We start from the raw sequence: 72,089 nt of genomic DNA on the forward strand, positions 1-72,089 counted from the left end.
CTATGATCATGTGAGACAAAAAATTTTAAAAGTTTTTTTTTGGCCAGCCCTCAGGGAGCTCAAACAAGACAATGATCACAAATCAACCAAGAAATGGTTAAGAAAAATGGCCAGAAAAATATTTTCTTTGCAAAGGTAATACAAGTCCCTAGACTCCAGAACAATGAAAAAAATAGTGTTTGAAGTGAAGATGACAGTCCTTAAGCACAAGCCAAAGAATCTGAAGAATCTTAAAAGATTATGCATGAAATGGTCAAACATCCCCCATGCATATTCACCAATCTCAATAGACAGTACACTAACAGGGTTGTGAATAACTATGACAGATCTTTTTGGAAAGAAAAAACATTTTTTCCTCTCTGATAAATTAGATGTATTGTTATTAAATAATTTTCCCATTTTTGAGCATTCAATATACCTCATTACGCATGTTTCATACAAGAACAGGTAGATGGGTTGAGGGCTGGTTGTGGGGGCATGTTTGGCAGGAGCTTCAGTGATGAAGACAGTTCAACTTGCTTATGTTGCGGAAATGGTTGAGGTGATGTTGTCATAGACCTCTGAGGGAAGGACATCAGAAAAGGGCAGCTGCGGTCAGAAGCACATACTTCTGGATTATGATCCTGTCTGTGCATTAGCTCAGGTATGAGATCAGGGATAAACAGGCAAACAGCTCTAAATCAGCTATAATCTAAGTCGAGTACTTGTGCACACAGTTTCATCAAGAATGGTTCATAAAGAATTCTGCAGTGGACGATACCATAGTTTGATATGGTAGCAGCGTGCAAGCCAATCATTACTCAGCACATCTGCATGCACAGTGGGGTGAAGAGCGCAGACATTTGACTGATCAAGCAGTGGAGAAATGTTATATGGTTAGATGAATCATCTTTCACCATGTTCTTGAAAAATGGATCAGAGCATGTGCGGTGCACAACGAAAGAAGCCTCCTGGCCTGAGTGCTTGATTCCAACAGTGAAGGGTTCAAGTAGTTTCTCTTAAATTGTTTAAGCACACTCATCTTCATACATGGCAAGGTAAATGTGCATCACTTCTTAATGATATTGAGTCCATAACCTTCACCACATGTTGCAGCATTTCTTTCCCGCCGAGAGGGGTATCAATTCATGGCGGAAAAAATGAGCAATTCCACTAACTTCCATGTGCATTCACACTACCGTTGCCACCAAAATAGGACCTGTGGTGCAAAAAAAGTTTTACTTCTGTATAACCTGTATTTCTATAACCAAAGCCAGTCTGCCCTTGCATGGCACTAGTATCCATCCCCCCGGTGATGCATATCTGAATTATGATGCTGAGATTCATTTCATTCCACTTCCTGAAGGCAAGCAGAACATGAAATGTCATTACTACCGTGAATGCTGGAAGCACACCAATCATTCTATCGGCACCAGCAGTTGTACAGTATTGCCTATTGTGACAAAAGCCAGACAACTGGTTTGCATCAAAGGCTGAAAGAAATCTGATAATCTAAAGTGACTCATAGCCTACATGAAATTGCCCCTTGGTTTTTTGGACTGGTGAAGAAGCACTGTAAATTACTATTGAATATTTGATACAGAAATTTTGGTGATTTTTCCATGCGTCCTTAGCTCTAGGCTTCCATATATGTTCAGTTGCTAAAAAAAAAAAAACAATTAGCATTCCACGTCCTTAAGAAACCCATAGTACTATCATGGTAACTAATGCGCAGTTCCATAGTAACACATCCAGATTCAACTCAGTTTTCAAATGTGTGCAAAACTGTATACTGACAAGGCAAATAATTCAGACAGTTATTTGCATATGACTACAGTACTTGACAATTTATAGAGCTCTTTATTTTTTCCGAAAACACTCTTGAAATTTAGCTTCAAACAGCAATGCAAGGGGAGCAGGGGTCCAAGTAAAATATTTGAATGTTACCGGTTAATAAAATATCCTATGTCAAGCTGATGATTGTAGATTTTATGGAGTAATTTTTCATGTAGTGCAGTATTCTTGAAAGTGGTGAAAGGTATCTGACTTAATTTCCAGGAAATATGGACTTTTAGCTTGCATCTTCCAATAATTTTATATGCCACCATCATTTGACAATTTTGGTCATCACTTTTTGTGAGGAATTGCTCTTATTGATTTTACATGTCCTGCTGTTGATAAGAGACACCATAGAGTCTAGCTCAGTGAATAGCCCTAACATCATGAACATTGTCTGTCTACTTCTGAAAGCTAAGGATGGAAATCTGTTTGCAGTCCTGAGTGTTTACTGTCTAGAAGACCATCTAATGAATAACCAAATACAATGTGGTTCAGTAGGACCCTTCACACCTATTGAGAACCTTCTGGTCTTATCCATGATTTGAATACTTCTCCAGTCATGTCCTGGAGACATTCATTTGTCCAGTATACTGTATTTGTTAGGGCTATATTGAATCTTTCTCACAAAAATATTCTTAATACAATCTAAATTACTTGCAATATCACATTGAAAACAGTTTGTGAATCAGTTTAAAGTTTAAGAAAGTTGCATACGTTTTTATGGAAGAACCAAGTAACTCACTCTCCAATTGTACCGCAAGCTTGAGAGCTGCTACTGGTGAATTAAAGACTATTGTGCTCTTGTTGCATAGAGCTCTGAAAATGTCATTATTTCCCTCACTCACAATGCTTGGTGGGACTTAAATAGAGGCAAACACAACAAAACCATGATGCTGGGGTTACATCTGCATTACCCTCATGCTGTAGTACCTTAACAAAACAAGATTTGTAAAAGGTGAGGTGAAACAGTATTTTTGTACAGTAGATGACCCTCTGTGTCCCAGGGAAACAATCAAATTATTGGGATCTAACTCGACTGTCACATCAACATTAAAATAAAACAGAATAAAATAATGTAATGCATATACCATACATCTATCCATAGATTTTCTAACCACTTCATGCAGATCTGGTTCGCAGTGGAAACAGGGCAAGTAGAACAGCCCAACTCTTCCTGGGGGATCCCAAGGTGATCTCAGGGCAGCCCGTGGAAATAATCCCTTCAGTGTGTCCTAGGTCTGCCCCTGGGTCTCCTCCCTGGTGCCGTATCCTGATCACCTCCAAAGGGAGGTGCCCAAGAGGCATCCTTATCAGATGCCTGAACAACTTAAATTGATTCCTTTCAATGTGGAGGAGCAGAGGCTCATCTTTGAGGTCCTTCCGGACAGCTGAGTTAATCGCCCTATCAAGGAGAGCAAGCCCTGCCACCCTACAAAAAACCCCCATTTTGGGCCGCTGTATTTGCAATCTCACTCTTTTGGTCACTACTCATAGCTCATGGCCATAGGTGAGAGTAGGGACAAAGATCGACTGGTATATCGAGAGCTTTTCGGTTCAGCTCCTCCTTCACCACCACCGTCTGATACAATGCCCGCATTACTGCGCCCGCTGCACCTAGATGATGGTTGATCTCCAAATCCCTTTTCCGCTCAGTTGCTCCCCCCTTACTTGAAGAGAACAAGCCATGTTTTTTCCAGGAGGGGACCATGGCCATAGACTTGGAGGTGCTGATCCTTATCCTGACTGTGTCACACTCAACTGCAAACAGTTCTAGTGCGTATCAAAGGTCACAGTACGGGACCATATACCATACATTCATGTTCATTTTGCAAATAGACATGTATTTTCTGAAAAGCCTAATAAACACCTATAAATAACACATTGTTAATAAAATGCATAGCTTTATTGTTTCTTCAACAGGCAAAACACATCCCCCATGAACCTTTAACATGTTATAACAGTTAAAACAGTTTTAAACTAATAATGTATGGTTACCTTCTCTTGATATCTTACGTTATATCTGTTATATAACTAGGTTTTTTGTGAACTAACACTTTGATCATGTAGTTACCCACAGTGGCCACACATCATTGTAGTATTTATATGAATCTCCATAATAATCATAAACAGTGTGATACTCATAAATGATAACACACTCCATGTGCACGTCTGCACTGTTGAAAGAGAAATTCTCTGAAGTTCAACTATTGACAGACATGACATATTGTTTCCTTAAATTTAATCTCCAGAGGTATTTAAATGATCACCAGCCCTGCAGCTCAGAATTGATAAAAAGCAGGGGCCACTCAGAGAGAAAAAAGAAATGTAACAGACACTCAAATGCAATTTTTAAGCTCAGCGTCTCTGGACAAAGCAAATAAGATATTGTAGAGCATTGGATTCTTAGTCTTTACCTCATGACTTGGATGACAAATCCATACAAAATAGCCTTTTTTCATTGACATGCTAAATACATGCTAAATAGCCTGTTTCCAATGATTTGCTATGCTTGTCATACCCCTAGGTCTCATATAGACTCTATGGGTCAGCATCCTTTCCCCGGCTGGAAACTTAGACACACTGAATCATATTAATAACCTCTCCCCAAATGCAAAACAGATGTGCATGGCATTGGCTAGCGGTTCATTCAATGCCTAATTAAAACAAGCTGTGCAACCACATACTCAACACGGTTAAAATGTCTCTGGGTATTGACCTATTCTCCATCACAACACTGGAGACTGCGGGAGAAACCATGTGAGCTATCACATGTGCCTTCTGCATTGTCCCTTGCTACAGACTTATACAGTGTCCTCAAAAATTATTCACACCCCTTAATCAAGATGAGTAAAAAAAGCTTTATAAAATAAACTGGAAATAAGATATTGTGTGTTCAATAGTGGGATAAATTATTTAGTATGATTATAATTGCTCAGAGGACAGATTACAATAAAACTTATATTTTTTGGGGAAGAAATATTATTAGAATTATTATTAATAGCTGTCCTCTTGACACCCCCTTCACAAGGATACTGCTACTGGCCGTCTATAGTGTTTTTTGTGATTGGTGAAAATAATTTGGTGGATCCTTGACCATTCCAACATACTGAATTGTTCAACATCTTTCAGGCTGTGCTTCCATTCAAACCAAAAATGCTTTTCTCTGAGCAATGTATCAGAGCAAAAGAACATAATTTCCTTTTTTTGAAGGTAGCACAGCTCATTACATTTATGTCATACAGCCTTTTTTTACTCGTTTTCATAAGGGGGTAAGAATGATAGTAATGATATTTTCCATTATTCCCTGTTGTAAAATATTCCCACTTGGCTTGAATCAAGTGGACAAAGAGCCTCTTTTTGGAGACGGTTTATGTACTTCACAGTGATTTTGAGAACATATGTTAGACTGATGAATAGCAGCCAAATGTGATTCGTCATATTTGTTGAGTTGCTACCACAACATTATATTGGTAACAATACAGGCCTTCTCTACTCTTCAGCAGGGTGCATAGTCCCATTTCCTTCTTTTCTCAATGGCTACTGCCACTTAGGTTAGCACGCCTGATTTTTGGCTAGCCTGGGGCAGATAGTAATCAGATCATGTGCCCATTACCCCTGAAAAAAAAAAAAAAAACCTGGTTTGCAGTAGAGGCAGAGAAGAGTGTTTTCTCATATTTATATAGAAATCCTCCTCGCTTCTCATGAATATGTTCACAGAGAACAAGTGCTCTTCTGCAAGCTGCACAAGGCACTCCAATGGATTTACTAAACAACATATCAAGATTCCGGTTTTCAATGGCATTAAGATGTGACAGGTGATTTACCTCATTCACAAAATACTGCATATGCCCATGACATGATAAGAACCATTAAATGTGGCTAAGTTGGAAAACATTATGGAAATATAAAGAATAACTGGAGACAGCCATGTCCTTGTCATCAATGGGTTTCAATTAATTCCAAATGGTGCATGACACCCCGGAAATAATGTTACGGTTGGCTGTAATCTTGCCTAAATTGGACATAACATTTGCAGTGTGGTCAAATTAAAGGATTACAGCGAACACTTAGAGATTATGATACCTAGCAAACCATGGGGGCATGCAATCTTGAATTGCAAGCTGGAACTGAAAAGCAGTAGTCTAGTATCAGCTCTATTGCCTCATGGCCATACATTTGTTCACATAAATTGAATACAATGCACTCTATTCTGTTTCTGACAAAGAAATTCTTCATTACACCTGGGTTTATACAACAAGTGTTGAATTCAATTTTGGAGGTGGGGGAATCCTGAGATCTGGTATGTCATAAGAAATGTTCAGAAATTGTAGAGGGGGATGTTGGGTGGACAGGAAAATGGTACAAACCATCATTCTTAGCTCAAAATACTTGCCAAACTGTTTGGATTGATGATCTCTTCAACCTGGAGACAAGAACTTGATAAATGTTTTACACCCTGTGAAAAAATGTCTCTTTCTAACAGACAAAAGTGTCTAACATTAACACATGTTTCAATGAAAAACAGTTTTAAAGTATATATTCCATTGATGCTTTTGGTATTTCCACTTTACTGAATGCCAGTCATTCAGAGAAATCTTTTGTACCCTTGGATTCATCCACCTTTCTTATACTATTACATTATAACAGAGTAAAATGTACTTTCACTCAGGGAAACCCTCAACAGTGACACATTTGAGGGAATTCCTTTTGCTGTTTGCATCAGGTGTTCATTTTTGGAGGTTAACTCATTACTCTTTAGCAGAATGGCAACAGTTTGGGAAGTTTGGGTGAGTTAGAGAAAGGATGTCACTCACCAAGTTTGGGTAACTTAGGAACAGAAAATGTATAATGTAATGCATGCCAGCTGTTATAAATAAAGAAAAGGCGTTCAAAGCAAAATCGAGTATGAAATTTCAGGATATGGACCTGGGTTGAATCCATATTGTTTGATGACTTTTTTATACCATCAAAGGAATGGTTTGGCTGTGAGTGATGTCTTTTGTTAACATACTGTCAGATAGGATATAGCATCACAAGAGCCTGCAAAATGTGGAGGACAACATTGCATTGCCGCAGGGTGTAGTAACAGCAACAAAGTCTTCAACTTTCATGAAATTCCCACAATTTTTTTTTCTTCCCAATGTATATTCTTTAGGATTGTGGTAGGATGGTTTTATATTGATCAGGAACATTCTGTGGCCCGTGGGGGCCCGTTTTTATCATGAGGCCCTCTCCTCTACTTTCACCACTTCCACCACTTTTAGAAAAGGCTAAGTAGGTGCGATACTTTCTCCGAGGAACATGTAAAATAAATAAAAAAGTAAAACAAGTAACATGTAAAACAAACTTTAAGAAATTTAACATTCTTCTAAAAGTGTCATTCAATTACTTTAACCCAACCCCCAGCTATTATTTTCAAGGCAGGTTGATCACACGCCTGACGGACTACTGAGCTTCAAATTGGAGTTGGCCAAAACATTAACTTGCCTACTCACCTATGGCAAGCGGTGAGCTTAATTTCAGTCCAATGTTCATATTAACATTTTTCAAAAATTCTCATAAGCATTTGGGGCCCCTCTGCTGGTCGGGGCCCATTGAAACTGCCATGGCACACCTCTGAAATTGATGTTAGGAAGCCTATCAGTATTATGGTTCTAGGTTGTTATAAGTTAATTTTCATTAGCGCTTTATTGATGCAGCACTTTCAGGTAGCTAACTGGCATGTTGAGCCAGAATTAAGAAAACAGTAAGGTGAACTTTCTTGGCTATAGCCATTTGATATTGTGTTGCTATTTCAAGCATTTGATTATCACCAAAGTTGTGAAATGCCGTGAAAATGCCATTCTCAAAATGTAGCCTAATTATTGTAGTCTAAACCTCTTTTATTTATTTATTTTTAATTGGTCATTTTACCAGCCAAAGTCACAAGAAAAGCTGAACTGACTCTGATAAATAATAAAGTAATTACAAATATTAAAGTACTGTAAAACCTCTGTTACTAGCCAAAGTGTTTAATTTCTTTCAACACACATAAGTACTAGTGTTCGTTGGAAACCAACACTAACGATCCAACACTGGAAACCAACACTAACTAACAACTAACGATCACCACTCTGCAGGGCACTCCCATTCTAGGATCACTTATATCCTTCCACTTTGTTCCTGTAGCACATTCATGTAACACATGTACCTCTTCTACCACTTTCATATTACATGTACCTATATCCAGCACTTGTATCGTTATCTTGATGTTGTAGCTTGTTGTCATGCCTCCTAGTTTGACTTAACATTACTCTCCCTAGCCTATGCTTACTGTGTGAACTGGACTTAACGTGTTCATGAATAACTGTTACATAAAAGTTTTAAAGTACGCTGATTAAAGTAGTGTCATCACACCGGTGTAGCATATGTAAAATGGGCTTCAAGGGGGAAGCTTTTCTTTTTTGGCATCATTTATTACTTATTAGAGGTTATTAGAGGTATTGTAGTGACCACTAGTGAATTTCAAACTTTCCGCAATCCCACACATCCTCAAAAGTAATCTTGAGTGATCTGCATAACATGTTGGAGAGAATAGCCATGAAATTCCACCACTCCAGGCTTCCCTCTCATGCTTTAACAAGGAATCAATCTCTTATCCTCAGCTGGGGGGAAATCACATTGTTTGGCAACTCTCAATGCACTGTGTAATGAGCACTAAATTATCCTAAAGCAGTGAATAATCATACCATAATCCCCAAGTAAGGGTCTCCATATTGCGCGGTGACTGTAAGCAATATCCTGCTGCAGTTGTCAGTGTTTCTATAATAAATTATTATTTTTCTGCACTCATATATGTTCTTTATTAACCCATTGAATCAACTCCATGCTTGGATCAGTGCTTCAGAGAGAATGAGGTTAGTGATAAAGCTGCAGAGAATGAAGTCACACTGCCTGGACCAGAGGACAGATTCATGGGAAAGACTGAGAAGAAGACACTCAATTATGAAAGAAGGTCCCAGCACTATACAGTAAATTCACTGTCTCACTTGGACAGTCACATTCAGTCACACAATTTGTAAATTATGAATAGTTTTACCAATTTTATGCTTGGTATCTAGAGTTCATAGGAATGTATTTCCTGTCTGAATAAAGTAAGCATTGGTGTACTTCTCTTAAAGTGTGACACCCAAGCCTCATTTGCCTCTGAAATCACATCCCATTTCTGCAGTCATTCTCCCCTTACATGCACATATGCGCAATAGAATTATATACCCGACTTTCCAGCATTGAAAAAGTACTGAAACAACACATGAAAAGGACTTCAGCTTTGACATAACTGAATCACAGTTACAAAGGCAGCTACACGATTGAATCATATTAAGCTGAAGGTCAATTATCAGTATTTATCAGCTGTAAAAGAGATCTGAAAAACAGCACTTTGATATGTGAGTATCCAAAGCAACACGAGGCAACTAAGAGAGTTACTAAAAGGCCACATTTCGCCAGTCACACTACAATATTATTTAATGTAGAAAGGGGAACAGCTTAGAAAACTATGACAACATATGCCGAGCACTACCAGGCAGTATCGGCAAAGAAGAACAGTGGCCACAAGTTGAAGTAATCAACAGGGACAGTCAGACACTTAACAGGATAGTTGCTAAACTTCCAAAAACTATGGCTTCAAAAATTACCACAAAATTAAATCATCACCTCTGTGACCCAGCTGTCACAAAAACAGTTCATTGTGAGCTTCATAAAGCTAGTATTTATGGCAGGGCTGTTATTCAGAAACCACTTTTATCATAGGCTAATGCACAAAGATGCATAACCTGGTGTAAGGAGCACAAAACCTGGACCAATGAACCATGGAAAAAAAATGGTCTAATGAGCTGTCATGAGCTGTCTTTTCTACATCTGGATGGGTTTACATTTGGAGAAAGCCAATGGAAGCCTTCAATTGACGATGCCTATTGCTAACTGTGGTGCATAAGTGGTATGTATGTAGACTGCAATTTTGGGCAGAGCCTTATGGCAGCATTATAGGCAAAAACATCACATGTCCTTGAAGAAAAGAAACATGACTTAATCAAAATGAGTGACACATGAAGATCTCTGAAGGTTTTATAGCCAAGTTTTGATATTTGTTGCAAACATGCTGAAAAGTTGAGAGTCATTTTGTATTTGTTTCCTATCAAGTGATGGGTAATTTATGTACACATATGAACTAATGAAATGATAAGTATGATAGGTACAGTTCTACATTTGTGATTCTCATAGCCTCAGTCAAGACGATCTGCTGAAGTTCAAACCCAGCATCAGAATGAGGAAGAAAGGTGATTTAAATGACTTTGAACGTGGCATGGTTTTTGGTGCCAGAAGGGCTGGTCTGAGTATTTCAGAAACTGCTGGGATTTTCACACATAACCATCTCTAGGGTTTACAGAGAATGGTTCGAAAATGAGAAAATATCCAGTGAGCGGCAGTTCCCTGGGCAAAAATGCCTTGTTGATGGCAGAGGTTAGAGGAGAATCTGGCCAGACTGGTTCGAGCTGATAGAAAGGCAACAGTAACTCAAATAACCACTCGTTACATCCAAGGTATGCAGAAGAGCATCTCTGAACGCACAAAACATCAAACCTTGAAGCAGATGGGCTACAGCAGCAGAAGACCACACTCGGTACTAGCAAGTACCTAATGAAGTGGCCGGTGAGTGTATACAAAAACAGTATGAGCGATGCCAACAAGCTTTGAGAAGACTAGGATAGAAAGGTACTTAATTAATTCCCAAGGGGAACATATTTTTCAACAGTTTTCATTTTGACTCATCAAATAAGTCACACATAACCCACACATTAATAGGAGTACACTTAGAATTCCTATGCACAAGTCTGTTGAGTGACATGTACAGTAACAAGATATGTGTATGTGCAATTGCCTCTAGCAGTTTTGAAAATCTAATGATAGGGTAAAGCCTTTTAAATTAGTTAATTTTTTCTGATGCTGGGGAATCTGTGCTCTTTGCCTTGAGCACTTCAAATACCCTGTCCAATCATTCCATCAACCTTTGTAGCCAGCAACATTCTCTTGGGAATTACTAGGCTATTAATAATGCAGTCAGTTGTCCTGGACAATTCTCTTTTGCTAGTCTGCAAATGTATTATACAGTAAAAGACACACAGGACCACATAAACTAATAGTCAATAGTCAAAGCATTCACTGTATGGCAGCTCTTTTGCAGTCACACATACCAACACATTAATAGAGCAATTTATACTAAGACTGGTTCTAATTATGAAATGGAAGAAATTAAATGAAATGCCCTCATTCATAATTTTGCAGTGAGTCATTCAAGAGACAGCCATAAAAGGGGCCTGAAACAATATGGCAATCAGGAACAAGTAGCGAGGTAACCACAACAAAAAGGAAAACTTAAATTATAGATACATTATCAGAAAACTGAATTACAGAAATGGTTCTTATTCTCTCCTATGAAGAGAAATTTGGAGTGATATCACCAACCAAATTAATTGATTAGGCATAGCAACATGAACTGTAGTAGTCAATGTAAAGAAAACACAACATGATGTTAGGTGGCGTACAAAAGAAAATAACTTTTCCTTCAGCATAATGTTGACAAATGATACAGGCAGTGGTGCATGGAAACAATATTTACACCAATATAACAATACTTGGAATAATACTTGCAAAGTGAACATTATGGGGGCGGAAAAAATAGACAGGGCTTAACTGGACAGGAGAAGGCCGCAGAGCATCTGAAGATGCCATAGTCAGCAAACCCTCAAATAATGCGTTCTCCTCAAATGTTTTCTCCTTCCGAATTTGCCAAATATTATTCGTATTTGGATCGTTTTTCCTATCTCTTTGATGCGATTCACTCAGAAGTCAGCACCAAGTTTTTCAAGTAGACACACACACACACCTGCAGAGACACCGTGAGAGAGAGTTTCCATTAACACTAGGTAGGCCAGAGTGACGCCATCATGCTTTGTGGACTTTATAATAAAAATTACTCCAATGTCGTAAATGCTATATCCTTATCCTTCTACGACTTTCCTAAATATCTGGGCTTAAGCTGACTGCGTTTTTAAAATGTTAAAAAATTGACTCAAAATTCAGGCATTTCAAAACATTTTCTTTGCAACTCCCTGACAATAGACAACAGGTGCTTTTACCGAGGCGTGAATGTGTCACCGTCTAGTTCAGTACGCTGTTCAACAACTGAACAACCAGCACTTCGATACGAGTTTCCCAATCAATCAAGCGTGATCGAAACTTACTTCTAATCACACAAAATTCATTCCCTGCAATCGTCTGATGTAGTTGATAAAGCCCTTAGGGTGGGGATGAATAATTGTGGATGCTGTAGTTATAGAAATGATTCGAACTCCACGAAGATAACGCCACCAACATATTTTCAGGTTCTCTGAAGCCAAGACTTTGAATAAACTCAATAGAGCAGCTGCATGACAACTGAGTGAAATTAATCCGATTTGTGTGTGTGTGGTCCCAGGAAACCACCAAAGCTGTGTGCTGTTTGTGGGACTGATAAGAGGACATCGACAGTTATGTAAAAGTGCACTCCAAGGAGAAGGGAGGGAGAAATGTGCTGAATTTGTTATGACTAAAGCATAACAAAACATGTTAGCTTTACATTCCCTAGTTTTTATTTCATCAGGAGGTAATAGTATACAGTAGTTCATAATGAAGATGAGGAACTATTTTTTGAATTATAAAATAATTTTTAAGTTATATAATTGACTTCAGTGTCCCTCAGGTAGGGGTAGTGGTGGAGTTTATGCAGTCCATACTCTGCAGTTCACAGTAAGGATGAGTAACTGTTTTGATTTATAAAAACATTTCCCTATGTTTGAAACTTGATTTGACTGTTTGTTCAGTGTTATTAAAGCCACTTATGTGGGTTACTGTTTATTAAACACATCTTTAAAAAGAAAATTACCTCTTGTTGAACTGCATTATTATTGTTGTCATTGTAAAACCATGACTTAATGCATTACTATCTCAATAATAGCAGTGCCAGTGATTATAGTGGTAAAAATAATGGGTTTTGGGCATTTTAACTCCACCCACTTCCAGTTTTAGCCACACCTACTTTTTTTTTTTTTAAACAAATACAAATAATTTTTTTCTTGAACAAATATAGATACAAATACAAATTTTTCATTGATCTTCACAGGGGTCAAGGTTCCCCTAAAATCCTCCTGTAGTGTTATTGTGTGCTTTGATCAACTTGCATTGCTTCATTATTTGTTGTTATGTTAACTGAAAGAAGGTAGTTCTTGGGTAAAAGATCAACTCCTGTCTTAATCTATTTTGCTATTTTCCTCTGTGTCTTCTATTAGCTCTGATGACTGGTGCCTCGTTGTGATGAGAGAACTCTTTTTAGCATACCTGCCCTTAACAGTATCTGATAGCTATATTGGCTTCTGCAAGTTGTCTTATGCTTTATCGTGTAAATAATGAAAAAAAAAGAAAATTCTGCTGTGTTATTCATCATATGAAGTTTACCTGTTGCTATGACTTAGTGAAAATTAAAACAGGGCAATAATGACCACTGCCCTAATCGCAGCCCAAAAAGTGTGGGAAGTAACAAAAGGTTATTTGAGAGGCAGATGTATTGCATTCTGTTCTATGTCAAATCTATGAGATACAAACATACATGGAGATAGGACAAAGGACTTACAGATGCAAAATTATATATATTTCTCTGATGATAAGCAGCACATGCTCTCCATCTTAAGTACAAAGTATAATTCTTTGTCTATGGCCAAGGCTGAGTTTGCCAACTATCAGACAAACCTTTTTTTCATGGCGAGTAGACATTACATTGCATTACAGGCATTTAGCAGACACTCTTATCCAGAGCGACTTATAAAACTTTTACATAGCATCCATTTATACAGCTGGATATGTACTGAAGCAATTCAGGTGAAGTACCTTGCTCAAGGGTACAACGGCAGTGTCCTACCCAGGAATTGAACCTATGACCTTTCGGTTACAAGCCCAGTTCCTTAATGTGCTACACTTCCGCCACTAGACCAAACAGACTACAAGCTCTCCGACTGAAACAGAGTGAATCCAAAGCCTTAATTGATGTTATCAGAACTAGTGATGGAGATATAGTTAATGATCCTCTGGCCATCAATGATGTGTTCAAGACATTTTATATCACCTTAATCACTTCTGAGGTCAGACTTGATGAAAATGCATGCAAAGCCTTTCTTATCACTCAACACTATGTGTATCAGATAGGGACTGTCTAGAAGATCATTTGACATTGCAGATCTACTCTACAACTGAGTCATTACAACAGGGCAAATCGGCAGGTCTCGATGGAATCCCTCTAAAGCTGTACCTAGCTGGGATGTTGTGGGCCCACTTATTCTTATTTCCATAAATTATGCGGTTGAGCAAGGCATGTTCCATGGAGATCAAACTGTAGAACTGATCTGCTTATTACCAATAAGTAATAAAGACCCTTTGGATTGCTCTAGTTCTCAGCCCATTTCCCTCATTTCAAGATGTCAAGGTCTTTGCTAAGGCTTTAGTCTCCAGGATTGAGCCCCTTATTGATGACTTGGTTCATATGGTCCAGACGGGTTTTGTGGAAGGCCTGCTTGCATCAGATAATATGCGGTAGTTGCGACAAGTAATTAGCTCTGCTCACACCTACCAAAACACATGCACAGTTTTGGGCTTTGGTTCTAAATGTATTTATATGACCTTATATGCATCATCTACTGCTTCAATAATGACTTGTGCTTGTCAGTCATCCCCTAATTGATTACAAAGAGGAAGTTGTCAGCGCTGCCCCCTCTCCCCAGTACTTTTCACTCTTTCCCTTAAGCCCCTAGCTCAGGCACTGAGGCAGAGTCAGACTATATCTCCTATTACTAAAAATGGTTCCCAACATCATATCACTTTATGCTAATGATATTCGTGTTTATCCATCAGACATAGACAAATCTATTCCGTATGTTTTAGTGATGGGATAAGTCTTTGTTAATGCTACTTAACAGCACAACCAGGGATACTTCCTTCTCATTTAACATCCCCTTTTGTAATTCATTTACATATTTATGCATCCATATTTTTTATTCTTTATCTACGGTCATCCAGATCAATTTCAATTACATTATTCCAAAGGTTAAATCAGATCTGGAAAGGCGGATAAAGCTACAGGTTTCAAAGCAAGTTAAAATTAGAAAAATGAATGTGCTCCCTAGATAAAATGTTCTGTTTTATATGTCCCTCAAAATATTTTCACACCACCAACACAATGTTATCTAAATTCATTTTGGCAGATAAGCAGCCTAGAACCAGTCTCCCTGTTGTGCAGTGAACCAAACTTGAATGTATCTTGCCCTTTCCAATCTGAAATAGTAATTTTGGGCCTTTAAAATCAGGGCAATGTGGGTCTGGTTGAACCCAAATTCTAAGGTACCATGTAGATTGAATTTGAAGCTATTGAAGCTGCTCGAGTACTTCCTCATAGGCTCCTCATGGGAGTAGGGCACATGAACATGCATTGTACATTTGGAGACATTATTTCAACTACATGGAAGGTTTGGTGCAATATTGAGAAAGTAATGGGTGCCCATCCCTAAATTTACAAAACTTTCCCCCTTGTTGAATAATTTTAACCTTTATCACAGACTGATACTGTGTGTGTTTACTGAATATCCTTACTTTTGGACTCTTTGGTGCTTTGTTATTCTTTTGTCCGCAGAAAAACTAAGTCACGTTGTTTCTTTTTCTCCTGGCAGCATAAATTCAGTCATCGCTGAACAGAGGTAAGGTATAAAAGCTGAAAAATATTAATGTGAGATGTGTACGTAATAACTTTTGTTCCATTTCAATACGTTACAACACAACAAAATACCAAATTCTCACTCTTGGGATTAATTTAACAAGGAGGTCCCTTCTTACACAATTTTCTCAGTGGCACAAATGGCATTTGTGAGTTCTGTAAACATCTGTCATTGAACCAAAATGGCCATGCCTGCCACATCCAGTTTAAAACAGAATAATTCTAAGGAACAAGAAAATCTTTCTTTATGCACGCACACACACACACACACACACACATGCACACACGCGCGCACAGAAATAAATCTGAATTTAGGGATTTTAACGTGAAATGAAATGGCTGATATATTTTCAAATGCACTGGCTGAAACTAAAGCTTTTTATCAGAAGTCCAAAAGTCTTTTGTATACCTTTAAATACATCCTACAGACCAAAATATATTTTCAAAAATTATACCAAATATATTGTATTTTTCAGAAAAGTTTAACACACACATCCTGTGTGTGTGGAGGCAGTGGAGCAGTACTGTATGAATGTGAGCACAAAAGTGAAGCCTTACAGAAGCCCTGAGGTTTTAGTTGGACTTGGATCAACTGAGGCATGGGAGCACTGCACCCTTATCCCAGGTCACCAAGCTGACAAACACAAACACAGAGTTAAAACCAGTATGTACAATATACCGATCGCAGGTCAGCAGGCAGGGAAATGGAAAGTTAAGCCAAATGTATATCTCAGGTCCCCAGTGGACAGTTAAGTCAATAAAGAAAAAACGTGTGTGAGAAGTAGACTTTACATAGTAGAGAATGGGGAGTTCACACAGAGGTAAACCCTGTTCCTGTTCATTTATAATTTCAGTATTTGTATTGAAAAGTTGCCAAGAACATGTCATCTATGGCTACACTCTCTCACTGTCTTGGGCAAATATTAGCCCCTCACCCAAGAATCCAGCTCTGTGAGCGGTTTGTGCAGCCGAGCAGAGATAACAAATCTCTTCGGAATCGTAAAAGATCAAATGTCAATTTTATATTTACAGAGAAATTAATGCTATGCTATGACTAGAGTAATTCATAGACCTTAAATTGACCTTAAACAATGTGATGGCCGCATGACAAAAAAGGGGTCCATTTCCCATTAAATCCATGACTTTTTCATTATATCATATCCAAGTCAATGGCCAAGTAAAAATACAGTAACTGGAGACAACTTTGATGTGTGCAGTAAGTTAAGACATGCAGCAGTCAAACAAACATTTTTACGATCGAAATCAATTTATAAAACTTTAGAAAAAATAAACCCAGTCATGATTTTTTTTGAACCACCAGCATTACGTTCTGCAATGAGACTGCACACTATACATTATTTGACATAATCCACCAACAAAGTCAGTCCCATACATTGTTGATGAAACCCATTTGGATCTCACTTTTTCGGCAGGTCAAGTCACTGTTAGCAGTGTTACACTGTTACATACAGAAGCAGTAAGAAGGCTCTGAGTTTTTCTGAAGCAGGGGCCTAAAGGTTAGGGATCAAACAGTGTTTAGTTGCGCATGCTTTTTTTTAGATTAGAGGCAAATTTGTTTAGTTCATAAAGCAATATTCCCACCGCATCCCCACTGAATCATCAATGCTCTCAGCTTTCTTCAGATGCACCACTGCCTCCTTGTTCATACATGTCACACAGGTTCATTTACAGACCATGGAAAAAAGATCAACATTTCTGTAATGTGAGAGACAGCTGGGCAAAGACCCTTCAGGGTGTGTGTGCGCGCGCGCGCACGTGTGTGTGTGTGTGTGTGTGTGTGGGTGTGCTGGAGTGGAAAACTGATTGTACATCAGCAATTTAACCAATATTTTAACCAATTATGTCCATATACTATGACACACAAGCACAAACTCATGCATATGCAGAATGCTTTTATCTAATAAACATGTCAAAGGTCACGTCTATTTTGTCCTTAAATGATAATGAGGAAGTCGGTATCATTGTCATTGATGCTTTCAGTCCTCTCAGTTGAACTACTACTATTCTTTGTATAGATGTCACCATGCCACCATGCCCTTCCTCGACTCCAACTAGGTAGAATTTAGCTGCTAGTCTCTTAATTAAAGGAGTACCATGGTGATTGAACGTGACACTTCTCAGTTGTCTTCAGGCAACAACAAAACAAATGTGCATAATTTTTTTATTCTTCAGTCATTTCAATGTACTTTAAAACGTATTTTTCTAACCCTAAATTTCCCACGATAAAAATTCACCCGAACCGTCTGGGCGTGGTAATGAGAACTGTCAGTTAGCTATGATTGACAGACCGTGCCCCGTTAGCATAGCTACCCCCATGATACGCGCTCTCTTTGGGAGACTGAATTTTCACACGCTAGCTAGCTTAGTAGGGCTAGTATATCAAGTATCGGTAGATAGCTAAGGTAAGGACGTTGACTTATATCCAATGATAATTTTTGATATCTAGCTAGCCAAGTTAAGATAAAAGCACAACTACAACATCCTCATAAAAGCAAACTAGCAAGCTAACGTTATCGATAACATTGCCTTATGAAAGCAAACCTCCTAGCTAGCTAACGTTAGCTAGCTAGCTAAATGAATATAACCAGAAATAATCTAAAGGCACTCTAATTTAAGTGAACCTAACGTTAGTCAAATATTTGCATTGTCTGAACAGCAGGACGGTGTGTCCTGTCAGATTTCTTTACGGGGCGTGGAAATGGGAGTGGTTACTGTATTAATGACGTAGCAAAATGACAACTTTCTAAACCGGTTGAAAATAGGACGATGAATTTAAAACGCATATTTCTCCAAGAATACAGAACGGACATATTCAATACTTTGCTCATTGTGTTTCTTCAATGCCTCTTGTGCAAATAGCACATAAAACCGAGAAAGTGTGAAAATCACCATGGTACTCCTTTAAGATAAGCATACTCACCATACTCAAGCATACTCGTATTCACCACTGGGGCCTCTCTATACTAGATGCCCGTTGATTTAAGGATTAAAAAATGTTTTGGTTTAGCACTTATATATATAATGATAATCTTTGATACCCCTACTTACAAAACCACACCGTAAGGATTTTAGTAATAAAGCCCTTCTTTCTAATTCTATTCCAGAGAGTAGATTCAAAACTAAAGGAAATCTTGCTGTGAAGGCTCCCCAAGGCTCTGGAATTCCGAATACAATCAGAGCTGTAGAACCTGTTTCATTTGTATTTTGCCATTTACCTCAGATTTTTTTTTTTAACTGACCTAGTTTCAGTGTTTCTAAAATATTTTCATTATGCTCATGTTTGTGTCTCTGGTTTGCCTTTTACCACTTTGACCAGTCTTGTATTGATTCTGTTTCATTCGCTCTGTTTTGTATTGCAATTTTAAATAACAAGCGGCATATAAGAAAATCCATGTATAATAATAATAATAATAATAATAATAATAATAACAATAATAATAATAATAACAATAATAATAATAATACATTATTATTATTATTATTTGTAAAATGGCTTGTTTAGTTTGTGTGAAACATATTTGGTAAAGATTAGATGTAACTGCATTTTGCATGTAGAGATTTTTTAGAGAAGTGTGATTTTTTATTTTTATACACAAATGTATATACATTTTATTTTTTCTTTCTGTGAGGAACATGCCTTTTTTACATTGAAAACATTTCTTGTCAAGATTGTAGTATCAGTAAGCTGAGCAAGGAAACTTGACTTTCCATTTATTTTAGCTTGAATTATTATTATCTGAAAACATGTATTTACAGCACAGTTGCATTACACTGAGTATGAAGGAATATATACTTAAAAAATGTTACATTTTGAACAGGACAAAATGTAGATTGATTTTTTATGAAGGCAGCAATCATCTTCAGGGTATATTTACCCATTTACAGGTGTGTGGTACAGATATGATTCCACTGGCGGGTGTAAGATGATTAGAATGTGGTAATGACTGTCATTACACAAAAGAAAAGTATAGTTGATAAGTTTGAGCTCCATTCTTGGAAACAGATGATTTGGCCACTGTTAGAAGGGGCTCTTTTAATGAACGCAGCAGATTCTTTTTTTTTTTTTTTACTATTGAGGTTTGATGGGAATTATATATATAATTATATATTTAACCAGTGTAATATTAATTTAAATTTACGGGAAGAGAGGCCTGTTGAAAATTGTGAGTACATGCCATTAAATCATTCAAACCAATAAAACACACTTTAGTGGCCAAGTCAAGTCTTATTGGCACTTCTTGAATAACCATATTTAATTTTTTCTCCTTCTTTCCTCATGGTGTCTACATGTGCGTTGCCACTACTTTCTGGCATACAATTAAAGGGCTTTTTGAACCACACACACATATGTTTTCTCTAAAAATACGTTCAAATATGAATGTTGTCACCCAATAAAAATAGGGTGTTGAGGATGTGGGTGAAACTATATGCCTCAGGGTTTAGGGGGAGTGGTCCAGGGAGTCTTTTATTCGGTGGGAGTGTCATTTTTCAACCAGAACAATGTAAATATTATTCACATCTACTGCTGCTCCAGTCCAGCTCAGTGGCTCTGATTTACTATGTTTAATATGGTAACTGTAATTTTTACTCTCTTGCTAAGTTTATTTCTGTTTTGGAGCAACCTGTAATGTGGTTTGAGGATGTCCTCAAAAGCTACACTTTAGTTTTTGAAAACAGGTCTGTTAAAGTATAAATCTAGCAGCTCATGGTATAACCCTGACTTTGTATACGAAGATTAGCTAGTAACCAATTATCTGACATTTCTTTTGAAAAACAGGCAGGTCTTTCAGTGAAGTCCCATATGATGATGATGATTATTATTATTATTATTATTATTACTATTATTATTATTATTATTATTAATAATAATAATAATAATAATAATAATAATAATAATAATAATAATTGCAAATTTATTTTCCATTTGGCTAAAACAACACATTGCCTCACAGAGCCCTCTGCCACAAATGAATAATGTATTATAATAATAGCCTGGTTAAACAGTCAATCACACGCAGCGGTATTCTGCTTAAACAAGGCCAAGATAATTTTAGTGAAGATCATCACAGTTGAAGTGTAATGGAAAAAAAATTACACCAGACATATTTGCAGCAGATCAAAAGAAAATCCTTCATGGGAATAATATGGCAATATACTGTAAGAAATGTCTTATCTGTATGTAAGCTATGCGCAGAGCTGAGGAGCCAATTATTGCTCTTATGGCCGCAGAAACAGTGCTCATTCTTTCATAATCACTCAGTCATGGAACGCAATTTTAGCAGTGATTACCTCTTTTAGTTCCTTTACCAAAGCATTGAATACTAGTACTAGAAAGTAACAAGACAAATATTGGTACTTTTTAAATTGTTTTCTGGAGTTTTTTTCTAGAAACGAATCAACTCTCATGTCTTGCATTCCTCTGAAAATAATGATTTGATTGCTGACTGAAATTATGTTTTGTTGAGGCCTGTGATTCGCAAGCCGAGTTAGGGCAGTGGTCAAGATAATGGGCAAGGTTCGCATGTGCATTTCCTTTTTGCCCACCATTATCTCTCTGTTGGCTTTGGGGTGAATTTCTGTCTTTCTGTCTCTTTGGGCTTTTGCCTGCCAATTTCTCTTTTAAAACATAGTTTTACATAAAGTCTTTGTGGAAGTCCATTTCTAATGCCTTATCAAGTAATTGGTCACACTCACGCACCTCACCCAATTAACTATTTCCTGCTCTGTCAAAACAAAAATAAAAATATGTGTTGAATACCAGGCACTGCTGTTACATCTATCGTCTATCTTCACCAGGGGGGGCTGTGGCACAGTATAGTGAATAGGAGGAGGTGGAGGCAGAAGAGTGAAATGCATGGGATTGCCTTACCACTGCCCTGTCCTCTTTCATTTCTGCTACGTTGATAACACACAACTTCTCTCCTTCTTTTCCTCCTTTACACTGGTCTCAGTATGCATCTCAGGTTTCCTACAAGATATCTCAAGATAACTGGATGGCAAATCATCAGCTGAAACTGAACTTGACTAACAGGCTATTCTTCCCAGACATACGGCCACCCCCACCTTCCCCACCACCAAACCACCTGTCCACCCCCCCGTCCCCCCTGCCCCCCCGCACCAACCGCACTTGAACTCTCATCCAACAACACCACAGTATCAACCTCTTCATCTCCCAGGAATTGCCAAGTGGCGCTTGACAACAAACAGTCCCTTGTGAACCCTTGTGATATCAGACACGCAGATTCTTCCTTTATAAAATCCGGAGAATCCGCCCCTTCCTCAACCCCTACTCAACCCAGCTCTTAGTTCACAGCCTGGTCATTTCTGAGCCAGCTAGAGAGAACACACCCTCTCCCGCACCCTGTAATGATCCCCCCACCCCCCACGCCTCGCCCACGCACATACACACACGCACACACTCACACCATCTCCCACATCCTTCCTCACGTACATCCTCTTCTACACCCTGTAATGACCTCCCCCCCAATTCACACGCACCCTCTTTGTAATGACAATAACACTAATATGTGACATTTGTACTGTGCCTTTCATCTATGCCTAAAGCACTTTAGAGAGAGTCTCAGCAACTCCACACACTGCTGTAAATAGGCACAATAAGCACATCAAGGTTCAAGGTTTTCAGGATTCATATAGCTCGTCTAAATACAGAGAGAAAAACAAATTATTTCTGTATATTGCATGAGTCTAATGAAGGCTTCGCTGTGAAGGTGTTCACTTACAATTGTCCTATTTAAAAATATACACTGAGGCTGAGCTGCACACACGCCTGTACACACGCAAATGCAGCTGTATGCATACATACATTCACTTTTAAACAGCAGCAAAACAACTGAAATCTTTCATTTTGATGAGCTTCTTATGCATAAGGTACATTCGGCACATTGAAGATATTTGTGAATTTGGCCGCTGTTGCATTAAATGGTTATGGTTGTTGTTGCCATTGCGCGCACAGAAACCAATGAGGAAGTGACCCAAATCACAGAATCGAGGACACTTCTCTAAAACACTCCTTACCCGCCATGTGCGAGTTACACTTCAGTATTAATAAGTCCAGTGCTCCAAACAAACTAGACTATTGGGCACACAGTGATTAAGCCGTTAATATGCTTTAGAGAGAGACAGTTAACATCCTTATCATTACAACTAAATATAGAGCGCTCTCTCTCTAATGAGGATAGCATTGCCCTCGTCCTCTTTAGACATTGTTTAATGCCCTGGTGTGCTCACACCCTTACATGTAAAGATGAGAAAAATCAATATATGAAATTTCGCAATGTAACAGACTCTTCAGTACAAGTTCAATTTTATTTATTTATTTATTTGAGTGCCAATTTCTTTTCTTTATGTGAAGTTGGTTTGTCAGGGAATAAACACCTGTTGAGGTGATGAGGAAATCCACTGGATTTAGGAAACCTAGCAGATTAAACGTATTGACCGCCTGTGATGGGCCCTCTGTGTGGTGCCATACCTGCTAGGAGCCCCTCTGTGGATGTCCTGCAGGTGAGGGGGTCTCTGTGCTGGACCTGCCATTGGCTCTCTGTGTGATGTGTGCGTTCACGGGACTGTCTATGCGTAGCAGATACAACGTGGATGGTCACTCAGTTTTATCCCTGCTGTATTTAAATTTTGGTTGGGTTTGTCTGCTGCATGACACCGTACAGTAGTTGGGGGTAGTCTAACGCAGCCTAACACAATACATTTTAGGGTGGTATAGGCCAACTTAACAAAAACATCTTAGAGTTTACCAGGAAAGCCATCGGCTTGACTGGGTTTTCTAAGGATCAAAATTGTAATTGCAACTTCAAATCACACTTGACGATCAGACATGTTAGTGCACTTTGAATAATGAAGTGCCTTATTTTCTCATGGATAAGCTGTTTTATTTAAACTGAAACTGATCTGCCTATGCAGTCTTATTTTTAAGTTTTTTTTTTTTTTTTTTTTAAATAAGGTTTTATAGTAGATTCTTAGTCACTCCGAATGCAAAGAACATGATTTAGCTTATTTGCTGGATGAATATCTAGACATACTGGTTGCATAAACAAGTGTGAAGGCAGAGGGAGGGATGCAGGGTTGCTAGGGGCACTAGAGGATGGGTAGGAATGATAGGAGAGGGGTGGAGGGCAATGAATGATGCAGAGACTGGGTATTAACAAGTTAAATATTTTCTTTCTACTAAAAGTAAAATATAAACTACACTGAGATCAACTGGTTCTCAAGTTTTTTTAATGAAAAAGTAAATGTTCCTTGATCCACAGGTGACATACCCCTTCCCCCCTCCAAAAAAAAAACAATAATAATAATCTGATCAAAAATATACAATGTGTGATCTCATCAGACAGCAAAGCTTTGTTACATCAGGAATATACAACTACAAAAATAATAATTATCCCCTGGCTTACTGACCCACCCCCAACCACACACAGACACAGACACACACACACTTCTTTTTGGTGCCAGAATAAAGCTGGAATACACATACGAACATAAAAATGCAAGAATATCATTGCAACTCTGCCCTTGCTATGTGTAGGACTACACAAATGATGCTTTACAGCCTTGTCCTGCTGGATTATGATCACAGCATGTTTCTTACAGATATAAAAATGTATAGAAATATAACATCATGTAAAAGGAGAGTGAGTGAATGACAGGTTAACCCGGTGATAAAAAGGGGAGTGAAGACTGAGTGAGCTCCCCAGACTAAGCACTGGAGCCTGACAACCCCCCCCCCCCCCCCTCTACTTTTCGGCTGTGGATCCAGGCCACCATCTCAGGTTCTGATACTGCAAGGCTCTACATGTACCAATACACACCAGCTCAGATCCTTACATACATATAATTTCCTCAGGAATGATGGACAGACACCAAATTACAGTAGTGATCTGGTTCTGCCAAAGAATAGTGCTTCGTTCCCCAGGTGCTTTGAATATTTTAAAGAGTTGGGTACAATTGCTGTGCTCTTCACTGTGCTGACCAGCCATAACCTCAGTGTTATGGTTGTGTTAGCATATGGAAATCTCTGTGCTACATAACATTGCTGGCATTGTACAAAAACCCTTTGCTCTCAGGGAGAAGAACCGAGTGAGGAAGTGAGCAAGACTGAGAAAGAGGCGATTCAGGGCCGGTATTTGCAGAGAGAAGGGTTCAGAATCGTCATCGGCTGCACCCATTCACTCACCCAGGCTCTTCGCTTCAGCAACTGCACAGGTCTGCCCTAGAGGCCCAATACATCCAGTTGCTTGTTTTCAGCAGTGCTGTCATACCCTACCACTCAGCTCCCTCTCTTCCTATCAGTCAAGGCATGGACACCGCTCAGCCAGAGCACAGGCTTGTGGAAACAGATCAATCATCCCCTCGTTTCTCCTGTCATTTCACTCCGAGGTCTTTGAGATAGACACAAAACGAGATTTCTCAGCTGCAGGATGGGTTGAAAGGAAAAACGAAGAATAACAAGCTTCTTGTTACTCGTAAAAATGAACCCAACACGAAAACTTCACAATATTTGAAGATTTCTATACATTTACTACATTTTCACACATCCTGCATTACAGATACAGAAAGCCCACTCTATCCCAAAGACCAACAGCTTTATATCACTTTACTTTATTTCATGAACTGTGCAGCTCTGAACTTCGCTAATACATTAACAAGCTTTATGGTTGCATTGTCTTTAATTAAGAAAATTATACCTCTAAGTAGGCATTAGGCACTTAATACATGTGGTTAATCTATGGATACAAATACAGTGTTATTTCTCTTTTTCCATATTTGGAAATTTTTAATAAAAACAACTTCGGTTTCAAAAACTGTCAGTGTCTTTCCATCCACATGTCACACATAGAATGTGAGTGATGGAATTTATATTTCTGGAGGGGAAACAATATCAGAGCCCTTGCTCTTCTCCATACTCGTTCCTCCCTCTCCCCTGCTCCCTCCATCCTGGTTGCTCCCTCCCTCTTCTTGCTGCTGTCCTCTCTCATTACTCCCTCCTCCCACTCTCCTGCCACTGAGCACCGGAGGGTGGGGGAGGCGCTTAGACCTGCCCCAGTTCTGAAAGCACATTCACTGATACTGTTAGTCCTATTACGCTGACAGCATTAACATTTCTGCTTAGGTTTAGAAGCCCAAAGTCAAAATCAACCTCTGTGGTGGAAACTAGGCAGGCTTTTCCTGCCTCTCTGTCCAGACCACTGCGGATTTGAGGCAGAGCAGAAACCTGCGTGCTCCCCTGCGAAACCCTGACAAGACAAAGAGCGGGTGGGGCCAGGCTCTCTGTTTGTCCCGTCCCCCCTGGGGAAAAGCTCAACGCCAGACTGCTCAGTCTTGGGTGGAGCCGGGAACCAGGTGCCTTAACCTCCCCGTTGAGGCCTCGACAGAAAACAAATATCTCCAGGGTTCAATTCGAGCCAAAATGGTGGAGCGTACATTGCTTCCAACCGCTGGCTGGGTTTCAGCCCCTGTCGTGTTAGGAATCCTCCGTCCCTAGCCACGGCTCTCGGGTTCAGTTGCAGGGCAGCCAGGCGGCGTACGCGTGCTGTGCGCAGGCGAACACGGGCTGAACCTGAGCGACGTAGTAGTTGCTGAAGTTGCAGTCGGCCACGTACGGGGCAGGCTGGTAGAAGCAGGTGACATTGGCGGTGCTGGGAATGACGTTCTGCTCGGCCAGGACGCGCATGGCCAGCGCGGTGATCAGGTCCAGGGTCTGCCGCCTCTCGTGGCCCATCAGGCACACTGTGCTCTCGTTCACCACTCTGTGCAACGTCATCAGGTAGTCGTACTTTCGGTCCTCCAGCCCCACGAAGTGGTTCTGCAGATAGGACTCCAGCTTGCGCCGCTGCTCGCCCACGTCGGAGAAGTCGATGAAGAAGCGCGAGCACATGTAGCGCTGCAGCATCTTCATCTCGCTCTCCGAGGCCGCGCGGAAATCCCGCACCAGCAGGTGGCAGTACTTGAGCAGCCCGCCGCCCCGGATCTCCTCCGGGTTGCGGGTGCAGATCAGCTTGTGGTGAAGGTGGGCCAAGGCCGCGTCAAAGTCGCCGTAGACGCTCTCGCCGATGATGGTGGGGTGGAAGGTGGCCGACATGGGGTTCTCCGAGCACTCGTGGAAGAGCAGCAGTGAGTCCAGCTTGATCTGGAAGGAGTCCACGCTGAACTCAAACTGTCGCCGTAACGAGTCCACAAACTTCAGCTCCACGTTCTTGCCGCTGTTGTTGGACAGGGAGATGAGGCTCCAGCGGTCCGAGTCATTACACACCTTCACCATCTTCTGGACATAGGCCTCCTGTACAGCAGGGCCACACGAAGAACAGCTCAGTTCCAAATTTATCACACACAAAGGTGACACGGTGGGTTGCATGTAACAGTTAAAGAAAAATAAATAAATCAACAACTACGTAACCATGTACTCATTGTTTATTGAACAGTAATAAATTCTCACAGCTACCATTTTAAAGAAAGAGCAACACGAAATGGATTCATTTCATTCTGATTCAAAGGAGAATGGAAAACCAAATCTATAACTAACAAATTCAAAAGAACACAGCTACCATTTTAAAGAAAGAGCAACACGAAATTGATTCATTTCATTCTGATTCAAAGGAGAATGGAAAACAAAATCTATAACTAACAAATTCAAAAGAACACATCTGTCATTTAAGAAATAACACATTGTTTTCATCCAAAACCCAATATTGTGTATAACTGCTAAAATGAAAGTCTAATACCTTGTCCTGCCTACGTATGTGATCAAGGTAACAGGGTCCACCGATTAATGTGGATCTGCTTTAAATTGGATTATTGTAATCCTCTTTGTAGCAGAAACCAATATTTTTATAATCGGCACAGATATATTACAGCAGTTTAAACTTATACTGTATGCACAATGGCCAAATTACAATGCCATAATAACGATAGGTACTGATAGCACCATCATCCTGATTTACATGAACTGCATTTATTTTTAAAAGTCTGAAACATTACGATAATAGAAGTAATTTACCTTTAATGTTAATGGCGTTATCTTCTCCTTGTTCACCCCCTCTGGTAAAAAATCAAGGAGACAGTCTAAAACAATTTCCTTGACAGTCTGAAATTCTGCTTCGCCTTTCAGCTCTGCGCAGAAGATGAGATCAAGGTCCTTGTACCCCAAACCACTGTCTTCGTGCAGAACGTGGCTTGCAGCAGAACCGTTTAATCTGACCTCACGGACTTTTATTTGTTTCGCTTCCATCCGTCTCCGCACAATTTTAACTATTTCCCGCGGCTCCATCTCCAGCGTGGGGAAGCTCCAGCGGCCGTGGATGGGGATTGTCTCGGTGAGGATGTTGTCCAGACGCTGCACTTGCTCCCAGCTGAGGACGCTCAAGTTTCTGTTGTCGCCGTCACCACTAAAATTGACAGTATCTTGTTCGGCCATTGTGGTGATAAAAGAGCAAATATGAAAACTGCTCGAATTGAGACGGGCTTCCGTTTTGCTTGAACTAATGCAGGAAAATTCCCAACAAATTACTCCATATTAGTTATTTTTGTCCATCCAAGCTGTAGTTATAGATTTGTGCGTCTGTTACTTTAAATAAAAATGTATGTCGTATCATTTAAAAGTAAGAGCGACAGAGTTAAGACTTGCTTTCTGTTCGCCTCGCTGCCCCGTATAGCCTATGACCAGGGAAGTAACGAGTAGCGTCAGTAGCTAATACTCCACGCTCACAATTATTTCACTCGTTAACCCCCAGATTTTCCCTCTGTGATCTGCAGGACTCTATTTCTTCCCCACATCTGCGGACCGCTGTGTCTGGCTCCGTATACCCAGGCTTTTCTGAAGTTCTGGCTGTGACTCCATAGCTCGAGGGCACGCCTTGCACTTTGCATCAATGCAGAATAACACCTGAATCGTCATTTTACAATTCTCTGCAAATGTAAGTGTGTATTCAGCCTTACACACGCAATACGGCTACATTTTCCGATATTTAAAAAATGTCAGCCTGCTTACTGCATTCATTTCAATAAAAGTTCGAACCACGTAGCATCTACAGCTGTTCACCAAGTTTTTTTTTGTTTTTTTTTTCCAATAACCCCATGCGATATTTGTATTATTATATATTCTTACGTCTTGCAATTTATCAACAATAACTAAGAAATTAACCATATAAATTTACGGACCTTCAACATGAACTAAATTAACCACTCGAATGGCATTGCATAGTTAGTTCCTGTCTTCCCCGAGTATATTCGTATATTAGTAGCACCTTACTTGACGAAGGTCTGATTTGCAGGTTGCCAGAGGAATTCTGACAAACTTGGCTTCAGTCCTGTAGACGCCTGGGAGGGTAGGGTTGATTGACAACTGTCCTCGCCAGTCGTAATCCAGAGAACTTTAAGAGATTGCGTAGGCAAAGACCAAGGCTAATTGGCAAAATAGGGGAAGGCTGTTCCACTTAATAGCACATGCAGAAAGGCATGGGTTCACACACACATATATATATATATATATACACACATATGGTTTTTATCTTTGTGTGTGAGCTGAATTCAACACTTAGAATGAATGAATGTCAATAGCTAGGGGATTTGCTGACTAGCAGTCAGCTTTAATTAACAAACACCTTTCGAAAGGAAAATGTAAATTAAATAAGAATACAGCATTATTTAACGCATGCATATTTTTGGCACGTGCCTTTTAATATAATGTATTCAAAAAATGATATAATGTGCTGTCCTCAACAATTTCATCTGTGTCCATCATGACATGAGGAGTTTTAGGAGACTTCTGCATGTTTTGATACTGCCATCTGGAGGAAAAAAGTGAATGAATGTGCATGTTTGTGGGCACACGCATGCGTGTGTAATTCAGTGGTTTATAGTTTTTGAAAATTAAGTGTGTCTAATGTCTGACAAGATGTCTGACTGGGGCCACCTATTGCAGTAAGGATAAATAGAAGAAAAAGCACAGGCTTTTAGGCCTGGAGAGATTTTAGTCTCATGAGGTTAGTACTGATTTCCACCAGAGTTAATCAGTACTGCCAGAAGTAAGTAAGTTAGTAAGCCATTAAGTAAAGTCAGTTGGAGAGGGGAATAAGAGATACAGTCTCTACTGGGGAAGTTGGGGCTAGGGGAGCTGCATTACAAGTGAGAGGAGTGAGAACTAGGTACATTATGGGTTGGTGGACATAGTGGCTGGCCCATAGTATCAAGGCAGGGTAGATGTCATCCAGAATCCATCACTGAGCACTACACATAAAGCCCTGCGTCACTGCAGCCGCTAGCCCATAAACCCAGATTACTCCAGATTACCCACTTTGCACTGAGTCTGCCTAATCCCACAGGAGCGTCCCACACGTTCTCACCAGATACTTGCCACAGTAGATCCTGTGTCTATCTCACACTATATACTTCACAGTGACTCCAAAACGGCTATTCCACACTGTCAAATCTCCATCCATCAACCGCTCTACTCTGCACAGTCATTTCCAAACCCCGATCATACACTGTTAAATCTCTCTGATTCAGCTACTCTACACTGAACACTACTCTACTCACTATTCACTCTACGCTGTACAATCATATCCCAGTCTCCTAATTGCACACAATTAAACAAACCTAGCCCTGTTAAATCCCAGGTCCCAGTTGGATTTGGCTAAATAAGCAATATGCATTCAGTTATTTTATGTGACAAAAAAAAAAAACTAACTATTTTCATGTTGGGAACTTTGGTTCACTGTTTCACTGAGTATCATGTTGCATATCTCTAGAGCAGAAAACAAATACCATTTAAAAACTAAACTCATATGTGTCCCTGAGGCTGTGCCAGACAAGCCACTGTTTTAAATTGATTATGCATGCCTTTTTTTATGAAGATGTATGTTGATCCTTACAAATACAGGGGACAGGCACAGCAACAGCTGAACAAACTGTGACTGCTGGTTTATTTTATTACATATCTATGTGTATATTTTATCAACAGGAAGTGCAAGGAGCAGGTAACAATCAAGAATCACATGGATGAAAGTTGAGGGCTGATACCCTGCAAGCATGCCAGACAGATGGAGCGGCAAGGCATCAGTAGCTTCAGGCAGAGCAGGTGCTGTGATAACTGAGCCTTTGAGGACTGATAATATGTTTCAGTGGATAAGTCGAATGCTTTTTTCCAGAACACCAGGTTGCATCCTGTCTTTAACTGACATAGATCTCATAGACTACGGCAAGTCCGCAGATGTTCTAAAACCCGGCGGTTCACGCTGAGCAAAATTTCTTCCGAAAGCTTTCTAAAACTGTCTCGCCGGCTCACGGCTTTAAAAAAAAATCTGATCTGCCCATTAGTCTCACACTTCCTGAAGCCAGACTTTGTATTATCTGCAATGTCAGGGAGGGGGGTCGGAGAGAGAGTTAAGGAAGAGGTCAAGGAGGAAGGTTAGTGGAAAGGCCATGGAGGTAGACCTAAGGAAAAAGCTATGCAGATTATTTTCGGGCATTTTAGTGCATTTGGGGATTACATGTGTTATTTTTTTATTTCTTTCAAAGAGGAAAGTTGTGTTGAGTTGTGTTGATGGACTGCTAGTGAATGGTAGATGTATAGCTAAAAAAAACTGCTGCTGCCAATCAAACTACTAAACCAGTTTGCCAGGACAGCATTAGATTTTGATAAACATATTAAAGATGATTAATTCACATTTTTTGAAGTGTGAAAACCAGTTTGCATTAATTTTCTGTCTTGCTCAATTCACACAGTTGAAGATAAATTTGTAGAGGGATGCTGTGGAGATAGAGGCCAAATTCATCCTGTATTTCATCCTCCTCCAATATATTCAGTCATCTTGCCTCATTCCTGTTCCTCATTTCTTCCTACGATGTCTCTCTTTTCCTCTCTTTCCCCATGTTCTGTTTATTTTACTCTCACCTTCTCGTGCTCAGTTTCCTGTTCTAGTGTTCTACTATATTTATGCAATTTAAGTGTATTATAGACAAAAGATATTTTTCATATGTGTATTGCAAACAGAAAACACCCCTCCCATGGCTCACTGGCAGTTCTAACATCACAGGTTTGGCTCATTTTCTGTGTCATTGAACATTTTTCAGAAATTATTTGGTTTGAGTGTCCAGATGGCCTCACTTTCAACTGTTAGGTCCCCAGAAACTTCACCTGTCGAGTCTAGAATCAAATATTTTTTTTTGAAAAATGCAACCTGTTTCTAAAGGATTCATTGGTCATAAAGTTCATTACAGAAAAATGAAACCATTTCCGATTAAAAGGCCTGTGATGTGGAATATTTGTTCTTCATAGTTTATAATTTTGTTGAAATGTAAGTTGTGTAAAGATGATCGTGAGATATGGCTGGTTACTGGGGATTTGAACGTGAAGGCCACACTCAGGTGGATGTCTCTAGGCAGAAAATAGGTGAAAGGTCTCCAGAGAGACAGAAGAGCCCTCTGAGTCTCGGTGACCCCCCTGGATTATCTTGAGCCTCTACCTGAGTCCCGTCCTCCGTTGCCAGGCAGCTGGCCCCGGGGCATCATGGGAACACAGCATGGCGGAAGAACTAAGTGAAGCTCCACCCCTTCCAGCTTTGCTCCTGGTCTTAATTATTCCCCCAGCTGGCCGTGAGCATGGAGATCCCCAAGAGACGTCTCCGCAGTGGCCGGATGGGATTTACTGACGAGCAGCGTAAGCCGCTAGTGAGGCTTGGGCCGGTTTTAGAGGACCTCTTAAAGTGAAAGTGACAGATGTCAGGAGTTAGATGGGTCAAAGATAAAGGAACCCGCTTCAGCTGCGGCCTCTGCATTCTATCATCCATATTCAGGATTTTAAGTATTTCCTAGAGGGGCATGTTCTCCCAAAGCACAGAGTGGATGCAGTTGAACAAGGCTGTGAGGATTAGTTCCACAAGCAGATGATGCTAATGTTAACATGTTTGACTCTGACATCAGGGCTAATCAGCTAAGTAACCCTTATACTCTTTTCCATTAGCCAGGAACAGGGTGACCAAGAGCCAACCATGACGACAGCAAATTGTGAAAGCAATTACCGTGGTTGGCTCCACAATGTTAACATTTATTACAGGAATATACCATTATGATTGCACTATTGTATAGGAATATGTAAAAAAATATATTTTTAAAAAATTTCTTGATGCTTTAAAAAAACTTTGAGATAAGAGGTAAAGACACCACTGAGCTTGGGCAGGTAGCAATCATTATTGTATGTCCAAAAAAATGCACTCAATAAAATACTCAGTACTTCTTTTGCATGACTTTCTTTTGCATCTTTGCTGAATGTGACACTTAAGTGTGGGAAAGAAGAGCAAAACAGTGTGGTTAGGATCTGAAACTATCAGCAATGAGTGACTGATGAGTCACCCACAAATGTGTCAAAGCAATTTTAAGTTGACCACTCTTTTAGTACGAATTGTTAACTGAAGTGTTTGAGTGCATCTCACAATATGTCCAATAAAGGCTAAGTCAGGCTTATCAGTCTTTATTTGGGCATGCATAGTGGGTAGTTGCGACAGATTGTGTTTGGCTGTAACATCTTGCCTGGAGTTAGAACTTCCTGGCTGTGCACATCCAAGATGGTGAGCGATAATACAGAATTTTTCTTTAGTGGTTTAGTGAACCCTACCACCAAGCCTTTACTACATCCTGCAATCCAAATAAGTCAATGTGATCACTGTTATCTCTGGTAGCTGCAGTCACCTCTTCTCTATCCAAGCTCCGCGGTGGTGGAATGAGTTCGTCTGAAGACAGATCATGTCTCTAGACTTTAGAGACATGGTTGTCTTCAGACAAGGCCTGGCAACCCACCACTGCAGGCAAATCCTTGGTATCTGTTATACAGACCACATAAATTCACAGAGTTCACAGAGCTCAAGTTTACAATTTCACATAGAATTACAGCATTTTCCTTCATTCTGTGTGTATTGTAATAATAATAATAGCAGCACTTAACAGTAATAAATCTTAACAGCTCACAACATTCATTAACTTGTTGAATGAAAAGAGAGAGGCAGAGTCTGATTACTTTAAAGCATTATTTATATCCGATTCTGGTGTCTGTTAATATCTTGCACTAGTACATGTTTTTCATAACAGCCTTGAAAGTTACCTTTTGTCTGTCAAATGCATACAAGTAGATTTGGGGAGGGGGGGGGGGGCATGAAGACATGTCACCCCACTATTTTCCTATGAACTAATTTCTAGAATATCTAGTATGCTTGGGAGACTTGACATTTGACTATGCCTAAAGAAACCTATGCCTATGGTCAAATGCATTGCATGTAAGTGTAGCATACACGTTTCATGATGGGAACAGGCCTTTTTTATTTTGGGAAAAATCAAAAGTGTCACTGGTGATTGTTTGACAATTTTAATGATACAAAACAGCAGGATATCTTTCACCCTGAGGAAAAACATGGTGACATGTCTTAATTTATTTGTATAGTGTCACTCACAAGAGCACCCTGACCAGGAATATGCAGGCATGTGGATGGTTGGATGGATGGACACACAACAGGGAGCTGGAGCAAGCAGTTTCTCTAATGAGTACAACACTGCCATCTAGTGACATAAATTGCCAGTGTTTAAGATACTGCTGTCCAGAGCAGTAACTCTCGGATAAGGATTGATTGAGAGTTTTAAGCTCACAAACCCTGGTGGTTTAAGGACGTATTATATCTAATAAAAATGGCAAAAAAGCAATATCCCCATTGAAATCTAGCACAACCACTCCACTCTGCTGCAGCAGGGCAACTTGCACTTCGTGCCATCTGGGTGAATGGTTCTTACTGCCCAATTTTTTTTGCCATGGTCTGAAGACGCATTTCTTCAGACTGTACATTGACTAACACTAACACTACTCTTCTGTAGGGTTACTCCCAATCCCAGATCACTGCCTTATATAACTGATATCCTTGTATCTTGATCTTCTAGCGCTTTCATGTTACACTTCTTCATCCAGCACTTTTGTGTTGCACTTGTGCTGTCATCCTGATGTTGTAGCTCCATATAATATCTCTCTTCTAATCATGTCACACTTCTAGTTTGACTTACCCTAACTGTACTGACTTAGTGATGCTTACTACATGAACTAGACTTGATGTTCTTGGCTATGGATAACTGATACTTAATGAAAATTCTACCTTATCGGACCTGTGTTCTGTAGTTGTTCCAGTGTGCCTTCAGTATGCACTTACTTTACGTCGCTTTGGGTAAAAGCGTCTGCCAAATAAAATGTAATGCAATGTGAAATTCATAATAAAGTATGAAATTACACCAGCATATTTAGGCTCTTAAATTTCTTTTTACAACAGCAAGTCTTTCGCCCGGGGTCTTTTTTTTCAAAGCTCTGGGAGAGGTTTAAAATATTTTACTGCTACTTTCACAGAGTGCAGATCTGCAAGACCTGCACTCTGTGGAGCAAGACGATTACATGATTCCTCCTCCAATTATTTTGATTACTAATCATTTCAATTACACTATTAAAATATTTATATTATAGTTTACATTTTTATTATTACTATTTTTATTATTACTGCTATTACATTATTAGAGGTAGTGTTTCTATTTTTGGATAATGAAGAGGATGATGATTTAAAAAAGTGAAAAAATGTGAAATTAATGAAATTTGGGTAATGACCTTGATTTATTTTTGCTTTTAACTTAAACATGAAATTCCTTGTGAAAACGAAGATGTGGCTGTTGGAGTTTCATTTTAATAAACAGCCCCTGAGTATGTGGAAAATTGTGTTTTGGTGCTATCAATCTAGCCCCTAGTACCTAGTGCCAAGGCTTACTTTTGGTATTGTAAACTGTCTTGTTCTGGTATTATATTGTTTTATGTAATGTATTGTAGCATGGTGCAAAAATAAACCACACAAAAAATTGTTTAAAAAGTTCAAACAAAAGTTGACATTCTGTTTTGTTACACATACCCTCTGCAATTTAAACACATTGGCTGAAAAACAAAGTGTATTTGAAGCCCTAATTAATATGAGTCTTTAAAGAGAAGCTGTGCTTGACCACCATTTTTTAACACTGAATTGGAGGTATGTATTAAAAGAAATGAGGAAAAATGAGTAGCACAGAATCACCAATAAAGTGTAATTGTATAAAGCCAATTGTCAATGGAAAATGTCTTTGTCTCCCAAAATATTGACTCTTTCTAAAATTACATTCATATGCTGCGATTTTGCAAGGAGCCCTCTTGTCAAAACAGAATTCCTTTGTTTAGTTTTGATTTACTTGAATGAATGTGCCTGGCTGTGGGTTCATAGAGCTGATAACATGATTTTGTATTCCATATCGGCTCCTTCAGCTGACAACTCATGATCCACACCCCAACAGTGCACCAAAGCATTCATTCTGCACCTACCGGGATCCTTTTCCATGGCCACACAGCACGCATGTTTAGGTGAGATGGAAATCTCGTAAAGCCGCATAACTTACAGGGCTTCATGTGTCAATCTACACCTCTCATTGGCATCCACTGATGATGCTGGACATGGCTGTCTACTGTTTTAGCCCCATGCACACAGCTATGCAATAATAACCAATACAAGTATGACTAAAACTTCCAATAGAAAGTGATGCAGAAACATATAAACCAGGAGCAGTATCATAGACAGACATACCTATGTCTATAATGCACATGCATCTATGCAGACATTGTGTGCATACATAATGACCTGGGTCAAATACTTATTTGTTTTGGATTCAAATACTTTTCTTTGTTTTACTGATCGTGTCTGGTGTACTAGAACCAATGGAAAAGTGCAAACCTCGCCTTCTGGTCATATTGGCAGGCTCCATTACACCGGGCAAGATCAATAAAGCACAGAAAAGTATTTGAATACCAAACAAATACATATTTGACCCAGGTCTGATGTATACGTACATACTTATGTAAATATATATAAACGAACATGACTCATTGTTAATCAGCTCTGAACTGGCACTGTTAATATAGGCACTCCTGAGAAAAAATGCATTTCCTTGTAAGTGAGATTGATAACGCCTAGATTATGTCGTGAGTACCTTCCCCCTTGCCCCAGAGCACTATGGCAGACAACATCTCCTCTCTCTCACGTCAGAGGATCATGAGAAACTCCCCCCCCCAGTCAGAGCATCATGGGAATCAGCTGCTCTATTGGTCTGGACATCAATACTGTAGTTAAGAAAATCAATAAGACAGTTAGAGTTTGGACAGAGAGATTTTATAGCCTAAGTTACAGTTTCCCAAGAAAAGTATAATAATTGACAGGGACTGGTATGAGAAGGTCATTGAGGTGATGCAGCATTATTTATGTTAATGAACCGTTGGTTTTATGTATGTCAAAGACCAGAGGCTCTTCTCCAAGGGATGATATGCTTTTTATCTGGCTGCAATAAACCATCTTAAGCTGCCCGAACCAAGGGACTGAGAGCACAATAGGCCAGATCCTCACATTTACTGAACCAATAGTAATGTATGATAAATAACAATAAGTTATCAGTACTTTAAATCTTTTTAAATGTTAAGCTGAAGCAATCCGAGGGAAACTCAGGGACATGGATTTGCAGGCTGTTTGGCAGTTACAGTGCAGGTTCCATCTACGGTATTCACTTTATGCTGAGTAGGATGAAGACGGGAGAATTGGAACTTCAGCTCTCTCCCTGATGGGGGCACTGTTTCACTGCTAAGCTTTGCAAACCACTCCTGTATTTGAACTATAGCATAACTGACGGATGCTGAGTTTGCATGGATGTTTAACGAAGGCTTAACAGCTGTGCCTCCCAATTCAAGGTGTGTGCATGTGTTCACTCTGTGTTACTCTATGTCAGCTACATCTTTATTGTAAGGTACAAAGACACCCGATTGTTTTAATAAAAATGAATGAGGCCTTCGTATGGGGCCCAAGGGTCTGGCATGGCTTTGTGTGTGGCAAGGCTTCTGGAGAGTATATTCTGTGAGTCGTCTTGCTGAGTCAGCTGTCTCACAGACATTTTAAACAATGGTCTCTCGTGGGAGGGAACACTTGTGCGTATGTGTGTGTCTATGTGCGTGTGTGTGCACGAGCATGTACGTGTCTCTGTGTTCCTTCAGAGAGCTCATCTGCACTGATCTTCTGTTGGGTATGCTCCCGAGAGGTTCTGCTTTCAGACTGAAACACCATACTTATATCCTAAACAGGGATTAGTGTCTCTGCATCCTCCAATCTTGGGATAGGTAAACAACAAAACCAATAGATAAATAACATTACAACATAATTTTATGACACAAACACACATACATTTGTCACACTTCTCAAATTATATACAATCCATGTACACTTGGATGAAGTATTATGATGCACTCTATGTTTCTCAGCAAAAGATAGGTTTGTAACACCAACCAACACCCATAACAGAATAGACACTGATCTGTATATCAGTAGTGGCTTTCATTTGTTTTGTTTTCAATGACAAAGCAACAAATGACCTAAATAATCTGCAGCAAATTATTTCTGGTAGTGGTGGTAGTATCTGATTTCTCAAAACTGGAGTTTTCACATCTTTGCACAGATTCACAGATTATTCGTATTTGCAGGGATATTCCTTGTTCTACGACCCACAAATCAAGCATTACATTAGCCTAGGCAGGCCATAAGAATCGAGCCGGGCTCCGGCTGAATCAGCTGATGATGACAACATTCATGATGACAAAAAAGAAGACATTTACATAACTGCTACATAAGCACACCATATACAGTAGGTGGAACGTGCTCGCCTATCACAGTCCTGCTCACATAAAAGAGCGGTTTGTTTAAACAACCTACCCCTACTATTTTGGCTGCATCCTGCTGCATGCATGCATGCTCGCTGTACGCTGCCAGTCTGAAACCCCCTCCTCCACCCAAACTCCATTTCCTCATGAGATTATAAGTCTGTCCCTGTTGTTACTGAGTTGGGGGAGGGGGGTTGGTTACTGCTGCATGCATGGATGGGCGGGAGGGCTTCTGAAACACAGCTTTTTAAGATTGATAATACAGATTGATGTGAACTTCAATGACGGTGATCAAAACTCTTGAAAATACACCAGCTTCAGCAAGTACAATGTGAATTACCTTTTTTGTTTTGTAATCATTAGATTAGTACAAATACATTTAAATTGCCCTTTAAATTCTCTAACAGCACATGAGGAAAAGGAACATTACCACATGGAAGTAAATGAAGAGAGCGGGAATTCCCTGCCAGTATGTATAGATTAGTCAGTTTGTTATTCAAGTTAACCAGATTAAATTGAGAGGAGTTTTAACAGCAATGATCATAAATGCTTATTATTTCCAGCAAATGGCAAGTTACCATGTACAGTCACGAACAAAGAGGTACAAACAAACTGTCTGTCTGTCCTGGTATCATTACAACATGCTTTCACATTTCATGTCTTCTTTGGCATGGTCTTGGACACGGATACTCAAAGCTGGCCCTCAAGTCCAGTAGTACTGTTGGTTTTCTTTTTCGTTTGAACGCTATTTGATTGATTAATGCCACTGATTGGCCAGAGATCGCAGAATTGCATTTACAAATTTAACTTTGTATCAAAAGGAGACTTTCAGGGTGACAGAACTTGGAGGGAAGAGCATGCTTGTCTGCCCTCTTTCAAATTGGTGATTGACAATTCAGTGATTAAAGCATGGATGTCAAACTCCAGTCTTGGAGGGCCATAGTGCCAGCTGGTTTTGTGGTTTCCTTTCAATCAGTGGCTAATTTAGGCCCTGGGAACCATTTTTGTGGACTATTATTATTATTGTTATTGTTATTATTATTATTATTATTATTATTATTATAAATAATAAATAAATAATACAAATAATAATAATTAAAATAACAACAGTACCAGAAATTTCATGTTATTTTACTGTGCTGGCTACAACTGTTTTGGATGGTGCATGAAACCTGGATGATCTATGGACATCTGGAAAGAGGCCTTTGGTCTTGCTCAGCTCTCTGTCTATCCGAGCCTGGTTTTCCCATCAGCCACTGCTGGATGAGGCTGGCTTTCCCATCAGCAACTGCTGGGCATGGGTTTAATCCAGCATAGTTTGTGACTGTGCTCTGACGCTGCTGTCTGTCAGTGATGAAATGCCCAAGGTCTGCTTCTCCAATAAGTGTGTCTGTTCCCTTTTCTCACCCGCCCCCCCTCCCCCACCCACCCCCATCAGGAAAGGCCAGGAAATCAGAGCAGGGTGGAGTCTCTCACCTTGGATGACTCAAGGCAAAGTCTGGTTTCAGTTTAGCCAAGATGATGGGTATTTTTAAGGACCGCAAGCCAAGCGACAAGAACAAAGGAGAATGAAATAAACGGAACAATCCCCACCTCCCTTTCTGCCACTCCCCGTTCTCCCTTGCGCTCTTTCTTCCAACAGTGTGGGGCCTGTTGGCACACTATTCTTCTCACAACAGCCAATAAATTTTCAGCACTCCCCTGGCACAAAGTTCTCAAATGCACAGGAAGTCCCATATGATCTAAAATAATGTAAACGCCCACTCCCACAGCCTATAAACGCCAAACTCTCCAGCCCTCTGCAGAACTGTCCACTCTAGTAGTTCAGTGCATTACTGCATTCATCTTCAATGGCTAAGAGCAGTTAGGCTGAGGTGCTCTTAATACACATTTTAGCAAATAACTTTATACAGCTGTAGCCATCCAAGTACCTCACTCATGGCTATAAATGAAGCCAGAATAACAGTTCCATTTCCTTAAGCACTACACCTACCTACAACACCTGCAGTAATGAAAAACAAGCTATGACTAAAGCTGTAATGAGAAAGAAGAAACTGCGAAAAACTGAAACAGAGCACAATGCCCAGCACTGTCAATCACACGGGTGGAGGAGGAGTCTCTCAAGAGTGAATGTCCCATTTGTCCAGTCGATACATAGAAAACAGAGATTTTTTTATGAGGAAGATGTGTCCAGGCTTGAGATCACCTAAGCAGTTCAGTTCTGTATGTTTTTATGGTCTCAGATGGGAAATTCATGTGGGGCATGAAATATAGCATTGAAAAAACACTGACCTGACATACAATAGAAATTATGAGAAGAGTAAACAGCAGTTGGCAGCCACATGCCAGAGTGAATTATTTGTAGTATGCATTAGTATACTCCAGTTTGCACATGCACATTAAGTGTTAATATTAAGTTATACATCCTGCAGACGGGGGTGACATGGTGCAGTGAATAGCACTGTCGCCTCATAGCAAGAAGGTACCAAGTTTGAATCCGGACCAAGGGCCTTTTTGTTTGGAGTTTGCATGTTCTCCTCATGTCCATGTGGTTTTTCACCAGGTATCCCAGTTTCCTCCCACAGTCCAAAGAAATGCACTAGGCAAATTGGAGACTCTAAACTGCCCATATGTATGAATGTATGAGTGCATGGTGTGTGGGGCCAATAATGGATTGGCGGCCTTTCACTCACTGCATGATGGGATAGGCTCAAGCGCCTCTGCAATCCTGACTAGAAATAAGCAGTTTAGAGATGGATGGAATCTTGTAATCTTTCTCTTCCCCCAAATCTCACGTCTCTGATTAGACATTCTCGCAAAGGCCCACTTTAGTGAATGAGAAGGGCATTACAACAAGGTCCTATTAGAATAGTAGCCATTAAACCATATAATTTATCTTTCACAGTCGAGAGCACAGTAATGGAGCAAGGTCATGTAAGCCCTCCTGCTGCTCCTACTTACAGTCGTACTGTGTGTTTAAAGAACTCATGTCGCACAGCCGGGGGAAGGTATTACTGGAATAAAGCAAACTAATGTCAGGGTGAGGCGGGGTAGGACCCAAGTGCAGAAACCAGACGCAAAAAGGTCATTTCAAATAAAAACTCTACTTTCAAAAACAAAACAAACAAAAGGCCACGATGGGCAATTCCAAAAACAAAAAAAAAAAAAGACAAACAAGCAAACAAATACACAACACTAAAAATACAGGGAACTCAAAAACTCGAAACACTTAGTGAGGGCAGAACACAAGAGGACCCAGCGCTCGAGTCAGGCAAACAAAGAACTTAAATAGGCATGAGCTAACAAAACACAGGAGAACATAATACACAATTAACACAAAGAGGTGAGGGATAACAAGAGGCAGACAAAAACAATGATTGAATAAGTGAACACAATAATACAATTAAACACAGGGGAAAGCAATGAGGGAAACAAACTGAAATACAAAACTGAGACATGCCGCCATCTGGTGGCCCAAAAAAGGAATAACTGGAACAAAAAGACAGAACCACGACAGTACCCCCCCTCAAGGGATGGCTCCTGACGTCCCCAGAAGACCGACCTGGGGAAGGGGTGAAACAGAAGGAGGGAACTACGGACTAAACAGAAACAGAAACAGGACTCGGGACTGAACCGGACAGAAACAGAAACCGGACCGGACAGAAAAAGAAACAGGACTCGGGAGGGGATCCGGACTCAGGAACAGAACGGGATTCGGACTCAAGACAGACACGGAACAGGGCAGGGAGACATTACATTACAGGCATTTGGTAGACGCTCTTGTCCAGAGCGATGTACAACAAACTGTATAACCATAACCAGGAACAAGAAGGAAGTACAGTTCCAAGTGCAGGGAGCGACCGCATAGTTTAACTTGGACCCTGTAGGTTAATCTGATCAACACAAACAAAAGCAGCAACAAAGCAGTTTATGCAAATAATACAAGCAATAATTAAGTAGGCACAAGTGCAATAACTAAAATAAACTAAGATAAACAGCTTACTTAGCTACAAACCTAAGCTTACATAGTCAATTAGAGACTACAGGGAGGTAGGGAGGGATGGGGAGAGGTGCAGTTCAGTTGTCACTTGAAGGTGATCAGGGTCTCAGCTGTTCTGACCTCCACGGGAAGGTCATTCCACCATTGTGGAGCCAGAACAGACAGGAGACGTGACCGGGAAGCGTGAAGAGGGGGAGGTGCCAGGCATCCTGAGGTAGTGGAACGGAGGGGTCTGGCTGGAATGTAGGGTTTGAAGATCTTATGGAGGTATGCTGGGGCTGATCCCTTGACTGCCTGGTATGCTAGGACCAATGTTTTGAATTTGATGCAAGCCATGACAGGCAGCCAGTGGAGAGTAGTGAGCAGGGGAGTAACGTGGGAGTGTCTGGGGAGGTTGAAGACCAGACGAGCTGCAGCATTCTGAATGAGTTGCAGGGGTCTGAAGGCAGAATCTGGTAGGCCAGCCAGAAGAGAGTTAACAAATAGGCCAGTCAGAAGAGAGACCTAACAAATAGGTAGACACACCGACAGGCAGGCAGGGACACACACCACAAGACAGACAGACACGCTAAGCGACAGACAGGGAAAGAGAGGGGCGAACGCAAAGACTGACAAAGGGACTGACAGACGGGCAGACAGGACAACAGGCAGAAGGACTGACATATAGACAGACAGGCAGGCATACAGGCCGACGGGCCGGCCTGGGGGGCAGATAGACTAACAAACTGGCCGACAGACAAGCAGGTAGACAGACAGACAGACAGGAATGCTGGCAGACAGAGACTATGGGGCAGGTGGAAAGACAGGCGAACAGTTCGGGGGACGGACCGACCCTATCCCCAAAGGGGAATGCCCTCCAAGGCGTGGTCGCGGAAATGCTCCAGGGTTGCTGGACGGTCGGGGTCTCTGGGCCCTGGGCCAGGGAAGCTCCTGGACGCGGGGCAGCAACGGCTTGGAAACGCTAGGGAGCCCGGGGACTCTGGGCTGGGCAGGCAGCTCCTGCTGGACTCTGGGCTCTTACAAACAAGCAAACAAACACGCAACACTAGAAATACAGGGAACTTGAAAATTTGAAACACTTAGTGAGGGCAGAACACAAGAGGAACCAGTGCCCGAGTTAGGCAAACAAAGAACTTAAATAGACAGGGGCTAACAAGACACAGGAGAACATAATGCACAATTAACAGAGAGGCAGACAAAAACAATGATTGAATGAGTGAGCACAATAATACAATTAAACACAGGAGAAAGCAATGAGGGAAACAAACTGAAATACAAAACTGAGACATGCCGCCATCTGGGGGCCCAAAAAAGGAATAACTGTAACAAAAAGACAGAAACATGACAACTAATGCACAACATGAACAAGCATCACTACACATCTGACTTCTAGTGAGAGATCATTTCACTGGGATGTGACTTTAATGTGTAAGTCCAATGTGCCAGTAAAATGATATCTCACTGGAAGTCAGCTGTGTAGTGATGCCAAATCATATTGTTATTTGTTTTTGTTCACTGCTTCATAAACAAATGATGGTCTCACTTTGTAACTACATCATCAATACAGATGTAGCTACAGCATAATTACTGTGCATGTACACATTATTACATTATGTTTACTGCTATACAAAAACTTGTAGTAAATACATTGAAGTCCCCATAATCATAATGTGCGCTGTACTGTACTGCAAGTACTAACTAGCTAATCAATTCTCCTTTTCTCCAATAATCATGGTATGAAATTCAATACAGAAATACAGTAAAACTGTAAGGACATCATAACCATGTATATGTACCTGTACCTACTTCTAGCTACAAATTAAAATGGTATTACGGCCACTTATAGCTCCTCTCAGCTTTTGCTACAGCATCTTTATGGATCTTATACAGTGTACCATACTACACTTTAATTCCTGTTGGCAGCCAGCCATGGGCAGCAGAGTGGTCTTGCCCAGTACAGATAGACAGACAGAGGAAATGTGGCTCCTTCTCTTCAGCTAGAGATGGCACCAGAGAAGGACAAAGGCCCATTGTACCACTCAGAAACAAATTGTCCAGGTTAAATTGCTACCATTAGTTCAACTGCATATGGACATAATCAGACAAAAACATAGTAATTCTGTGTTTTATCATGAAATGAGATGTTGCCAGACTTGCACAACCAGAGCAGAACAGAATTTCAGAAGTTACAGTACGGGCCGTATTACAGCAATATTGGGGATTTTCATTGACTTTGTGATGTAGATGTTTCATTTAAATAGCTTTAAGCATGTTTATCAGCATAATGTATCAATCCAATGAGCATTGTAAAAATATAGGCAACAGAGAATCCACAAAAAGCTCTGGAAACTTTATATAATTCCAAATTGTCAGTTGCAGATTCTCAATATATCAGCCTTTCCCATCAGCCTCACATCCAGACAGGGAAATAATCTCCCACCCATGCCTTCTGTAAAATTGTCTACTCCTACCATAAAATTCAATATTCTTCTAATAGTCTTCTTCATTATCCCCAAAATTGGCTACAAGTGCAATTTACACCTCATTGTTTAAAAACACAAAGGGAGCACAATGGCAAATAAAGACTGTTGTAGAGGAATGCTGTGATTTGAGCTTTTGTTTAATAATGTACGGTAACTCATCTTAACTTTGATTAGGCATGCAGGAAAGTTGGAGCTACTGTAGTATTTGGAAGCCAATAATTACACCCAGTATTGTGGCACATTTTCATATTCTATTTCTTATTCTATTTTTCTTTTTTTGCTAGGGAGAGGGGGGCATGCATAATCTATTATGACCTTGAAGCATCATGTTTGATTCCAGTGAAAACTGGTCTGCAGAGGCACACCATATGTTTTTTGGGCCATCTACTCTTTGCTACACACATTATTACCCTTTGCTAATTTGCACAGTTATTTGAAAAGCACATCCTATATGAAAAATGATAGTGTATATACAGTTCTTGAATGTCTCTACGTGCTGTTCTTATTAATATATATAATATTAATATATACTTTGTCATTTCATATGGTAACCATATGCGCAAGTGGCCTGTATGACAATAAGCAGGACCTTGGCTTAATCTCAAAGTAAAGGGGTAACAGCTTTAGAAATGTATGGGAATTCCATGGTTTCTCACGGTAATGATGTAACAGTACTTGAAAGGTATTAGAATTAATATAAAGGTTACATATGTGTATGTGTCTTTAATATCAATACTGTCAGTTTTGTGCAGAAACACAACTCCATTGTTTTATCTTTTATTATTATTATTATTATTAGCATTAGCATTATTAGCATTATTATTATTTCTCCATCTCTTCAGACTGTCATTTCAACAGGTACAGCTGACTCTATGATGTCACTTTCTTATCACTTGTTTCTGTCTGTAGGAACCCACTTCTGCTTTGGCCATAGTTTCTCTCCTCAGCTTTTTTTGTCCTTTCTTGTTCTTTTGAAATTCTTTCAGCAAACTTGATCACAAATCCTTCCCTATCCAAAAACAGAGAAACTCTGCTATTCACGCTTCAATCCATTTTTTAATCAATGCTTCAAACCCTGTCAATCACATAGTCTCTATGACAATGGACAGACTTTCACCTTGTCACTGTTCTGCATTATTTGAAAATAGAATCCCCACTTAGTCATCCATGCAGGCTAATTGGGCTACAAATCTCCCCTGGCTTAGCATACTAGCACTGTCACTGCATCCCATCTACTGAAATCTCTTTATTCATACTGTGAGTCTGCCTTAACCAGCCACAGCAAGTATTTTATCACTGTTAAAACATTTAACAACGGCAGCTAGTAAAATGTAAATTTCTCCTTTCTGATTCCAGATGGAAAAACATTGGAGCGTAAAAGCATTAAATAAGAAACGGTTCAGTCAAGGTCGGGACCAAGAGCTGAACTCCTTCAAGGATTTAGACATGGAAACTTTTTAGCTTCAGCTTTAAATCAACATTTCAAGTTATCCCCCCAAGAATTATTATCCAGAGGATGAAAGATCCTAAGTGCACAATCCTACCCTCGCATCTCAGAGAAGGTTCCTAATTAAAAACAGTCAAATGTTATTATCAGGCCTGATACTATGTGACACCCAATAAGATTAATTCTCTGTGCAAGCCTGTGTGAACATACGAAGGACTCAAAAACTGAGTCATTTTTTATTTAAAACCCCAGTGCCGTAATGCATTCATTCTACAACCCCATAATCTCATATTCTCTACCAATCAAGGTTTTCTGGGGAAAACCGCTGACTGTCTCCATAGTTTAGAAAGCCACCCCGTTATTATGAAGTCAGAACTGAATTCTGCCAACAAGCTACTTATGTGCTTTTAAATATGTCCGCATGTGCTTAGAGTTGGTCTGGTTCAGCAAAGTCACTCTTCAGGCCCAAGTGCATGGCTACTGAATGGACTACATTGGCAGTGTTATTACTGCTGTGGATATTGCTGTCTCTATAAACCAAGTGTAATTGATGTTTGTGTATCTATAAACCAAGTGTCATTATCAAATTATATTCTTTATATAGTTCAGGTTTACGCTGAAAGCATTATAAGTCACACGGGACAAAGGCTTATGCTACTGTACATAACGATGACATGATGTACAGCTGTACGGTATCCTAGGGAGAGACTTGAGAGAAACTGGGTCCCTCCGCTGAAATCTGACCCCCCATTCCTCAATAGTGAACTCTAGAGGAACTCACATGAATAAGTAAGCATCATTCTAATTATGACATAAAGGAATGTTCTGAATTTCTCTGATTGTCTTCGTTCCCACCCCCCAGCCACCACGGAGGCACAAACAGGGCTGACACATGCAACATGACCTCATGGTCTTTGGGGCTGGAGAGGAAATGCAGGAACTGAGGCCTGTGGTAATAGATCTGCTGTGGAGCAACCACACAAGCTAGCACTCACAAAGTGAAGGCATCCCACTAAGTGAAGTTCCATTCACCCTGCTACGCTAAAGCAGAAATATGCAGCCATTACTTTTTAAATGCAGCCCGTCAAAATGGCAAGAGAGCACAGTTACAACTGTAGGGATCAGTATCCCAGGTGAGGTGAGCAGTGGTAAAATACATATACCTGAGGCAGCTGGAGATCATGTTATACTTACATATAGCTGAGGCAGCTGGAGATCATGTGATGACTCACAGCAAGAAGGTCCTGGGTTCGAGTCCAACCTGGGCCTTTGTGTGTGGAGTTTGCATGTTCTCCCCATGTCCGCGTGGGTGGGTTTACTCCGGGTACTCCAGTTTCCTCCCACAGTCCAAAGACATGCAGGTAGACTAATTGGACACCCCGGGTTCCTCCCACAGTCCAAAGACATGCAGGTAGGCTAATTGGACACCCCGGGTTCCTCCCACAGTCCAAAGACATGCAGGTAGGCTAATTGGACACCCCGGGTTCCTCCCACAGTCCAAAGACATGCAGGTAGACTAATTGGACACCCCGGGTTCCCCCGACAGTCCTAAGACATGCAGGTAGGTTAATTGGATGCTCTAAATGGCCCATAAGTATGAGTGTGTGAGTGAATGGTATGTGTGCGATAGATTGGTGGCCTGTCCAAGGTGTAATCCTGCCTCTCGGCCAATGCACAATGGGATCGGCTTCAGCACTCTGTGACCCTGCCCAGGACAAGCAGGTATAGATGATGGATGGATGGATGAATCAGGCAACTGGAGTTCATGTTATGCTTAAATTGACCTGACGCAGCTGGAGATCATGTCACACTTTATACCTGAAGTTTAAGGGGATCTGCTGTGGCAGGACCTAAAACAAGTAGTTCATTCTCAGAATACTATCAATTTGTCTGAATTAAAGCAGTTCTGCAAAGAAGAGAGGGCTAAAATCCCACCACAACAATTTCTCCATATGACTGATATCAAATTATAGGAAGCTTTTGGTTGCAGTTACTGCTGCTAAAGGTGGTGAAACCATCGGTGATACAGGAGTTCAATAACTTTTTCATTAAATAAATGAAATAAAGATGTGTTTCGTGTTTACTTTTGTGTTTAAGATCTGAAACCGTTCCGTGTGACAAATATGCAATAATAGAGGAAATCAGGAAGGGGGCAATTGTACCTGAAGTGGCCTTTGTATCAGTGAGTTCCAATCAAAACTCCATCAACAGATGATCAGAGAATGATAAATCATCATGAAAAAAGTCAACTGTTAATGAGCAAAGTCTACACAGCCAACATTAAAATGATTACTTTCTTTGTTAATAGGTTTTTAGTTGGTTGAGCGGATCTGTCTTATCTTTGGACTTTTGAGATTTCAACATGTTTAATCTAGGAGACTAAAGCAACTATCAGCAGAAACAAATGTCCTAAAACTAGATAATTCATACAAAATAAAATTTCTCCTGGAAACCGTCTTGTTGGCTGATGGCTTTTGGATCCGAACCAGCCTTGAGTATATGAGTCCTTCATTGGGCTGAGCCTGCCTCCGCTGTTGATACAGCTGGTTTGGTTTGGGAACAGATACCACTAACCTTCATCCAGACTGCTCAGCCATCCCTCCCCTTAATGCAATTACCCCATCCCTTCATTCTCAACAACTCTCTGTAACAATATCTTCCTTTCACCTTCAACTACCCTTCCTAGCCTTGCTCAACTACTTATCCCTTTCTCCCACAACTACCCCTACTATTCTTACCGTCCTCTTGACCTTGTTACTTACTATATTGTGAATCAAAAGTGTATGAAATAAAAGCTGAGAATGTACACTTTAACCACATATGAATGTTTTGAGTACAAATGTAAAACAAACATTATGGAGCTCATAGTAGAGATTTTCTTTCTTAAAATTGTCTTCTTGTGCAGAATTGACAATTGTGACTGTCCTGTTTGATGGGCAACAGTGACAATGAATGAATGCTGAAATACAAAGAAATTTAACTCCGGTGCATATGGAGGACGGGAGGTAATCACTGTAAATCTTACAGCAGAAAAAAACCCAAGTGCTTGGTTTAATGTGTCATTATTCTTACTGCTAACAGATCGCTTTAGCCAACTATAGACATTGGGGTTAATCTGACAAGTTTAGACATCAGAATATGGTAATGGCAGGGATCTGGCGTGGGTCAAATTTGGGGCTCCAGGGGGAGGGGCAGCTGTGCTAACCACTGCACTATAGATGAATTCACCGGTAGTAGAGCAGTTAGCCAGCCTCAGGAGCATATCGCCACACTACTCCCCCCTTCCACAATGATCACATGCCACTCACAGACTGCCGCACCCTGTCCATTGAGGCCACTCCTACACTTCTGACACCAATACAATGCCTCAAACTTCGGTCTCCAGGGGAGAGGCAGCTGTGCTAACCATTGCACTAGAGATGAATTCACCTTTCACAGAGCAGTTAGGCAGCCTCAATGTTCTCCTCATACAGTGAAAAGTCCACCAAAATTCCCATAACTCCTTGCCCTCACATATTTTTTTTGTTAATATTTTTTTTAAAATTGAAAATAATGTATTTTACACGGGATACAGCAGAGGACCAATAATGCACAGTATTGGGGTTTGCCTTGTGTATTACAGTTGTGGACCTTTCCATAGACAAAATATCTAATAACATATTAGCCAAAAAAATATATAGAAAAAAATGGCTCAAGCCATCGTTTTGATTGTCTTCTTGGCTGTTGTTAATGGCTCTAAAAGACGGTTCTTATTCAGATTAAACTGCACATCTGATGTGTCGCCGAGAGGTAAAAATGCTGGACACATCAGTCCGGGGAGCTAATAGCCTATGAGGCCAGACAAAATCCCTACCACAGATCCCCAGAACCTCCTAACACACTGGCACTCACAGAACAAGGGAAAATAAGTACCCACTATTCCTTGTCTCCCCATCACTGTGAGGGGGCGATGTGGTTGTGGTGCCGGCTGCAGGCAGAGAGATGGGGGAGTGGTTTAGTTAGCTGGCAGTCGCAGCTGTGGGCAGTTACGTGATTAGTTCTGTCATTTATCTGTGCTGCCTGCGGTGAGACCGGGGATTTCACGACAGATGCACGCAGCTTACAGCTCCTTGCCTGTGTGGTTCTGTGGGACTTGCTATAATCACATATCATTGATGAGTTTTGTTACAAAAGGACAACAAGGAGTTATGTAAAATCTATGAACGAATTTTTATTAATGTACTATTCCATGTAGTTACTACCCTTAAAGGGAAAGGTTTAATAGATATGAAGTCACCATACAGCCTAGAGATTAAGAGTATCGCACGGCGCATGGGCGTAGTCGATGGCGTAGCACAGGCGCAGTCAACAGCTCAGCGTGCAGGTAATTGGCATGGCTAGTGAATGCCAGCATTTGTGTGTCCAGATGCAGGCAGCGTACAGCTCAAAGCATGTGGCACACCAGGAAAATTGGCTGGTTGGTGAAGCTGGATTCATTAATAGCCAAACAAATGACCTCTTTTCAGGTCATTTGAATGAATTTGAATGAATCTCATGAATAATATATTTTTTTTAATTCTTCAAATTAAACAATTAAAATTGAATGTTGCCTCAGTGTCTATCATGTACCAGTTTTAATTTCTCATTGAACCTGTAGCTAAATAGCTTAATGCTATAACTAAGAAATAATGACAACAGTATCTTGACATTTTATTATACAAAACAGAACCAGGGAAGATCATGCTACTGTGATGCCTTTCACAGCAGTAAAATGACTTGGTGTTATCAAACAAAAGCAAGAAAACAATTGCGTGGCTTAACTAAAATGAGCAGGATTGGATGAATTGTGGTTCCATCATGTTTTAAATATATTTCAATCATTTATCTCCTGGTTCCAAATCAGCATATGTGTGACTTGTATTGCTTGGTTACAGACATTGCTAAGCAAGGAAACAGCAAGTCTATCCCCATTTGGCATGGTTGCAACATATATATATATAGAATGTAAATAGAACATACACATGGAAGGGCATAGAAGAAGTAAAACCTGATCTCCACCTCACACATGCTTAGTACCTGGCTGATAAATGACCTAAAACCTACAGGAAATCAGGAGTGGCCGGTAGAGGTTTCCTTATTCTTCCCCATTGACATGACTAATTAGACAAAATAAGCATATTTAAAGAGAAAACAGCATGCTTTTTTTCTCATGATGGACTGAATTATGCAACTAAGTGCTCAAGCCTATCGATGTATTTTACTTGTACACTATTCGTTCCTAGCAGCCAGTCACTGCCCATAACTTAAAATGAAACTTAATGCACTTGTTACTGTTGCTACGGTTGCTACAGATGCACATGTTATTCTAATCATGTCTCACTGCTGTGCATGAACTAATTTAATAAAATAAAAAAAAATTTAACTCCATGATTTCTTCCATTTTTTTCAGTTTTCCGTGATTTTCAACAACTTTGCCGTGACTTTTCCACAACATCAGCCAATATTTTCCATGACAAATATCATAGTCAGCTGGACACATCTGCAGTTTCACAATTTCATCCTTGGCTTCTTTGATGTCATGTCCATTTTGTCATTTTGTGACTTGAAGTATGTCAGTTTGCTTGGTTAATGTAAAAACTGTAGCGTTCATAGCTGAAAGCTTGGACCCATTTTAAACCAATTTTGCTTGAAAATCTTCCAAGTTCTGAAAAATCACTTTGGACATTAACGCAAAAGTCAGACGTTCCTTTTAAACCAGCAATGGATGTAGTTAGCTTCATGAGTAACTGTCTCAGCGAATCAGCAGGCCCGTCATCGTCAAGTACGCTAGTGTCAGTCCCTTCTGCCAACTTGTCAGAATTCAACTTGAGCTGTCTTTTTGCTTTTTTAGAGCAATTCAACAAAACTTACTGAAGCAAACAGCAGGCTACCGATGCCAAATCCTTGAGTCTGCAACAAATTATGACGTAGTCGATGACGCATTTCTGTAATTAAGACACATTTTGTGTTTCTATGCTGGATTTGCACCTCAGAGGCATTTGCACTTCAGAGGTATTCATTTTACCTATGTTTGTGATTTTCACTTCAGAGCTGTAAGTTTTTGTGTTTTCTTTTTGTTTTTGTATTTTGCACTTCAGCACCTCTATCTGAACTTCAGAGCTGCACGTTTTTGTTTTTGTGTTTTGCACTTTTGAGCCACCGTAAAAACCGGTGTGCATCACAGTGAAAAGAGGGAAGAGAATTTGGTATAATGAGAGCAAAACATGAAGCATTTCAAGAAACATGTTTATTTGTCATTTTAAACTAAAAATTGGCCCCTAAGGGCCAAAAAAGACTTTCATTGGCACTGAGCTCAGGTGCTCAATTTCCCATAATTTCAAAGTGGAAGTGAGCAAAACTGCTGATAACTAAAAATGCAGCCTGAACTATCCATGGAGGTTAAGTACGTAGCCATGTGAATCACAAACCACAGTACATGTGGCTTTAGGAATGATGGCTTCCTGTTAAATAAGAACAGTTACAGTAACTTCAATGTTAAATTCAAATAAACTGCGTGTTTATTTCAACTACCATTACACAGACTATACAGAAATGTGGTAACGTGGACAGGATCAGCAGCTGCAACCTTTGTAAATAAAGATCTGGGCCAATGTATGACTTGACCCATAGTAATTTTAGGCCAGCAGCGCACAACACATGATCTTTATCTTTGCACAGTGAATACACATTGTGATTAGATTAACAATTCCATATAGGTTGCAATTTTATGCATAGTCAATAATCAGCACTGATGCTGTCTTAGCTTGCTGTAATGTCTGCCAACTGCTCACTACTCTGTGACAATTCACAAATCACATAACTTGATTGATTGAATGCAAGTATGAAATAACATTATGCCTTAATTACTGAAACAAACATACCACTTAAAACAGGTAGCACTTCTGTGGAATATGCCTTTTTTGTTTCTATGACATATTGAAGAATTTGTGGAGTAGGGAGAGCAATATATGTGGATTACTCTTGTATCAGAGCTGTTAAAACAGGGTTGGTGATCTGCCAACCTCTACTGTCAGTCATAATTTATTCATTGGGCTATTTTCATGCATGCATAGGCTACGGATGCAGACTGCGCTGTGGTCCAATATGTCAGCAGTGAATAGGCAATGGTGTTTAAAAAATTTAAGCTGGAACAATTGATTGGCACAAACCAGACTGTAGACCAGCCCTCTAAGTGGAGTTGTGTATCCCTGAATTGGAACAAAGCAGAAAGCCTGGCAGGGGAGCAACATCCTCCTAACTGAATGTGTTTTTTTTTGTCTCTAAGTGCACATCTATGCCGCCAGGCCTGGAAAATGGCCCGCAGTCCCACACGGTCATCTTCACTGAACTGAGCCCCAGAGGGAACACATTAAGCTGGTGTCACACCTCATTACTCCTTTGTAAGCAGTAACCCGCAGAGCCCCGGCGATACTGAGCGGCCATGCTGCAGCGTGACCCGGAGCACCTGGCAGGGTTTCCTCCAAGCAGACAAACATCCCACAGGTTTCACTCCCAGCACAGCGGCAGACTGCAGGTTTCCTTCCCGATCGTCCACCGTTCAGCAGGTCTTTGAGGAACCTACCGCTGAAATATGGACGAGGCAAACCAGGCAGAGGATGTGGCAAACGTGCACGCTCTGTAAAAATGTTTACCGAGAGGAGAAAGAAGTGAAAACATGTGAGGCAGTGTTTACTTGGCTGTGGTGTGTTAGTGTATGTTAGTGTCAGAGTGATGGGGCTGCGCCTGGCTTTCCCTGCAGCCCGGGGGTCTGGGAGACTGGGTGACCTTCGTGATGGAAGCCATACGACTACTGCCACCACACACACAGTGTGCACATCTGTCACAGGGCCTTTGAGCTGCTTATATACGTTTTGCTAGTGTTAAGGTCCCAGAGAAGGTACAAAATAATCAACAAATTAATCCTCAGATGTGCCCATTGAGCACAAGCTTATCAGCCTCACTTCTGCTCTTCAAGTTTGTTTGCTTTTGTTTACTAATCAAGAAGTGTTTATGTCAATTTAAATATTGATACAGAGGACCAACTGGATAATCAGAGAATATAAACTGGAATATGCTCTAGACTAGGAATAGGCAGTATTTTCAATGTTTCAGAGTGCTGGACAGAGGATGTATGTGATATCAGGATGCTTAATGGCATCAAAGTGCTGGAGAGGCTTATGAGCGATATTAGGACTGGAGAGAGTATATCAGTGATATCAGTGCAAAAGTGTGTGAAAGTAAAATCAGCACTGCAGAGCATGTGAGTGATATCAGCACTTGAGTTAAAATGTGAGTGCTGCATGAAGGTGGTGCAATTCTAGTGTATCATTATGTACCACAACCATTTTATTAAAATATAAGCACAGTTTAATGTGGTTGAAACTGATGCAAAAATGGATCCATTAAAAGTAGGATGAATGCACATGCGAAGGAAAGCCATTCAGATTAATTCATGAGAATCAAAAAGCAAATTGGGTGTATGTGCGTTTCACCGGTGGCTACGGTCCTGAAAATTGAAGAGGCAGAAAACATCCCCTAAAACTGACCATTGGTCTTAACCTGTTTCATTTCTTTGACTATCATTTTCCTTGACTAACAAGTGTCAATGATCTCAATTATCCATTGGCAGCTTCTTATTCACATCAAGTTGGGGAGGTAAAATGATATATTTAATTTTGACAAATACATTTTTAAACACCAAGTACACTTAACAAAAAAAAAATACTTAACCACCATACTAGTTGTCAGCACAATAAAGGCTGCAATAAGGTCTATCTAACCAAACCTGTGCTTCCAGATGAGTTAAATTACAAAGTCTGTGCATCGCAGATTTTTGCTTGAGTGTGAGAATGAAGCACATGCAAAGAAAAAAATGTTATTATTCACCCAACAGCCTAATTGAGGAGAACTGGCTACATCTGATGGTGTTGAGAATTAATCACTGTATTGTTAATCAAGGAAAATGACTGAAAACAGGCTGAGACCAATAAGCAGTGTAAGGGGAGATTTTCTGTGCGTGTGTTTATGTGTATGTGCACTTCTGTAAGCAATTTTGTCTATATGTACATGTATGTACATGTGTGACTGTCCATGAGTGGCATTATGGATGAAGGGAGTTTCCATCGCTCACCGAGGCAATACGTTGGAGGCCTTCTGTTGGCTGCATGTCCCGCACCTCTTCTGACCTAACATCTGTAAACTGTTAATATGTTTCTCGTGTTCAGGAAACTGTCAACAGCAGGAGAGGAATAATCGTTTCACTTTCCTCCTACTCTTTTGTCTTGGAATCGCGCACACAGGCATTGAGCATCAGATCAGAGACGCTACAGCTGCTTGTAAAATGTTGACTGTATGATTCAACACCCGTAAATTGTTTAGAACTGTTCACATACAGAGAGTAACAGGTTTCTGACCCCAAAATCCAACCTTTGCAAAACAATGAATTCCGCAGTTTTCAGAAACACTAAAACAACCTTGGACACACTGCAGGGGTGTCCCATCGAAAGACATCAAGAGAGGCTTCCCTGAGATTTTTGCTACAGACTACAATGGTCACTGCCCTTGTCCCTTGACTTGTACGCTCCAGCTCCAGTGTCTCACAGCAATGTGATGCCTCTGCCTGGGGAAGTCTCTTTTTCTGAGAACCCTGTTGATTTGTGAGCCTGAACCATTGAGGGAGATGGTCCTCACAGGACACAGCTGGCCTCTCCACCCCTTACTCAGGTGGCAGAACGGTCTAAGGCATAGACTTTCTCCCACTCCCAGGCAGCCCCAGAGGCACGTAGGAATCAGGGCTGAAGTCTCGGAGTGCGGATGCTCTCCTGTGCACTGTGTAGCGTGATTGTAGCGGAGGACGTGGACAGTATAGCTGTTTATATGTGGCCATCACCCTGTAATTCTTTATAATTCCAAAACCTGCTTTGTGCTAGGAAACAATTGGCCCCCTTCCTCAAGTGGCTCCACAGCTGTCTGTCTAATTGTTTCCCGGGGCACTTCTGCATGCAGTTTTCCACTGTGAAAAACAATAAAACACCCAATAACCTGTCCCTCACAGCCTCACCTTGGGGGCCCTTTGATGCATTAAATTGAAGTGTAATGTTGAGTTTCAGCTACATGAACAAAATTAATAGTGTGGAAAGTAGCCTGGGAAAAAAATATACACTAGTTTTTTTTGTGGTAGTAATCTTTTAACAAAGTATTTCTATAGGGGAGGACAAGCATTTTAAATAAGGTACTTTCACTGGACAGGTCATGTACATTTTTTCAGTTAATCATCTTATTGTGTATTTAATTTATTTACAATTGATTGCATGTCATTGTGCCTTTTAATTTGGATGAAACATATATCTGGAGCAACTCCAAAAATGTATCATTGGGTTATAAAACTGTATTAAGTTTGAACATTGGAAGAAAAAGACCAACAATTGTACATTTTGGACAAATATAAAACATGTGGGTATAGTCAGTGGGGAAGAGTTTATTACTTGGTCAGTATTAAATTTAGCTAGTTCCATCTTTGACATATGGTTCTTTTTTTAAGACATTGAACTGCAAGATGAGCACACAAGGAAATTAAGTTGTAAAAGGCCTAGTTCCATCAAGTTTCTGTCTTGTAAAAGGCCTTTTCTGTCCCCAGTTAGAACGTCACAATTTATTATCACAAACTACCAGAATCCCACAGAATCCCTCTCCTTGTGTCCCTAGCTGCTAAGTCCCATTTCAGTCTTTGTCTATGATGTCCAGGAGATCCTGGTGACATGTGTGATGGGAATTGTATTTCAGTGCCAAACTGGAAGGCCGGTATGGCCAAACATGACATAATTTTTAATTTTAATTTTTTTGGCATTGAAATCCAATTCCCATCACACATTTGGTCAGTATCACCAAGACATCATAGACAAAGACTGAAATGGGAGCTTGGAGCAAGGGAAACAAGGAAAGGACTGTGTACACTGTCTTTGAAATTACAATTAATATTAAATAATATTGATATGCCAAATTCCTCTATTGACAGAGGACAAGTACACACGTATATACAAGTAATTTCACATATTATATTTTCACTGCAAATATAATAAATTACTAAGATTATATATTCCGACATATATGCACTTTCTGAATTAAACAGGACCATTTTCACTGCCCACCAAAAGGATTTCAGTGTAAATGGGAGGCGTTTCATTTCTCAAATCCCAACTGGCTTACAACCTCCTCCTGGGGCCCAAGGTTTTGACCACTTGGGCCCCATTTATCAATATTTTCATAAAACTGTGTGTAAATTTGTATGTAATAAGAAATGAACTAACAAATTCAGCCGGTTTTATCAAACATGGGTAAACGCAGTTTTTTTTCCTATCCACGTGAGTGCGTTGATAACTACTAATTAGTCCTAAAAGAAAAGCGCATTCACAGAACTAGTGATTAGCATTAATTGACGCCCATGAAATGCCATATAAGGAGCTTGGTATTCCATTGCAGGCAATTCAAAGAGATGGCCAAGAAAAGATAAAAGAAAATGAAAAACTTCTCTGAAGCCAAGACTGTAGTGTTTTTAATGGAAGTACAAGTTTAAAAAAAAAAACATTTTATTCAGTAGTATAAGCAGTGAAGTATCAAGGCCAGGGATGATTGAAGCCTGGCAAGATACATCTGATGTTATGAAGTTATGTGTCTCAAGTTACACGTACTATGCTACACATAGGACACAAAAAATGGTTTGACACTGGAGACACATTTAGCCCATTGGACAGTATGCAGTTCATGCAGGGCAGGCATATTCCCAACTGATCACCTCCTGTTGGAAGGTACCAGTCGCCAAGAAGCAAGCAATCAATCAAATTTTATTTATATAGTGTATTTCACAGCAATTGTCACAATACGCTTCACAGACAACCCTGGCCTAAACCCCCACAGGAGCAAGCCTAAAGCAACAGTGGCAAGGAAAAACTCCCTGTGGCAGATGAGAACAAACTCCGGAAGGAACCAGGCTCAAGGGGGAAACCCATCCTCCTCTGGTCGACACAGGGTGTAGATTGAGGTCCAACATGGTCAGTCAGTCAATGTTTAGATTGTTCAAACTGCGGCTCAGATGACGGGCGGGGCCGAGTGGCAGTGGTGGGGAGCAGCAGGTGGCGACGGATGTAGGCAGGGTAGAAGCAATGACGAAAAAGGGGCTGGATCGCAGTGGTGGGGGAGTCCAGACGATAGCACTCGAAATTTGGGGTAAAAGCTCTGCCGGCAGTATGGGGAAGAACGTAGAAATGGTGATTAGGGAATGTGCAATAGAACAGACAGTGGGAAAAGTGACAGTGGTATGTATTGAGGATTACAATTACAATTGGGGCCCTGCCAGGCTATGGCTGCATAGCTACTATGACAGGGATCAGGAGCCCATGCATTTGTGAGGGGGGGCAACCATACCCGCCTATCAAGAGCCAGCCCATGTAAAGTGGGGTCACAGCTGATTGGCAGGTGACAGTAAGGAAAAGATTCCACCCCACAGTGCTCACAGGCTTCTCCCACCCTGTCTCCAGAATATAACTGATTATAAACCTGAGCATAAAGGTGCATTTGTAATCTACATTTAAATATTGAGACTGTGTTTGACTCCCTTTTACATTTTAGAAGTGTGTGCCACAATAGTGGGGCTCTGTAGGATGAGGCTGTACCACCTTTTAGGTTTTTAGAAATTCTTTGGAATACCAAGTAGCCTGCATCTTGAGAACAAAGTGACCTTGTGGGCTTATAAGTTAGGAGCAGGTTAGTTATGTACACTGGTGCACGTCCATGCAGAGATTTAAAAGTCAGGAGCAAAACCTTGAAATCTATCCTATGCTTAATGGGTAGCTAGTGAAGCCATGCTATCACTGGGGTAATGTGCTCATACTTCTTAATTCTAGTTAAGATACGAGCAGCTGCATTCTGCACAAGCTGGAGACTCTTTAAGGAGTTATTAGGGCAGCCAGATTGCAGGGCATTACAGTAATCTAGCCTAGACGTAACAAAAGCGTGGATCAATTTCTCTGCGTCTCCCACTGACAGGAAATTCCTGATTTTAGCTATGTTTCATGACTGAAAGAAAGCAAGTCTGCATATGTTTTTATGCGTGTCAATGGCTAAATCAGGGTCAATGGTAACTCCAAGGTTTTTGACAACCATTTTTGGTTCAGCCAAACAAAACAAAGAAGCGAAGAATCAAAAGCACCTGAACATGCGTTGCCTGAGAACGGCGTGTAGATCTTCTGAGGTCTGGCTCCAGTGTGTTGCACTGACTCCGATGGAGGTGTCTGGACAGTTTGAATGACTCATGAACCATTCGTCATTTCCAGCAAACAAATCAGCTCAGTCTTTGAAGATGTGCTCTCTCTGAAGTGCATCATGCACCAAATCTTCTAATAAAACGAGGTCAAATCAAATTCATTTGGCTCACATTTGAAGTGAAGCCCCTATTGTGTAAAAACAAAAAAAAGAAGATATACGAGTAGACCTTACAGAACAAAGAGATTGTGGAAAGCAACTGGTGACTTATCTGTACCAACTAATAGTATAAGGAAATTCTGAGGTCCATGTTCCAAAATAGGCTATTGCATGGAAACGGCCAAGGGAAATGGTACGGAGGCACACACCAAAATAAGTAGAAAAAGTGTTTATTGGGTCAAAGGAAATGCTAAGAAAAACTTTAAAATGTTATTTGTGGCTTTATTTAAAAAAAAAAAAAACAAGTACAGAAAAAAACAATAACAAAAAGAAAATAATATACAACTGTTCATTAGCTTTATGCAGCTACCTAGCGACTAACACTTTTCCACCGCACTAAAAGTCTACTCATTTCCAAAAGTCCGTCCTCACTAACTATCTACGCAACCTGCACTCTTATCTAAAATAACTTCCTATAACTAATAGGAAAGGTGAAAGGCTACAACTGGTTATGTAATAATCACAGGACAGCGGACTGTAGAAGGTAGACTGCAAACTGTAGACATCCCTCAGTCTGGTTGCCAGGAGATGGCATGCGTCTCCTTCTCTGGTGCATCTTCAGATGCGCCTCTCCGCAACGGGGCCGTGATGTCATTGTCTAGGTCTGTAGGAGGGACGGAAACAAATGCAGCAGCAACAAAACACTAAGCACAAAACAAACAAACAAACAAAACAAAAAAACCACCGGGATGGAACACTGGCCATAATAGTAGCCTGACAATTATTCGACTATAATAGCAGTTTAACAGTTAGCTGATCATAGCTGAACAATTGTTAAATAATGTTGGTACCCTAGGTTTTTACCAATGTATGTGTCAGGGTTTCGGGGGGTTGGACCCAGGCGCAGAGTGAAACACACAAACTCAAGAGGTAAATGGAAATAAAAACTTTACTACAAAAAAAAAGCAAACAAACAGGGAACAGAAAAGGCCACGATAGGCAAAGCAACAAACTCAAAAATTCTTAAGAACAAAAAAAACACAGAACAGAACACAAGCAGGCAGAATACAGGCAGGTGGAACACACAGGCATATACACAAAAGTAACACACAAGCGCAGGCAAGTAGATACATACAAGTCAGAAACTAACACAAGGAACTAGCACCTGAGTCAAGGGGACAAAGAACTTAAATAGACAAGACACAGGTGAACTCAATACATAATCAAACGAGAGGGAAGAGATAACGAGAGGCAGGTGGGGACGATGATTAAATAACGCGACAATAATGGAAAACAATAATACAATTAACACGGGAAACCAATGAGGGAATGAACAGAAATACAAAAACTGAGAAGTTCCGCCAACTGGCGGCCCAAAAAGGAAAAATAGAAACAAAAAGACAGAACCATGACATTATGTAGATGTTTGATATCTATTTATCTAACTTGCTGCTAGACTGACTGGGCAGCTAAATAGTATCTGTTAAAAGCAGAACAGTCACTGCATTGCAGCTACAGATTTGCTCTGAAATGTATGTATGTATGTTTTTTTTTTTAAATGTGAAAAAGTATCATATACCTCACCAGCTTATGTCAGTTCTCTTTGGAAAGGAAATTGGTGCCTTACCATCGATCAGATTCCCATAAAAACAACTTAATTGAATGCACTTCATAAAATAAATTGTAATATCTGAGTAACAAATTATGTGCCTAGAAGACTGGGATTTCATGTTATTACACAGTAAATCACGTTGGTGAACTGTCAATGCTGAACTTCAGAACTGAGTTCTACAGTCACGAGACCACAATTCAGCTTTTTGGCCACACATTTCAGCAGTGGGTTTGGCATTGGGAGAATGCCTACGTTGAAACCAAAGTCATGCATCGTAAAATATAGGAAAGAATCTTTGATTTTCTGCAGTTGTTGTATCTACTGGCCAAGGTGCTTTTGTTAGGGTCAATGAAATCATAAACTTTAGAGTTTACCAAAACTTTATGGCCAAAAACCTGGTACGCCCACGACAGGAAACTCAAACTTCCCCACAAATTGATCTTTCAGTAACACTATTATCCCACGCGTACCTCAAAATCAAGCAAGAAATGATTAATGACCACAAAATGATTGGTTTACAGTGGCCATCTAAGTCTCCAGACTTTTAGTCAATCAAACATTTGTGGTTTGAATTAAAGAAAGCTGTCCATAAGTGCAGATAAAGAAATATGAAGAAAGTTATATGGAAGAATAGTCAAAGGTCCCTCTCATAAAACACTGTAGAAGACAACTCAGTAGTGTTAAGCTTTAGAATAGAAGATCCGCAAAATATCCAATGATCTTGACACCTGGGAAATTCTGGGAAACAAAATTATTACTTAATAAATATCAGATTGTATTTTATTTGAATGCAAATATATAGTTTTCTCACATTTTTGAAAATATGTCACATAATCTGTGTTGTTTATTTTATGTGGTCTTTTTTGTTCATCTTTATCAAAAGGCTCAGTAATTTTGAAGGTGATTATGTGTATGTGAGAGGTTGAGTATTAATCATGGCCTAAATGGTCCCTCCATTCAAATATCTCAATGTGCCCTTTTTGTGCACTCATCTGTCCCTAATGAGAGTCAGCTTCTATTTTGTCAGTAATAAGTCACATTCCACTGAGCAAAACAGAGATAAACCTTTGTAAAGATGACAGGCTGCGGCCATTTCTATAGGAAACCTTGAACAATATTCTCAGTGCTGTATTGGATCAATGACCTGTAAAATTGGTCAGTATATGCCATCCCAAAAATATAACAGCAATCCTGAATCCATATCTTATGGATTTACTGTGTTGGGAAAATGTAGTATCTATGGTAGATCTCATAGAAATCATGAATGACATGGCAGTCATTTGCAGGACTGCTCCACATTAGTCTGGGTTGTTCTGTGCAGAAAAACAGGAAAGTCCCATCATGGGCAGTTTGTACAGGTGACCACCAAGCATGATCATCTGGAGGGAATATGGAAGAAAAATCACTCCCATATGTGATGCTGCAATAAAAGGCTGTCCTTGTACGATGTGCTAGTAAAAATTTCAGACTAAGTCAGGTCCACTGACAGCAGATTGGTAACAAAGAGACAACAGATTGCATTGTGGGAAGATGGAAGCAGCTCCACGCATTATATGCAAACAGCTGAGGAAGTCATGATTATATCAGGGGACAGATGTCATTATACTATAGAAAAACTCTTTGAGAAGCTATAACTCAATGAACCAGAACCACAGATTTTATTTTTGGGGCTCTGAATTTAACAATATCAATGTTCATATATTTTTAATTACATATGTATAGGCAATACATTGTGAGAGGACTATATGGACTAGAATCAGAATTGGTCAGAGGGCACACCAATCAGGGATTTGAGAGAACCAGTTTTATCCCTTTACACAGCATGTAAATGTCTAACCAATGGAACTTTTTTTTCAAAAAGGGAAAAGAAAAACAAAGAAAAGAAAGGTAAACAAGATATTTTAAAAAGTAAACAATCTTCTGTTTTATAAAGCAAATAACTGTTCAAATTAATGGGAAAATGCCATCAACGGATGGAATGTGCCTTCTATTCACCAGTCTAATGTGTTCCAACATTCTGTGTTTTGGAACAGGCATGTATGACAAGGTCTTCATATAGTCTTTTAATGCAGTTTTCATTTGAGAGGTGGTAACAACCACACTTCAGCCAGTTTGACCTCAAATGAAATCAATGTGTGAAACTGTGCTTTGAAAGTATATAGATGTGGCATAGGACTACATTTTCCGATCAACCGAACTACATTACGCAGTACAGTAATCTTAGTCTGACAGTATTTGTACAGACTTACTGCAGTTCTTACTGCAATTCAGGCCAAACAGCACTTGAGCAAATAGTGTACAGCTGAAGGCATTATGCACTCGGTACTCTGAGGACAGTCTCAAAACCCACTGTATTACTTTCACACACTTCCTCTTAGTCTGAACTGAATGAGCACTCATACGTGGAGAGTGTGTGAGTGGAGAAGATGGACTGCGGGTCAGTTGCTGAGGGGTATGTTTGAGTTGGGGATGCAGGATTACAAATTATTAACCAGAATGCTAAGGACTCAGAAGGCGCCCAAGAACACATAGCATGGCCTTCTCAGTCACCACATCTGAAACCTACCAGAGCATCTTTGGGACATTCAGGAATGACGTGCTTGAGGTGCTATGGTGCATACAGGCCATACTGGCTGCACACACTGTCCCAACTTCTTATTAAGTGGCTTCACAATGGTGTTTCCATTTTCTTGTTCACTAACTATAAGGATACAGCACTGACACCCAATATTGACAGAGATCCATGGAACCCAGGATGCTGCTCTTCTGCAGTGATTCACTCCTAAAGAACACAATTCGAGAGTGCCGTCTGGGAGAAAACCACCCTGTGCTGCTCTTCCTGAGGAGCCAACACTCGGTTTCCTGTCTACAAACACATCAGAGCTTTTGAATACAAACAGCTTTTTCCACAGTTAAACTCTTTTGGCTGCCATTTTGATGCTGACTCACCTGCTTCCCTAAAGTCCTGTGGAGCCCACGCACAATTTGAGATGAGAACAGTGCAACAGTAGAATGCTAACACTCATAAAAATGATTACTGGTCAAACCCTGCTGAGACTGAGAAATGAGATATGCACTCAATTTAAAATTCCAAAAGCAAGGAATTAACAGTATCCATATCAAATTTAAGAATCTCCTGGCTTTCCACATGGTTTCCATTTAGGTCAGAACAGTTGTGAATAATGCAGACTTCTTACTGTTTCTGGCTGATGATATGAACGCCCTTCAGAACATATGAAGTTCATTGAGATATGATGTTTCCCAAGCTATTAAAATCTCATGATCCAAGGTTCGATTTAACAGTTTTACATCCATTTAAAAAAAGTGTAATTTAGTGAAATCTTTCCTAATCAAATACTTTTTAAAACATATATAAAAACGGTTTTATTTGTTTGTTTGTTTTTTGAGGAAAAAATAAAATATTCAAAATGTACTAATTTAGTATAGGGGTAAAAATATTTGTATAAAATATTTGTATATGTATTCTGACAGAAAAGTAGAATATCGTCAGCATGTAATCATATATAGTGTGCTGAGTCCTTGATAAAGAGTCATGCTGAACAAACTGATACTCTGCTGGAGGATCTGGCTTCATAGATGGAATAAATAACAGGGGAGAAAGTGGGCAGACCTGACGTGACCCCTGGTGAATGGAACTACTTGTTAACTAGTGTTCCCAGGTAACACCATTGCAAATGGTGGTATATACAGTTTTAATCATGGGAATAGATGTGTTCCCAAAGACTATATGGCAGGGAACTGACCACAGGTACAGCCACGTTAAGTGGTCAAAGGCCTTCTCAGCATCTGATGATACAATAGCTACAGATGTATCTGAATTGGCAAACCAGCTCTGTTTTAAAACATCATTCAGCTGAACTCAAAATAACTGAATGTATGAGATAACTGCACTTACACTCAAAGCATCACTATATTGCTACATGAACGCATTTAAGTGAACATCTGTACTTTAGTACATATGGAAATCTATGTGATGTTCCTTAAGAACTGTTTTGGAAAATTTAAATAATTAAATAATTAATAAATAATTATTAATAATAAAGTAAATATGCCTATTAGTTTCCATGGGTACATTTAGTAGACCATATTGCTGGCTGGGAAACATATTTAAATTGACTTTATTTGTATATGCACAAACATTACACCACCTAAATCCACCCATTATTCTTAATTAGTAAACAACCTACACCGCAGTTAAACATTTAAAAACTACATCTGTAAGCAGTCATCACACCACACAACCATAACACCACCTGTGCATAGCCATTTGGCCTACACAACCATATGATCAATGCAAACACAACTATTTTAGAACTCCACCTAAGTACAATCCAAACAATAATACTATAATTACTACAATGTTCCCTGTAAATAAAGATACTATTCTTTATTGGTACCACAACTGATACATTGATGTTAGATAATTGATCATGTACCAGTGTTTCACCTTACATATCACCTGTAAGACAGATCAGAGCAGTGTGAAGCTAATCAAATTATCTTCCACTGAACTGCCACAAAGTGAATGTAGGTTATGATTACATGACCGGAATACATTACTGGATTCATATACAGTATTAATTTAAACACAGGTGCACAAGCCTTTTCAGATATGACCCTAGTATAACAATCCATGCTTTTTGTGACCTAATTACATGGGTTGCCTCTCTTCATTGAAAATAAATGACTTCCGGCAAGAGCACTGTGTTTGGTGTAAATCCAAGTATAACTCATAATGATTTCATGACCCAATAGACATCTCCTGCAACCCAAACTTGGGTCATGACCCAGAGTTTGTGCACCGCTGAATTAACATACCCTGGTCTGATGTCACCCTGATCTTCTGTCAATGATCACCCTTATATGTGGCAATTCACAAATTGCATGAAGTATAGATGTCTCCATGCATCGTTGGAAATTGTTGATATGCAAAATTGATCATTTTTCTAAACTGAAATTGGATTCTTGACGGAATGAGTCTTTAATTCTCAGCATCCAAAAATAAAAAAAAAATCAAAATGTATTCTCATGAGCAGTTTTGAGCCTGAGACCTGATTCAGGTACACCAGGAGTACTGACTAATAGAAACAGATATATTCAGTATATTCTGTATAATCCAGTCCAAGAACAGATCTCTGCTTTGCGCAATTTGATGAGCAGGTCTGAGAGCAAGGTGGCCTTTCTGTTTCAAAACCAACACAGCCTTATTCATCCATCCTGTTAAAATAGCACATTATGGCAAAACAATTAAACCTCTGAACCATCAAAACACTTCTGCTCAGCACATGTGCTGTTGAGAATATCCTGGGCTTGAATAAAACTGGAGGATGTTTGGATGGGACAGAGGAATTTTGTATCAGCTGGACAAACACAGCTACAGGCCCAGCCACAGGGTCTGGCAGCTTAGTTTCAAGCAGAGAGATAAATCCCTCCTCTCTGGGCACCCCTTACAAAGCTTCGCCCTTTAAGAAGGAAATACATGAGCAGAACACAAAAACAGAACTTTAGGAAAGGAATACCCTGCCAGAACAGGAGAATAGTGCTTTAGGAATGTGATACCCCAGCAGAACAGGAGAATAGTTTTTTTTAGAAAAGGAATACTCAGACGGAGCAGGAGAATGGTGCTTCAGGAATGGGAGACTCAGTCAGAACGGCCCAGTGCTCCAGAAAGAGTTCCTCTTGCCACCCTTTCTTCTTAAAAGCTGCTGGGTGTGACAGTCGTAGCTGTTGACAGCATATTGCCTGAGTTCATTTTGAAGTGGATTTACATGCTTCAGCCATATTTTTTCTTCTTTGTAATTGAGCAGTACCCCTGAGGAGGGGCGTGAGTCTTCTACTGCAGGTCTGAGGAACATAGTCCAGGAATAATGATTTGGATGTCTTAGAGTAGGTAGAAATTTTTGGCTACTGAATCTAGCACACACAACATGTACACAGTAAAGTGTTCTGTTCTCAAAAACCGAGGTCTCTGTTTTCATTGCCTTTTGCCGTGAAGGTGACTGCTGTTCTCATTCCACACCTCCAGCTGATTCCAGCACACTTTGGGGTCACTTTCAGGCATGTTCCAAGCAGCCGTTAATTCTGCTGTGCAAGCATTCCTATCACCATTGGTCAGGAAAGGCCCAGCATACGTTAATGTATCAATAACAACAGCTGGACAGCAGTAAACCAAGCAGAATTTTGTGCTGAAGATGGAATTGCTCTGCTTTTCAATGCCATTTCCTGTACTCAACTGCTTGCAGTATTCAGCCATAGTTGCTTTTACAATGTACATATTTGGCACTATCCAGTTATATAATCTGAAATCAGAATGGTTGAGAGTTTAACAAACAATGACCTTTGCCAGTTGATTTTTTCAAGCCGATAGTAAGAGGTCTATCAAGTACTGTAATAGCTCTAAAGCACTGCAGGCTAAAACAAGATGAGGAGCTGAAATCATTGGCATGGGGGCCCAAGTTTTCTGTGCAGCTTGTAATATTAGGCCATACATTTTCAAATAGAAGATCTGATGCAGCAAAGTTAATATAGAACGCAGAAAATATATCCTTGCCATCGTACAATAAACTGTGCTCAGAACTAATATGGGAAGGAAACTGTGTACTATTGTCACTATCTTCTGAAATTTATGAGGATAATTTAATCTATTTATTAATGAGAGTAGATAAAATTCAGATTTTGCTTTCCTCACAGCAACAGAGCTCCTAAACTACCTGAGGACAAGCCAATGAGATAGATCATGGGTGTGTCTGGCTAGAGCCAAGTTTGTATAACTTACTTGTTAAATAGCATGGCTAGTTCATTGGTAAATGAAGGACTTGATCTATCCTATATTCTCATTCTCAAAAAGTGCATGTTTATCTACTACTAAGTTAAAAATATGAATAAAATTACTCAAAGCTAATTATGGTAGATCATCAGTTTTTTTTGTTTAGCCAAGTTTCAGTGACAATAAAGACAACAGGATCTGTTTGTGAAATAAGAATGTGTACATGTTCAAATTCATGATGACTGAGTAAGCTTCTAGCATTAATATGTAATAGACTTGACCTTTTTCTGGTTTTAAACATAAATGGGTCAGTTAGACTGTTAACATTAGATATGTCGTAGGCTGTGAAAGACTGTAACGGTATCCATTCCAATGACCACTGTCCAACCGCATGACACATTTACGCAAACTATCCTGAGTCTGTCCATTATGCCTTCATTCTGGCCAGCTCCAATAGCTCTCCAGCCTCTTAATTGGATGTCAATCTGGATAGGTGGCTGATGGGAGACAATGGCTACCCGTTAGATACATGGATGATAGCCCCTGCATTGCATCCACAACTCCCAGACAACATGCTTGCAATCAGTGGCTGTCTGCCGATGTTTTGCAGATGTTTTGCAACATGTGTTTCAAATGCTAGGGCAGATCGGGCAGTAAATTACTATACGGCCTTCCGGGAGTAAGTGCATTCTTTGCGGCACGTTGTGTTTTGCACAGTAATGTTCTTGGTGATGGATGTGACTTTGATCACAGTGAGTACATACTGCAGGACCTGAGGCAGCATCATGCAGAGCAGCGTGAGCCCTTGGCTGAAGAACCTGCTATACAGACAGTTGAGCTTACATTCATTTATTTGGGACCAACATTCATGGAGAATGGTCATTATTTAAACAGATTGAAAATAAAACAAATTAACACGGCCCCTTTCTTCTTGCTCCATTGGAACTGTATCTGAAGGAGATTGTTGTTTGTGTATAGACACACATGATCTGACGGACTGTATCACCTCATATATTCAGTTCTACGAACAGACTGTCATACACACCAAGACTCTCAAAGTCCTAACAAAAAAACATAGGTGTCCAAGGAAATTTAAAATGTGCCTAAATGACAAAAAGATGGCATTTCTTAAAGATGACAATGCTTTTAGGGATGGAGAGAAAGAAATTCTACAGAAGGCGAAGTGATTTTAACAATAAGGTAGAGAGTAGATTTTGTACAGGCAGCCCCAGACAAGCATCGGAGGGGCGTAACTCCATGAAGGGAATAGTGTCAAAGAGGCAAAGAGACAACGTTATGGATAGGCCTTCCTTTGTAAACAATCTAAATGTGTTTTATGGAAGATGTGATTCTGTTGATTCTAGGGATGAGCGCAAAGTTTTCTGTGGAAAGGTTCCCATTGGCCCCATGGTGCAACTCTCAGAGGGGGAGGTAGGTTGCTCCCTCTCATGCATTAAGCCCCATAAAGCACCAGAGCGTGATAGTCTTCAGAGTTTTATGTGCCAAACAGCTGAAAAGTGTTTTGACTCTACTGTTTCAGTTTTCACTTAATGTTTGCACTCAACCAAAGACACAGAAGGTGTCTACAATCATCCCAGTTCAAAAAAAAAAAAAAAAAAAAACAGGTTACAAAATGTTAAACAACTTTTGCACTGTTACGTTAACATCTGTGCTGACAAAGTTCATGGGGGGAGTTGTGAGAAACCCCCTTACCCCGTCCATTGCAAATCAACTGGACCCGCTACTGTTTGCTTACAAAGCACAAAAGGGGGGCTGAAGATACAAATCTCACCATGGTCAACATATTTGGCAGACAGTTACAACATGCCAAATGCTACACTTGAATTTTATTTGTTGAATTATGCTCTGCTTTTACAACAAAGCAAACTTGCATACTTCCATAGCAATTGTTGAATGGAGGCCTGGTGCAGTGGATTAAGGATTTTTTAAGTGACCGCCCTCAGAGAATCTGTATTAAGGAAGTCTTTTCTAATTAATTTGTTTTAAGTACAGGAGCACCTCAAGATTGTGTTTATTCACCTTTATTATTTCAATTTACTTTTTTTTTTTTAATGTGGTCGGAGAGCAGTACTGTAAAGTTATTTAAGAGAAGAGATGGATGGAGCTCAATTTAAACAGGGTCCAATGAGTTTTTTTTCTTGTTTTAATGTGCTGACCCCTTCTTTGAGGGGCTCTCTAGGGCTGGGCCTAAAATTATATAGTTAAGATAATTATTGAATTCAAATAACCGTCATCCCCACCATCAATACTTTTAATAGCAGGCCTAGATTTTATCAGTTTGAATTAATGACTTATAGACAGAGCTTTGTATGCTTTGTAACTTAGCAGTCTTGTACCTTGAAAATGTGTCTTTCATCAGATCTACTCAACACCACTCCTAGTCCAAGCCATAGTATTCTCATGTCTGGATAACAGACCCAACACCTTTGACCCCAATTCACCAGACAGGCTTCACTGCCCCTGGACCCCAGTGCAATCTGGCACCGCAATATAATAACTTTTATCAGGAAATTTAAAATGTCATATTAAAATGACCAAGCCAAACCAAAACTGCACACAATGAACTCCAGTTATAAGTTAAAAAAATAAACAAAGAACAAAATAAACACAGATCACGAACAGAACCCAAACCCTAACATTTTTTAAAAATAGATTTAGCTTTCACATCATATGTAGCCTAATAGTAAGCTTTGACTTATGTTCATGAAAAAAATGTCACTACATAGTTTTTTTAAAATCACACTACTTCAGAATCAACACAGAAAATGTATTTTTGTAATTAGAGATGCCTAGGTTAGATGATGCTTTAAAAAAATAAGAAAAACAGAGATAATTTTGAGTGATACCTTTCCTTCTGTGAGTGGTGAGTGATTTTGGTGTGGAGTGAGGAAAAGGATGTGGAGTGGGGGAGTGAAGGAGCTCATGAGCAAGGAGCAACATTTCCTACCACTCCACTTCGCTCACACCCTCTGAAGTGAAATGACAGAAATACTCTATAGCCACTGTGCATGAGAGCCTAACCCATAGGAAAGCAAAATCCAAGAAGAGATCTCATAGTTGTTTCTTTCATTTCTCCTAGACACAAATGAGCTATTTTTAATACTAAGGTGAGACCAAAGGCTTTTTCTCATACTTCCCAAATTCAACTCAGGAGAAACAACCACATATAATCTAATTTATGTCTTACTCTGATCAAAACAAGAGATCTCTAAATGATCTTAAATAAAATGATCTTAAAAATCTCTAATTTAGGTCTCCTGAACATGGGACCATAAGATCAGAGAAAGAGCTCAAAGAAAACTCAGCTATGACTCCTAGGATCTCATGGTTCTTCTCAAATATGTCTCAGTTTTCTCATAGTGACCTCGTGAGAAACAACCGCATCTCAATTCAATATCCATTCGTCTTACTGAAGTCTCAAATTCATCCTCTCATTATCTCATCTTTTCTCCTAAGGGGGTTTTAGGAGCAACAATTCAGATTGAAGTGATCTCAAAAAGATGTACAATTGAGATCGTACTACTTTCTCAAGAGTTAAAGAAAAGACTATCCTGAGATTTTCCTCTGGGAAATCTCAAAATCGTTCCCTTTGCAGCTCCGGCTCCTGCCCTCTCTGGTGAAATGAGATCCATAATGAAACTGCCGTAATCGAACCTTTGCGCCACTTCCCAACTAGCCCACGCACATGTGACCCACTACGGCGCCAGACCTAGTGTAATGGATACTGACGGTCCAGATAAAACACACTTTTCCCTCAGAAGCCAGCCCTGACTACCCTGTGATTCTGGCTTATATCACAGGAGGACTGCATTCACAGAGTGGACAGCACTCATGTTCTCACAAGCGATCAACAAATAAACAAGATGCAGGTGAATTAAA

The 72,089-nt window shown here is 40.0% G+C and overlaps 1 protein-coding gene across 2 annotated transcripts; it reads right to left on the reverse strand.

The window, feature by feature from the left end:
• Positions 1 to 23,903: 23,903 nt before the first annotated feature.
• Positions 23,904 to 28,996, reverse strand: LOC135256888 (terminal nucleotidyltransferase 5A-like). Of its 2 annotated transcripts, XM_064339136.1 has the most exons (3): positions 28,856 to 28,994; positions 27,696 to 28,083; positions 23,904 to 26,978 (listed from the first exon to the last, which is right to left on the reverse strand). In XM_064339136.1, exons 2-3 carry the CDS (start codon positions 27,963 to 27,965, stop codon positions 26,199 to 26,201), a joined length of 1,050 nt encoding a protein of 349 aa, XP_064195206.1. In that variant the 5' UTR covers positions 27,966 to 28,083; positions 28,856 to 28,994; the 3' UTR covers positions 23,904 to 26,198. The 2 variants fall into 2 exon arrangements, with proteins under 2 accessions (XP_064195206.1, XP_064195205.1); XM_064339135.1 differs by having other exon boundaries at positions 27,696 to 28,996.
• Between the last annotated feature and the right edge of the window lie 43,093 nt (positions 28,997 to 72,089).

The sequence above is a fragment of the Anguilla rostrata genome, chromosome 6 (assembly GCF_018555375.3).
Source record: "Anguilla rostrata isolate EN2019 chromosome 6, ASM1855537v3, whole genome shotgun sequence".
Classification (NCBI taxonomy): Eukaryota; Metazoa; Chordata; class Actinopteri; order Anguilliformes; family Anguillidae; genus Anguilla; species Anguilla rostrata.

Bases quoted from the DNA above. Each gene is read 5' to 3' on its own strand.
- LOC135256888 (XM_064339135.1), bottom strand. From the start codon at position 28,112: ATGGCCGAACAAGATACTGTCAATTTTAGTGGTGACGGCGACAACAGA. The intron at 26,979-27,695 runs GTAAATTACTTC...CCTGCTGTACAG, and splicing joins TAACGCCATTAACATTAAAG to GAGGCCTATGTCCAGAAGAT.